The sequence below is a fragment of the Schistocerca piceifrons genome, chromosome 4 (assembly GCF_021461385.2).
Source record: "Schistocerca piceifrons isolate TAMUIC-IGC-003096 chromosome 4, iqSchPice1.1, whole genome shotgun sequence".
In the NCBI taxonomy this organism is placed as follows: domain Eukaryota; kingdom Metazoa; phylum Arthropoda; class Insecta; order Orthoptera; family Acrididae; genus Schistocerca; species Schistocerca piceifrons.
In genome coordinates this window covers 800576043-800648131 of record NC_060141.1, presented here as the reverse complement: position 1 = coordinate 800648131, position 72089 = coordinate 800576043, and positions in this window count along the sequence as shown.

The following is a 72089-nucleotide window of genomic DNA, read 5'->3' as shown; positions in this document are numbered from 1 at the left end:
ACACATCTTCAATTTTCTTTTCCATTTTTCGACATATTGTTGTTGTCAGTAAGTTGGATGCGTGAGGTGTTAAGCGGATTGCGATAGTTCTCGCACTTGTCGGCTATTGCGATCTTGGGAATGGTGTGGATGACGTTTTCCCAAAAGTCTGACGGTATATCGACTGTCGCATACATTCTACACACCAACGTGAATAGTCGTTTCGCTGTCACCTCCTCCAATGATTTTAGAAATTGTAATGGAATGTTACATATCCCTTCCGTCTTATCTCCGCTACACATAGTAAAAGGTATCATTCCCATTGAGAACTCGATATCCTAGCGAGTAGAGCTCCTTAAGTGCAAGGAGCTGCGTCACGTGTGTATTCGCCGAAGGAAAGCTCAACTCGTACTCGCACAAAATGCTGCTTTATAACAAAGTTATCATATTTTGCTGTGACGTTTCGACAAACCGAAGTACGTTAATTACAAAACCAACTGGATGACGGCGATGTTGCAGGAGTTAGAAATTACATGGAAACAGCCCTAATACTATTGTTTTCGCCCCTATTACTGGTATACGCGGTGTCACAAACGTCTACGGCTCATATAGGCGAGCGAGTACTTAATAATGTGAATAGGAATCCTTTCCCGAAATCGTCCTCCAACAACGTTAGAGTGTCGTAGTTATAGGCGCCGGCGCCTGTAAATGTATGTACGTATATGTATGAAAAAGATGATGCCGTGATGATGTTGCAAACTTTGAAGGATGATGGAGATGGGTAAACGTATCAATTTTAGGTAAGGATCCCTGTACCAGAAACGAACGAGTCGAAAGTTACAAGCGAAATCCATTCTTATGCCTTTGACAGTAGAATATATGTACCTTTGTTGCTTAGACTGAATGGTATACAGCTTTCAGAGGTGGTAGTATGGAGTAAAACAATAAAAAAGTGCAGTAAACATGGCTCTAAAAAAGTATACCTGAGGAGCTGTGAGCACTAGTTCATCTTCGCTGATGTGAAACACATTCCCTATACTCACAGATCTTAAGGTATGTGTTCTGAAGCCCATGTTTAATGGACTTTTTTATGTTGGTCCATATTACCACCTCTGACACATTTGTGCTCTACGATCTTAGCGACAACGGAATCGGTACATGTATTCCACTGTTAGAGGTATCAGGACGGTTTTCACGTATAACTTTCGACTCGTTCATTTCCGAACCAGAACCCTTATCTCGAATTGATAAATTTATCCTGCTCCATCATCCTTAGAAGTTCGTAACATCATCACGGAATCATGCTGTATATACACATATTTACAGGCACTAAGGGCTATAATTTTGACGCTCTGTGCCGTCGTTGGATGACGTTTCGTACACAAAATATTGTGTGCTCACTACAAGTTCTAGACATTTTCAACGGTAATTTACGAACACCCTGTATATACTGCATACACCAAACACTCTTCGCTGATATAAAAGCCAGCATTAGGGCCACACTACGCTCCTGCGTAAAAGGCTGTCAGTGTTAGGAAGACGCGGGCAGATTACCGAGGCACCACGGTCTGCGGTTTTGCTTCCAGTGCTCGATGCGACCACATTACGGAAGTCACGAATGCATTGTATACGTTTAAGAAAGAAGGATCCAAGACCTGAAGGCGATAAATCGATTTCTACGCTCAAGCTAAGGAATCGTAAGACGATGAGAATAGCTCCATAACTATCGTTGGATGCTGTTTACGGACGATGAATCTGATACTCTTCTGAAGCCATGAAATTTGATGTCTGAGAGAACAGAAAAGTCCCCATCCCCCGCCCCATCCAAACCCCCATGTTGACATAAATTTTCCTAACAGCCGAAGAGTAACGGGAGTAAGAAAGCGTATCTAACCGATAAAATGGCTCATATATTGCTGTGTACGTATGTACGTGAAGGATATGAAAATACTGTGTATTGCACAAGGGAGACCCCTATTCTTGTGTAAGCTAGAAACTCATTTTATACATTTTAATTCCTCTTTGCTAAGTGCGTACATCCTCACAGGTAGGATGGGCTCATTAGGGAGGGAAGAAAAGGTTAAGGACAGATTAACAAACCAGCCAACCAGTTCTAAGTATAAAGGTTTATTAACAACCCGTGACCATTGTTTTAACAATTGTAAAACTGCCTTCTTCAGAAGAACATGAGCAAGTTGCATTGTTGAAAACATGACCAAGCGTTGTTAATAAACCTTCATATGTACTTGGTTGGTTGATTTTCTTAATTCAAGCATTTACAACCACCGTTGCTGAACAGCAGCAGTGTTCAAAATTTTCAAACTCTAAGTACCGTTATTCGTGTACATTTGGTTTTGGGTGACGACACTCCACTTATCTACCGCCTATGGTGCTGTAGATAATGAGGTTATCTACAACGTCTTCGCCTATGCTTCAGCTGTGAGTACGCTAATACAGATTACACGAGTGGCTTTGTGGTTATCTGCCCCTGGGATCGAACTGTAGAGAGATTTTTGCTGATAAAATATCTGGGTTTTGAACCCTGGGCGGAGGACTCATTTCAACACTGCTACGAGATCTCACTCAGCCTTTGATATTTGTGTCTTCTGTATCAGCTCTCCTACCCGAAATCGCTCAAAGTGACCACTTATCTGTGGCGTCGCTCAATGCTGAAGTAAAGCGACCGAAATGGATAATCAACGAGGTGAGTTGGATGCTGTATAGCAACACAGCAGTAGTGGATCATCGTCTGGGAATGGGTAGATCACATTGGAAAGCTGATCAACGAAACATGACGGGGCACTTTGCGCAAATCATCAAAACCTCCTACCATGATGCAACCCTCCACCATGGGCGAGCATTAGATGAGGGGGGCGGTTGCGTCTTTAGAGGCATCAGTGATTAAGTTTACAGCTGTCCTTTCACTACTTTCTGACTGGAATAGTGGCACATATAACGTCATAAGTCTACGACACTATCTGATGCAGAAAGCTATGGCACCTATGTTTGACATACGAAACCTAAATGAATGTTCCTGGATTTTTTAAAGTTCCGATATGAAGCAACACACTTTCCCAACTCAAGGGGAGAAACCGCTGCATTTTCCTTCCTCAAATACGGGACGGATCGCGTATGCCCAAGCAGCTGTTGCACTGTCGTCGTCACTAACACGCTACGAAACTCTAGATGGCTTTGAGTGTAGTTTCAGGAGACATTATTCCAGCGCTGGTAGCCTTAGTCTGCCGGAGGTGGCTATACTACAACGTTTCGTTAACCAGCGTCATCTAAATGGATTTTTTCCGCAGCAATGCATCGGGCCTCAGGCGAAATCTGGACGGGCTAGTGTGCGAAAAACCGAATATAATTTTAAATATAGCATTGGAAACGTCCTATAAGATGGTTTTATACAGGAGGACGATCACTCTTAAGGCAACGTTTCCAGTGGGATCCTCTTTCTAATACATATTAATAGTGTTGAAGTCACGGATAAGATGACCGTTCCTTTACTCCTCATTTACGCATATTTTATGTATTTTCCGCAATTACTTCAGCTTGTAGCAACCACATGACAGTTGCAGTTCACAAGAGACTGGAGGAACGTGTCTAAAATAGAAATTTCTCCCTACTGATAATTTTGTAACTTTTTTTCCAAGTTACGATAAGGAATACCATTTTATATTTTAAAATGTCGGTGAAGTTTCTATTATGTGACTGTCGTATTTCCGCACACGACGGATCTGAATTTACAATCCCTTTAAGCGCTTGGCACTTCAAACCAGTCAACAAACTTGTTGGCTCCAGTACTATAGAGTCTTCATAGAGTCGACGGCTTGATTACGATTGCATAATGTTTTGGGTCAGCTAAGCTGTCGCATCCGACGATAAATAATTTTGGAGCAACCATGTTTGAAACAATGCCCTGTACGTGCTGTATTGAAATCTTCGGAAGTTTATGACTTCATACGCGAATAAACATAATCTGGAAGCTCGTCTTTTGATTTCCCTGCCCGGATTTTCAGCGACCGCCTGTTATAAATCTTCTCAGAAGGTAGCTCAAAGTTATATGAAGTACTGAGGTCACTGGAGCACATGAAGCGTTCATCTTCCGAGCCTACTTCATATGTCTAAGTGAATTGCAAGCAACTTGACTGGTGTACCACACAGAGAAAAAATGAAAATAATACACGAGCCTCACATCATGCTACAAACATAGTGCAATATTCCCGCATTCTGATGGATATCAGGGCAGATTGATATCCAGGGAAGCGAGCAAGTAGAGGAAGCAACTAAGGAAGTTTGTTGAGGACGCAATGTGATGTCTCGACGAAAGATATTATGTCGCTGATGAGTCAAAGTCCATGAACGTTTGGGAGGACACTAGCTAGAAGTGAAGGGCAATAAGTATAGGTCGGTAGAATCAGTCATAGGGATGAGACGAAGTTAATGGCTCCGCTTCCTTAGACTTCAAGAAAATCAAAACAAGTGAATGAATATAGTGGAATTCAAACAGATAATACTGACGAATGCGTAACCAAGTGAGACGCTAGTAGACGAAAATCTGCGCAACAAAATAACTGAAAAGGGCCAAGGTAGAAATGATACCATTACATGCAGACTTGCTATAGCACGAAAATAATTTCTGAAAAAGAGGAACTGGTTAAAATCTAACTTTAATTTGTCAGGAAATATTTCCAGCAGGTATTTGTCTGGAGTGTAAACTTCAAAGGAAGTGAAACGTAGACGATAAGTAGTTCAGAGAGGAAGAGAATGGAGGCTTATGAAATGTGGTGCTATGGAAGATTACTGAAGATTTGATGGGTAGACCGGTGTACTCATCTGACGATACTGAACAGAATTGAGGAAAATGTAAATTTGTGGCACAACTTGACTAAGACAAGGGTTCGATAGGTAGGACACCTTCTGAGGCGTGAAACAATCGTCAGTGTTATAACTAAGGGTTCATGTATGCTGCAATAGTTACTCTTTGATGAAGAGGCTTGTACAGGCTACAGTAGCGTGCAGAGCTGCATCAAACCTGACTTCGGACTGATAACCACAACAACAAGAACATGGCTTCCTTCCGAGGCGAGGGTCCCGCCTTCGTGTGGTGCTACTGCAGCAGGCGTATCCGTACTCATCGTTTTACGGAACGCTTGTTACACAATGCCGAGAGGCCAGAAGTAATTAGTAGCTGATACCTCGTCTATAGTTTCGGTGACCAGATGAGAGTGATACACATTTTAAGATGTTTTGAGTGATCAAAAATTCAGTCTAAATCATTCGGTTGAAATTTTGTGTGGTGCGCAGTGGCATCCTCGTCCATTTTTAATTTGGTGTTCACCCAATCACGTGGAATTGCCGGAATATTTTATTCTATTCTCTTTGAAATCATTATAGAACATTAAACTGCTGATTCTGTTTTATGAACATGTGAGTGTGCGTACCTATTTCAGTCGTACCCTCTATTTTAGTATGGCGTTGAAGACCAGGGCGTTGTCATCCTATTAATTTCCTTCTCCCGATGGATATACATTATCTAAGTGAATTATAACACAAAATGGTATTTAATGCAACACCGCTGAATGGAAAATGCAGTATGTTAGTTTACTAAATATTTATGTTCTTGAAAGTGTCAGTTATACTTGTCGTTAGAATAGATGTACGGTTACGTTTAGCAAGTTTACTATGCAGTTACACCATTTTAAGTTTTCACCAATATGTGTGCTCCAAGCCGGTCGCGGTGGTCTCGCGGTTCCAGGCGCTCAGTCCGGAACCGCGCGACTGCTACGGTCGCAGGTTCGAATACTGCCTCGGGCATGGATGTGTGTGATGTCCTTAGGTTAGTTAGGTTTACGTAGTTCTAAGTTCTTGGGGACTGATGACCACAGATGTTCAGTCCCATAGTGCTCAGAGCCATTTGAGCCATTTGTGTGCTCCAAGGACTTAGAATTTTATCGTATCCTGATGCCATTCCACGTAAATCAGTTTAGAGCGTTTGACAGTACAAAAACATGAGCCGTGATTTTTCCAAAATATTAAGCAAACACGTGTGAGTAAATTCAGTCACTCTGTCACATTATCAAACTGTACTCTTATTGCTTTCTCGCACCTTCAAATGCATAGTTGCCATATTACATGCTTTATATAGCACGTAGTTGAAAGCCTCGACCTGAGAAGATTTGTCCCAATTTACTGATACTTTACGAGCTACTACTGTCAGTAACAAATCATATAATAAACAATACGTTACAAATCGTGACGAATTTCACTGATCAACAATATCAGGTCGCATTTTCGATTTGCATACTCTGCCGTACGACAGAAAAATGTTAAGCGATTGTATGCGAAATTTCTTGAAGTAACGATAAAATTCGTCTCAGTCAGCATGCTGAATGTTGCAGACAGAAAACTGTTATCGGTACCCACTGGAAATTTGCCCAACGCAGTCCACGGCGAAACCCCCGAGGGCATCTGAGCATCGGACAACCGGTTCTGAGCAACCAATTAGCCAGTAATTTTTGGATGGCTCTTCATAAGGCCGATTAATGGCAACTCTGTTGAGATTTAATCGATCCAGCAACATTAATTAAAACGTTCTATGTGCTAATTACTCTTCATGAATTCTTAAAACTCTGTTAAATTACCAAAAGCAATTAGTGGACGTTAATCGATGTTGTATACGATACAACAAGACAAGGTGGGGACTGGCGGTGAGTTACGAAGGTTTCGGTGTGTTGATGAAACACGCGCATCGAAAGAAGATACTGCGTCTCTACTAATCGAAAGGGTTTTGAGACCTTCAGGTAGCTTCCAGCGTGATACGGAGCGGACTTTAGTTTAATTCAGAAGGAGAGGCATTTCTCGTAGGATCTTTATTGCTTGACATTATTTAACTACATCCATGATTCGCCTTATTGACGAATAGTGTATACCGTTTGAGGTTATTACACACTCGAAAAATACTTCGGTACTCAGATATATTTACTATTCTGACAGCGTTTGTACCCAGCTAACTTTATAAAATTTTCAGTGATGGGAGGCGTTGTTGTTATTAGGTAAATTACGTATATTTGCTACACAAAACAACACAGGGGCGTAAAGCTACAAGTAATACTCACGTGATGGCTCGAAAGCGTAGTGGATGCTAATTTTCATTTCGAATGTTCATTTTATTGCAAGAGTGACAATAAAATGACAGCGAGATGAGAAATACTCTTGAGACCAGTCTCTGAGGGACTATGCGCTTTCGGCAACTCTATTAAGCAACATAGACAAGACACAACAGGGATGGCGTAAGTGTTAGGAGCCCATGTTTAACGATTGGATCATTCGACTGAAAACGTTACGGGACGCTCAGAAATATTCCTGTGAAAGCACGACAAAACGCTGTATTTGTTGATTCACACCATACATTGTTTCATGGAGCTTTTCACGATTCATACTTTTTTCGTCTGGTTAATTTCGTTCAGAAGTGAAGTTGTTCCCAGTTTCTTGTCGAACCGACATAGTGTTCATTGCTCTACTTGCCAAGTGATCATTCACTACCTTAGAACCAAAAGATATTCTTAACATGTGAAGTGGTCTAGGAAATGCGATTGAGATGCTCAAAGTTTTTCAGCGGTTAAACAATGCAATTATAAGTGTGCTACGTTAAGACATTGTTTCCGTCTGTGTCTATAAATTGAAAATTCAGCTACGAAAATGTGTTTCTCATGAAATGAAACTGTTGTCCCTTTACGGAAACCAGCGGGGTAAATGTTCGTCAGATAGAAAATTTTCTCTTCTTTGTTCTTTAAATTGGTTGTGTCACCATGTAACTTCGGTGTGTATCATCTTAGACTAACTCATTAGCAAGAACCTACAGTTTCTCTAGAAATATGCTGCAGTTTGGCATGTTTCGCTGCATTAAGTACTGCGAATCGACGGTGAAGTCGAACAACAAAATCATGCATAATTACCTAACCATCTCACTGTGTAAGTGCATACGAAGGCAATCATATTAAGGTTTAAAGTACAGCGGATGACAGCTTCATTAGAGACTTACGGTTACCAGTAACCAGAACCTTCGACACCCTCGCCTCCCACCCTCCCGCCCGATTCCTTAAATAGTCGACCTCCCATGTAAAAAACATCCGTTTCATGCATGTCAGTCTTTATGACGCAACGTCCCCTGAACTTTGTATAAACCAAGTAAAAAACATCCGTTTCATGCATGTCAGTCTTTATGACGCAACGTCCCCTGAACTTTGTATCGTACAACGATATAAATTTTGTCGTAAATTCAGTGGTATTTATAGATACTGCCGGCAAAATATGTTTGTAGTAAAGAGGTAACAAATGAAAACACCCTACCTGATGCTGAAGCATTACTGCATAAACATTAAAAATGTAATAAACAATAAACGGTATTACTTTGGTTGTTTTGAGGTTAGGAGAAGGTGGGTGTCAAAGAGGAAAAGTATCGAAAAGTTTAGAAGTTATTTATAAGGATTGCTAGCTGTCGCTAAGTGTTCTCTTTCTCAGATACAAGATGACTGTATACTGAGGAGACGAAACTCACGGAATAGCGATAAGCACATGCCTACACAAAGTACAGAAAGACAGCGCATAGAGACAGCTATCATTTTTACTCACAAGGGACTCTTCCCCTCGCACCCCCCTCAGATTTAGTGATAAGATGGCCCAGTGGATAGCCCGTTAAAGCTGAACACAGATCAAGCATGAGAAAAGAAAGAAGGTGTACTGGACTGGCTGGAAAAACAGAAACGGTTAACGGCCCAAGCATAGGATGTACACTGTGGAGGAAGTTAAGTCAGCGATGGTGTCGTAGTTCTGTGGTTACGGTCTTGGACTACAGCGAGAGAGATCTGTGTACAAATAATCCTCACGCTTTTTTTTTTATCGTTAACTGTCCGTCCGGTCTGACGCAATATCGTGAACTGTCCTTCCGGTAATTGACGGATTTGTTTTCTTTCTGTAGTCTTGGCAACTTTCATACTATACATTAGTTAGAGAATTCGAATCATGTGATGAAAATATATAAGCGTCGCAAGTAAGTAAACAACAAATAAACAGATGTGAGCTGTGGTACAATAAAGAAATTCAAAAGTGAAAACGTCAGAAACATTAAAAACACGTGATAGAGCACAAGGAAAACTGTGTGATTATGAAACTTTTTCGTTTGTTTGTTGCACATTATGTGACAAACTCTTACCTTTATCATCATTTCTTTGTGAGCGATAGCGGTCACAATCATAGGAACACCCAAATCGGTCAAGGAGGCATATCCCACTCGCTCACCAGGTGCAAAAGTTAGGTGCGTCGATAATAGATTCCTATCATATGACACAGGTACTGTCACATATGTCGTGAATGACACACCACATATGTTTTCCGGTAGAGGATTCGCATGACTTGCTGCCTTGTCATCAAACGCTTGCGGTTCCCATTCGGAAACAACGTCCTTGGGGGAACTAATACAGTAGTTGCGTGGAGTCAATATTCGTTATAGAACGCTTTGTTACACATCGCTGCTGCAAACGGTCGTTAAATCATCACACAGACACAAATTTGAATACAGCGAACATACACGTCAACGATGGGACGGACACAAGGGAGATCTGAACACGGATTTTCCACTACCCAGTCCAACACTTTGACCACATAGCCACAACGTTCGTGTGTCTTCGAGCTCTCTCACTGTTGCACGTCTTGAGCTTGGATCCTCCACTGTTTCTATTTCGTTCTTTTTTTAGTACATCTTCTTCCTATTTTCACGCTTGATCTGTGTTCAGCTTGGGACGGGCTATCCACTGGGCTGGCCATCTTACCACTAAATCTGAGGGGGTTGGGGGGCGGGGGGGAGGGAGGAGTTTCCCTTGCCATACGATACATATGAAAAGATTACGAACGTGATTAAGGCCGGACTACTGGATTTAATAGACCTCTGATGCGGAATACTAGTTTGAGGCAAACGCATGTTACATTCAATTTCGAAAATCGTTGGGGAGTTCAATATTCCCCGATCCACAGTATCAATTTCAGACATTACCTCTCACCACGGACAACATAGTGGGCGAGAGCTTTTACTTAACGACCGAGAACAATAGCGTATCGTTGTCTGAGCTAACAGACAAGCAACACTGTAATAAATAACACAAGAAATCAAGGTGGAACGTAGAACAAATGTATCCGTTAGGACAGGTAGCGGAATGTGGCGTTAAAGGGATATGTCAGCAGACGACGGACGCGAGTGCCTTTGCTAACAGCACGACGTCGCCTGCAGCGCCCCTCCTGTGCTCGTTATCACGTCAGTTGGACCCTAGGCTACAGGGTAACCGTGGCCAGGTCAGATGAGTCCCGATTTCAGTTGGTAAGGGCTGATAGTAGGGCTTGAGTGTGACGCAGACCCCATGAAGCTATAGATCCACGTTGTCAACAAGGCACTTTGCAAGCTGGTGGTGGCATCATAACGGTGTGGTCCGTGTTACATAGAATGGGCTTGGTCTTCTGGTCCAAATCAATCGATCATTCGCTTCAAATGGTTATGACTGGCTATTTTTGCAGCCATTCATCGACTTCATATTCCGGAATGACAAAGGAATTTTTGTGGATGGTAATTCACCATGTCACGGGCCACAACTGTTTGCATTTGGTATGAAGAACATTCTGGACAATTCGAGCGAATGATTTGGCTCTACATGAATCCCATCGGGCATTAACGGGACACAATCGGGACATCAGTTCGTTCACCAAGTCCTACACCGGCAACACTTTGGCGATTATGGATGGCTATAGAGTCAGAATGGCTCAATATTTTTGCAGAGCTCCTTCAACGACTCATTGAGTCCATATCAAGTCGAGTTGCACTACTACGCCATGCAAAAGGAAGTCCGACACGATATTACTGACTTATGTCGCCTCATTGTAGTTGAAAGGTTGAGAGCGAGTAGCTGGGAGTGAAAGTGGAGGACCAAGAAACGATATATGCCCAAGAAACAATTTATTTTATTTTTTAAGCCCATCCCTTACCAAAATAATTAAAACTACTCTAGCCGATTGCCGTGAGGCTTAATAATAAATGAAAGAAATTAATCACGTTCCAATCGGCGCTTCAGGAATTCATAAACTTGATAATTTCACACAGTAACATGGTAACTGCAACACAGAAAATGCAGTTGTCATTATGCGTGGAATTATATAATAAATATTCAATAATAAAAATATGGAAACAGACTACTGCAGATTACACACATAAGATGTATAAAAAAAAAGCAATTTTCAGAGCTCTCAATATACATTAATAAGAATTTGATAATATTTAATGAATGAACCACAAACATTGGAGAATCATTCAACAGTCAGTAAATAGCGTTGGTACGGAGGCACAATACCTGTACTCACACAAAGCACCTCTAAAACGATATGTCAGTGATGTACAACCCCTTTTAGCATTGTGGTAGTGGAACAAATATTCTGAGGAATCAGCCAGAGGGTGCACTGCCATGAAACTGAAGCCAAATGAAGCAGGGAAAGTCACAAAAAGCCTCGTAGTCAACCATGTACGGAAGTCACTGGTTGTGTCACAAATGAATCTGAAGGCTTGTGTTGCGTGTGTTATACATGCCCTCTAACCAGGTTAATTTTACTTCGCCGTTGGCGGTGCAGTGGGTGAAGTCACGAACATCTGGTTCCCCAAGTGCAGCCAATCTCGTTCTCCAGCTAGCCCGATATTTCGCACTGCAGCGCCTCTCCTGAAACGCAGGTCAGCGAGTGCGTCTCCTGGCGGTGTACGGTGTGAGTGCGCCGTCTCCATTGTTCAGCTGCAGCACCACGACTCTGAGGCAAAAACTGATAGCGAGCCTTGGCGGACAGCGCTTTCCAGCTGGACGCCATAGCACTCTTTGGTAGGCAATGTGGACAAAGGTACGACAGAGGGCCAACCTCTGTGGACAGGAAGCGCCACACGGCTCTTTTTAAACCGTCGTCGTCATTTTGTTAGGGGCTACGTCGCTACTACTGTGGAAGCCGAGTTGCCACTATTGTTACGGTAGGTCGAGCTCGCGAGTTCGAGAAACGGCTTCTGGTGCAGTACACCGCTAAGGCAATTTCTCCCTGCCACCATTACACAGCTACTCGCAAGGATTAGGTAACAGGACGGGAGGATGAAGGTTCTGCAACACTCCAGTATATTAGTAACAAAGACACACAAATGTCGAATAAGGATGTCTGCAACACTGAAAACCCCTCAATAGCTAAGCGAAAGTAATCGTAGGTAAACTTCACAGTACCTGGCACATGATATTTATAACAAAATGTCTGTTCACTTCTAAGAGTTCGCTAAACGACGTTCCCTGTCTAAGTCAATCCTGGACGATGATCTGTCACCAAGAGGGTGAGAACTGCCTTTTTATCTTCTGTCTTCCGTCCGTTATTGTCCGATCTTTGGCGGATTGTACTCGGCCGGCAGATGGCGCAAGTGGCGAGTCTCTATGGCACTTGCACCAGCTCGCATCTTTGTGCCTGTGGTGTTTTTGCCTGGCTGTGCCTTTTTCGGACGTCACAGCAGGCTCATTTGACGGGATACTATGCATGCCGTGAGTTACGATGCCGCAGCATACTTGTTCCAGTCAATGTGACCGCCGCCTATCAGCGACGTCACAGTGCAATAACGTCTCACGGATGGCCGATGGCTGTACCAATAGTGAATGGCACGTAAAGCGTGTCGAGGGAACGCAGAAAGTAGTGCGGTGTTTTTGGATAAAATAATTTTGGGTCTTGAGCCACCTCATTGTAAACTACTACGAAAACTAAGTTGCCAATGAGTACACAGAAAAACCAGCCAAAGTTGCAAATTCTACTTTTTCTATTTACTCGATGATTAGTTTCGGCTTTCACTTCATTTCTAAACCAGCATTTGTACTTCTTAGGAGTAGAATGATTTTGGGTTATTTAGTACCTGCAAGTACATGTGGCAACAGCAAACCATTAATGCTCTTTTTCCCGCTATGCAGCAGGTCATGTATGTGGATGCAAAATAGTTAGTCGATACTGACAAACGTAGTCCTCATAGTGGTGCAGTTACGGCCATGCTGAAAACACCAGGCCATAAAGTTTGTGACATGGTTTGTGACATGGAGACAGAGGAAAAACAACCAACACACTGATGTGCGTACGTACTAAGGTACCCCTGCACTCGTACCCGTTACACTGTGTAAATAAATAAAGTAGTGGAAGCTCCACAAACGTGTCTGTGGATGATAATATTTTCTATGAAAAGGTTGCAGCGCCTGAAAACTGGTGAAATACACAAAAATTTGCGGACGAATGACAAGTTGTGCAGAGATTGGCTGTAAACTGGACATAAATAATTGTAACGTATTCCGCAGAAATAGGCGACGACATCAATTACTCTCACCAGAAAACAACAAGACAAGCAGTCGTAAAATATTTAACAGCGAATATCCGGAGCATTTACATTGGAACCGCGTCATAAAACTGTTGACAAGGGAAATAGATACCAATCCGACAATGTTTGGAAAAATCTTAAAGACAGAATGAGATTTTCACTCTGCAGCGGAGTGTGTGCTGCTATGAAACTTCCTGGCAGATTAAATCTGTGTACCGGACAGGGACTCGAACTCGGGACCTTTGCCTTTCACCGGCAAGTGATCTACCAACTAAGATACCCAAGCACGACTCACAGCTATACTTCTGCCAGTACCTCGTCTCCTACCTTCCAAACCTTACAGAAGCTGTCCTGCGAACCTTGCAGAAGTAGCACGTGGAACATTTTAGAAGAAACATGACGCGGCCTAATAACCCAGAAGATTTTAACTTCAGTGACAACGACCACAAAAGCCTGCAGACTTACATATTCTCACATCTGTAGGCAAGGATCTGGAGGGTCGCGCAGAACAGACGCCTCTCAGGACCGTCCCTTACTGGAAGGCCACCAGTGGCTGATCCTACAGCTACTACAGCAAAGATAAGGGAGCTTGTGAGCTCACATGTGTCAACAGCTTTTAACAGTGGGACTACGGGCATGCGTACCTCCAGCCCCTGTTGTACTCATGCCACACGATCGACATGCACGGATCGACTGGTGCCATCAGAGAATAACAAAGGAGACAGAATGGTACGCCGTGGTCCTCAGCGATGGTAGCAGATTCTGCCTGCACACTATTGGTGGTCGTTTGCGCGTACGATGTAGACCTGTTGAGCGCTGTCTCGTAGGCTGCATTCGTCCGAGGTACACTGGCATCACACTAGATTTTATGGTCTGGATTGCGGTATGTTACAACTCTCGTTCACCTTTGGCGCTTCCGTAGGAGATACTAACCAGTCGTCGGTACGTGCAGAATATTCTTTTGCGGTTCTTACAACAGGAAGGTGGTGTGTTGTTCCAACAGCATAGTGCTCACACACACACAAACACACACACACATCCACACACACAAACACAAAGACACAGCCACACACACAAACACACACACACACACACACGCCCACACACTCACGCCCACACACACACACACACACACACACTCCCCGTAAAACTCGACGTGCTCTGCAAGAGGTGCAGTAGCTTCCCTGGCCAGCCGGATCTCCGTACTCGTCTCCGTTCGAGCTAGTGTCGGTGTGATGGGACGAGTAATGATTCGTGTGAGTCGTCAAGCAGCAACTCTTACACAGCTTCATCAACACGTCGAGCATCCATGACATAGCGAATCATAGAACAGTATTCACCGTTCGTACGAGTGGCCATATGCCAGAATTAATGCCTGCACTGCCGCCCGTGTATGGTCCTTCACATACTACGCGTGTTTTAGCTTGGGTCGATACCTGGTATCTCAGAACAGCTTGTCCTGTTGTTTGTAGATGTAATCATTTCAAGTACTCCGCATACACTGCTGCAACAATAGAACTTGAGTGAACTAGAAACCTCTAAAAGGACTAACTTTTTTGTGGCGGTGTATGCGTGTCAGAGTCATGTTGAGCTCCCCACTGGCAAAACGCTCCGCACTAGTCCTCCATTCGGATCTCCGACAGGGTGATGCTGAGTATGAGAAACAGATTGAATAACCAACGAAAGAATAACTTTCTGCTAGTCTGTTCGTGGAATTTGAGGTGTTTGAACGTCGTAGGGAAGCTAGAAAATATGAAAATGGAAATGCAGTGGCTCAGTCCTGATATAAGGAGAGTCAATGAAGTAAAATCGAAAGAAAACTACGATTTCCGGTCAGACGAGTATACGGCAGTATCAACATCCCCAGAAAAAGATCCCAATGTACTTACATTCGGGAAGACGACGGTTCAAACCCGCGTCCGGCCATCCTGATTTAGGTTTTCCGTGATTTCCGTAAATCGCTTAAGCACAAATGCTGGTATGGTTCCCTTGAAATGGCACGGCCAATTCCCTTCCCCATCCTTCCCTAATCCTATGCGACCAATGACCTCGCTGTCAGGTCCTCTCCCACAACTAAAGCAACCAACCAGAAAATCGTATAACGGGAGCAGGATTCGTTATGAATAGGTAGGGTGGGGCAGAGAGTGACGGACAACGGTAGTTCAGGTATGTGTGCCGACGTCGCATACTGAAGATGAAGAGGTAGAGATAGTGTATGAGGATATTGAACAGATAATTCAGTCAATAAAGGGGCATGAAAGACTGACAGTCGTGGAGGATTGGAAGGTGGTTGTAGGCTGAAAAGTGGAAGAAAGGATTACGGGAGAATTTGGGCTTGATACTAGGAATGAGAGAGGAGAAGGACCAATTGAGTTCTGTAATAAATTTCAGGTAGTAACAGGGAATATACATGGAAAATGCTGGGAGATACGAGAATATTGCAGTTAGATTATATCAAATTCAGGCAGAGATTCCGGAGCAGATATTGACATAACAATCTAGCAGTGATGAAGAATACGCTGAAGTTTAAGGAACTAGTCAGGAAGTATCAAAGGGCAAAGAAATTGGATATGGAAGAATTAAGGAATGAGGATAATAGGCTTGAAGTTCTCTGGGGCTGTAGACAGTGCGATAAGGAATAGCTCAGTAGGCAGTTCAGTTGAAGAGGAATGAACATCTCTTAAACAGGCAACCATAGAATTTGGAAAGAAAAACGTATGTACTAAGGAGGTAACTGCAAAGAAACCATGGGTAACAGAAGAAAGCAGTAAGTGCAAAAATACTCAGGGAAATTCAGGAATACGGAAATACGAATCACTTCGAAATGAAACAAGTAAAAAGTGCAAGGAAACAAGGGATAATGGCTGCGTAAGGAATGTGATGAGAATGAAAGAAATGATTGTCGGATGGTCTGACTCAGCATATATATATATATATATATATACGAGGCCTGTTCAGAAAGTAAGCTGCGATTGATTGCCAAATTGAAACCACAGTGAACATCAGAAATGTCTTACTTGTAACAATTAGCTACACCTTTCAGCTACTTCTCTACGTAGTCGCCGTTCTGACTTAGACTTTTGTCATAGCGTTGTACCAACTTTTCAATAGCCTCATCATAGAAGGCAGCCGCCAGTGCTTTCCGCCAATTCTCCACGCTGGCCTACACCTCGTTGTCTGTGTCAAAATGTTGTCTTCAAAGACAGCGGTTCATGTGACCAGAGATGAAACTCAGGGGGAGACAATTGCGGACTGTATTGTGGGTAATCTCACATTTCCATTTGAAAACGATGCAGGAGTATCGTCATTGCCCCTGCAGAATGCGGCTGAGAATTGTCTTGAAGAAGAAACAGCACGACAGTTATGTAATGTTAGCTGCATAGCTTCAGGCGAAATTTCTCACCAGGCCCTCGTACTTGGCGGCAGACACTATTTTCTAGACATCTTCACGCACTCACTGCGAGCTCAGAAATGAGAAGAGCGACGTGATGCTAACTGGGGTTATACTAGAGACACTACCCAACACATCTGTGCAAAGCTTTATCGGATTTTCATAGTCGTTTCCATTTCGCGACCGATCGGAGCTTATTTTCTGAACGCCCCTCGTATATATATATAACCTTCTGTGAAATTAAAAGTAATGGCGATATACCATATGAATTTTGGAAAAAACATCATAAACACTATTCCGAAGGCTGAAAGGGCCGACAAATGTGAGAATTATCGCAAAATCAGCTTAATAGCTCATACATCCAAGTTGCGGACAAGAATAATGTGCAGAAGAATAGAAAAGAAAACGGAGGATCAATTTGGCTTTAGTAAAACCAATGGCACCAGAGAGGCAATTCTGACGTAAAGGATGATAATATAAGAAAGACTAAAGAAAATCAAGTCCCGTTTATATTATCTGTCAACCTGCAAAAAGCATTCGACAATGTGAAATGGCGTAAGGTGTGGTGTCACCGCCAGACACCACACTTGCTATGTGGTAGCCTTTAAATCGGCCGCGGTCCGTTAGTATACGTCGGACCCGCGTGTCGCCACTATCAGTGATTGCAGATCGAGCGCCGCCACACGGCAGGTCTAGAGAGACTTCCTAGCACTCGCCCCAGTTCTACAGCCGACTTTGGTAGCGATGGTTCACTGACAAAATACGCTCTCATTTGCCGAGACGATAGTTAGCATAGCCTTCAGCTACGTCATTTGCTACGACCTAGCAAGGCGCCATTACCAGTTGCTATTGATATTGTGAAGAATGTACAGACAAGAGCTACGTTCAACATTGGTGGATTAAAGTTAAGTATTCCACCAAGTACCACCTTTTTTCTGAAGTCTGAATTCCTTGTCCTGTTCCAGACCTCACGCCAGCCTGCGTGAGCTTAAACGCGTGCCTTTCGGCTTCCTCCAAACTCCGTGGGTTGGCTCCTGCCAATCCACAACATAAGGTATCCGAAATTCAGAAAAAAATAGGATCATTATACAACACGTACAAGAAGCAAGGGCGAAAAATATGAGTGGAAGACCAAGAACGAAGTGATCGGATTGGAAACGGTGTAAGACAGTGGTGTAGTGGTACTCTTTCGTCCCTACTGTTCAATCTGTACATCGAAGAAGCAATGAGGGAAATAAACGAAAGGTTCAAGAGTGGAGGTGAAAGCATATCAATCATAAGATTCACTGATGACATCGCTATCCTCAGTGACAATAAAGAAGAATTACAAGATCTGCTAAGCGGAGGGAACGGTAAAATGAGTGATGAAGAAGATGGAGTTAGAGAATTCCGCTACTTAGGCAGCAAAATAATCCAGACGGACGGAGCAAGGGGGACATAAAAAGCAGACTACCACTGACAGAAAGGGCACTCCAGTCCAAGATAAGTTTACTAATATCAAACATAGGTCTCAATCTGAGGAAGAAATTTCTGAGAATGTAGTTTTGGAGTATAGCATTGTACAGTAGTGAAAGATGGACTGTGTGAAAACCAGAACAGAAGAGAATCAAAGCATTTGAAATGTGGTGCTACCGAAGAACGTTAAAAATTAGGTGGTTTAATGAGGTAAGGAATGACGAAGTTCTGTGCGTAATCGGAGAGGAAAGGAATATATTGAAAAGTGGAGAAGAAGACATTGAAATTTATCTAGCAACTAATTGACGATGTAGGTTGCAAGTGCTACTCTGTGATGAAGAAGTTGGCACAGGATTGATGGTATTCCACTTCAAAGCAGTCAGAGGACTGATAACCCACAAAAAACGGAGAGTATAGCAGAAATAGCACATAAATAGTAGAGGGGACAAAACTGAACCTCTTGTGGGAGACCACGTCTTACTTTTTCAAATTCTGAGTGCCTGTCGTTATCTGGTTAACATGGAACAGTTAATTCATCGAAAGCAACTAGCACTCAGTATAGAAATGCATTCTGAAACTTATTTCTTGTCACACTTAATGCGAAGAAATATGTATTTCCCTTTCCACACTTCCTCTACTCTGAATTAACGGTATCGAAAACCTCGGATTCATTTCTAACCCATAGATATAGGACGTTACCGACACAAGTCGGAATTCTAACTGGTCAAGGTAATTTACAGATAATGCATTGCGAACTATTACCCAGTACTTATTCTTACAGCCATTCTAATCACACGACTTCCCTAGTGTCTCACTGCTAAGCTTGAATCTGTACCCAGTACTGTAACAGGATCTGGAAAACTAAATGTGACCTCCAAGTTTCCCTCTGTTACTCAGCCACAATAGCTTTTGCGGAATTATGTCCATGAAACCAGCCGATTAATACGTTTCATCCACCTTGAAAACTTATCTTCGCACAGATTATTTCGCATTCGCGATCTGTACCAGTCAAACTGCATATCATGGCACTATTTGCGGCTGTGAATGCGTACCGTCCAATGGCTTCCAGCCCATTTTTTGCAATGTATGTTTCAGTGGCGGTGTAAAAGTTCATTCCTGCTCGCTTCGGCGTTCATGTGCACTTTTTCCTTTTACAATGTGGGATTTATTGTTGTTTATAAATGAGAACAGTTGGAAATTTACCCACATTTAAGCAGCTATATTCCGGAAACAGTGGTAGTTTCATGAGACGTATGCGAGAGGAAGAAATTTATTGTACGGTTTACCTTGGAGCCCTCCACGTCTAAGCGATCAGTGTGTCTGACTGGCACGGGAAGGACATTGGTTGAATTTCCACTGCTGACAGCAATTTTTCGTTGGTTTTAGAACTGGAGGCCAATTGAGAAACTACACTGAATGACGAGGGCTAGTTACTCTAAGGTTGGGAAAGCTGATGCCCTGAATAAAAGCGGCATGTGGACTTCACAGGCCTCCAACCTAATCAAAATGACATGGCGTACTATTGGTTTTGAGTGGTGCTCTGTGCCTGAGTGCCTTTTTCTATTTCTTTTCGTTGAACGTCCGCACTCTGTATTTCAACAGTAAACGCCTATGTGACACAGCATCTCTTGTCAGGACGCAACGGCGTCGTTCTAAGTTCTTCCTACAGAAATGTCCAGTCATCTTTCCGAGATACCTTCTTCTTTAGCCCAGCCCACACGCCTGCTCTGTTAGAAAACAGGTAACGTTTTTAGACTAGTGAACTAAAGTAGAACCAGTCGCGTTAATCGTACCTGAAAGGTGCATCAAGTTTCTCTAGTATGAGATTAACTGAGCTACTGAAGGACATATAGCTTTTGAGTGATTAGTTCCGAATGTTATTACTTGTTTCATAAAAAAACACCACCAAGCCCGTGCTAACCATAAGTTACAGTTTCGACATACAAACGTCATGCACAGTCATGTGTTACAAAACGGATTATCTGTGACAGAATGCTCGCTCCTGTATTACACAACTTCATCCCTTTGAAATTTCAGTACTTGGTTCCGGCTTGCACAATACGCCATACGGATTTTATTTAACAGAAGTCCCATATTACGTACAAAGCTCGGAATTGCACAGGTTGGTCTTTCTCACTCGCCCGCGATTACTTCGCGGTACTGCAAGGTACAAAAGCTAAGGTCTGAACTGAACTTTACATTTCACAAAGCAGTCTTTAAGCCCATATAATACTCATGAACGTAATGTACCCTAGCTGATACATATTGTAACCACTCCAGTACCAGTACTAAACCACTCAATCCTGTGTCTTTTAACATTGACCAATCACAATGTAATAGTTTTTTATGAGCAATTTCTTAAAAGAACAAATTTACTACACCCATAAACAAATAGCTCCGTCTTAAATAGCTGACTTACCGTAAAACGATACTTACTGGTGAATTACACTGTACAGATTTGCCCTGAGAGTATGATTTATTCTCTCTCTACGGCCAAAGTTCTCGATGTAGCGTATACTCAGTTACTAGACAAAGGAATATTCATTTCTTGCATTACTTCGCGCTCACACTAGATTCCCACTAATAATTATCAACAGTGATCACCAGAAGACGTAATATTCACAGAAGATACAGTTTCGTTTCGAAAAAGTGAGGTTTTGACTACGTATGACTTAAGTCGGTAAGCTGCTGACATCTTTCGGCCACAGTTGCAAGTATCGTAGGAGCACATCTGTCGTGCTTCACACATGACTCACGTGTGGAGCCATCCGCCCGCTACTGTCAGTCTTACATAGGGGCGATGCAACACACCACGCCTCAGTATCTGCTACGATAGATTGTTGAACAAATCCGCAACGGTCGCGCCGTTATTGAAGGAACTCTCTGACAAAACGTGCCGCTTTTATTTTGATCTTTTCTGTCTTCCCGCTTAATCGAACTTCAGAAGAGTCCCGGCTGACAAGCAGTACTCGATATCAGTCCAGCACTTCTTTCGTGGAGGAATGACATGTCTTATAGATGAAACTTCATAACGAATCCTGCTCCCGTTATACGATTTTCTGGTTGGTTGCTTTAGTTGTGGGAGAGGACCTGACAGCGAGGTCATTGGTCCCATAGGATTAGGGAAGGATGGAGAACGGAATTGGCCGTGCCCTTTCAAGGAAACCATACCAGCATTTGTGCTGAAGCGATTTACGGAAATCACGGAAAACCTAAATCAGGATGGCCGGATGCGGGTTTGAACCGTCGTCTTCCCGAATGTAAGTACATTGGGATCTTTTTCTGGGGCTGTTGATACTGCCGTATACTCGTCTGACCGGAAATCGTAGTTTTCTTTCGATTTTACTTCATTGACTCTCCTTATATCAGGACTGAGCCACTGCATTTCCATTTTCATATTTTCTAGCTTCCCTACGACGTTCAAACACCTGAAATTCCACGAGCAGACTAGCAGAAAGTTATTCTTTCGTTGATTTTTCAATCTGTTTCTCATACTCAGCATCACCCTGTCGGAGATCCGAATGGAGGACTAGTGCGGAGGGTTTTGCCAGTGGGGAGCTCAACATGACTCTGACACGCATACACTGCCACAAAAAAGTTAGTGCTTTTAGAGGTTTCTAGTTCACTCAAGTTCTATTGTTGCAGCAGTGTATGTGGGGTACTTGAAATGATTACTTCTACAAACAACAGGACAAGCTGTTCTGAGATACCAGGTATCGACCCAAGCTAAAACACGCGTAGTATGTGAAGGACCACACACGGGCGGCAGTGCAGGCATTAATTCTGGCATATGGCCACACGTACGAACGGTGAATACTGTTCTAAGATTCGCTATGTCATGGATGCTCGACGTGTTGATGAAGCTGTGTAAGAGTTGCTGCTTGACGACTCACACGAATCATTACTCGTCCCATCACACCGACACTAGCTCGAACGGAGACGAGTACGGAGATCCGGCTGGCCAGGGAAGCTACTGCACCTCTTGCAGAGCACGTCGAGTTTCACGGGGATGTGTGTGTGTGTGTGTGTGTGTGTGTGTGTGTGTGTGTGTGTGAGCACTATGCTGTTGGAACAATACAGCACCTTCCTGTTGTAAGAACCGCAAAAGAATATTCTGCACGTACCGACGGCTGGTTAGTATCTCCTACAGAAGCGCCAAAGGTGAACGAGAGTTGTAACATACCGCATTCCAGACCATAAAATCTAGTGTGATGCCAGTGTACCTCGGACGAATGCAGCCTACGAGGCAACGCTCGACAGGTCTACATCGTACGCGCAAACGACCACCAATAGTGTGCAGGCAGAATCTGCTACCATCGCTGAGGACCACGGCGTACCATTCTGTCTCCCTTGTTATTCTCTGATGGCACCAGTCGAACCGTGCACGTCGATCGTGTGGCATGAGTACAACAGGGGCTGGAGGTACGCATGCCCGTAGTTCCACTGCTAATAACTGTTGACACATGTGAGCTCACAAGCTCTCTTATCTTTGCTGTAGTAGCTGTAGGATCTGGCACTGGTGCCCTTCCAGTAAGAGACGGTACTGACAGGCGTCTGTTCTGCGCGACCCCCCAGAACCTTGCCTACATATGAGAGAATGCTCACGTGGCCACTGAAACGAGCGTCGTTTCACAACTGACGCAGCATGTCCATCTTGTGTGGCAGTTGTCCGAAAATACCATCCCCTCACTCGGTTGGCCACAATTTGAGCACTTTCAAATTCGCTCAGTTGGCTGCAGGAAGCTCGAGAGCGTCTCCATGGTATGGTTGCCTGCCTGCGTCACAGGTATGAACCACAATATGCCCACCGGCTGTTAGCTTTCCTTGTTAAAGGGAAACACGGGCGGCGCTGTGGCAGATACGCCACTACATTATCTGTTGTCGGTCAACGCTGATCCCATTATCAGTACATCTAGTATCCTCAGTCATCGGATCGAAATTGACGTTTTTCCGGGTGTACTAATCTCTTCTTCAGGCAGTATAGATCTTTTACTTGCACTTTCTGAACATGCAAATTTGGTACTTTCCGCAAATTATATAACAATAATGTTATATCACATTCTGAGAGTTTCAAGTTTTCCTCTAAAAATATTTATGACGACGCAATTTGTGCTGCTATTTTGAAACAACTTGATCCTTATTTAGCTACAGTGTCACAGTTAATTAGGGCTTAGGACACTTATGATTTAAGTGTGAGTTGAAAACGTCAAATATTAATGAATTGCATAGTGACAGTGTTGGTAGCACTGCAGAACATAAACAGTGGTGTGTCCACCTGGCCCATGTAACACTGTATGCGACATCATGTTCAGAGACAAATAGTGGCACACTGTACTGTCAGAACACCGGTGCATAGAAAAACATAGCAAAGTCTTGCCCAAAGTGCTTTAGTTGCCATAGGTGTCTCAGTGCCAAAGTTGCAATGTGATTTGTTATTTTTACAGCAAAAAATGTCATGTTCAGCCAGTGTGCACAGAAAAGCTGCGTGGACAGCAGATTCAAAAGCAACTTGCCATAAAACCAGTTCAAATCAGTAATGCTGTCATGGCACAGCAAGCCACACAGCAGTGCGGCTCAGTGGCTGCAGTAAATGCTGTGAAAAGCCGCCCAAGTACAAAACTTAGCAAACACCAGTCTGGTGATTTTCATGTGCCACATGAGTCAAGCCAATGCAAATACCGGTCAACAACTAAATCTTTCTGTAAATGATACACGTATAGGAACAAGAAATATTACTAACCCCAAACTTTAAAGGTTTCTAAACATACACTCGCAAACTTGAACAGATAGTTCAAGGCAAACCAATCATGACTGAATTCTAAAGCCCCAGTGCATTTGATTCAATAGCTCTCAAAGAATCCTACAAGCTATAAAATGAGTTTCCCAAGGAATGAAATACAAAATGCATAAAGTGCTTTTGGGACACGAGAGATAGATACCCACATCGATTGGAAAAATTCACCTCCGAGACTCAATTAAGTGACTGGGTTCAGCAACGTTTGCAGAAGGCATCATTACTTCTATAGGCGTTTCAAAAATGGAGAAACTAGTTGTAGGATAATTTTACGAGGAAATCCAAGTCATAGGGACAGTTTCCTTGAGAATACAGGAACGTAATTTAATATCACGAAGAGACCCGTTAAAAAATTTTAAAAAAACAGGCATTTTGACTACTACTCTTCTTCGTTACCAGTATTTTCCGTCACAAATAGGCGTTAATATAACGAAAGTATCAAAAACAGTATCAACAAAGATTTCAAGGTGCAAATATCAGTGGAGAAAGAATTCGTGTATATAGGTAAACATATGTCGGAAAACCTACAAGAGCACGTTGAATACCATGTGAATAGCGTAGTGAAGTTTACGACTGCATTAGAAAACTTTCCAACGGGCATCTCCTTCTTCTCCATAGAAGAATAATGATTATCTTCACAGAATCTCCTAAATATATGGTACATGTTAATGTCTAATTAAAATTAGCACTGTAATACAGTAAAGTAGTATAGTTTTACTGTCTTGCACTTAGCCTCGATGGTGGCCGAGAGATTCTAGGCGCTACAGTCTGGAACCGCGTGACCGCTACGATCGCAGGTTCGAATTCTGCCTCGGGCATGGGTGTGTGTGATATCCTTAGGTTGGTTAGGTTTAAGTAGTTCTAAGTTCTAGCGGACTGATGACCTCAGAAAATAAGTCCCATAGTGCTCTCAGCCACTTGAACCATTTTTTTGTTCGGATCCACCTCTTCACGTGGGTATCTGAATACAAGAGGGAAATATCTGTTAAGGAACCGAATGTTTCCCCATCCCTAATAACGGCGATTACACAAAAAAAATACGTTTTTTCATGTGAGACCCAAATGTTGGGGTGGATAGAAGACTCAACATTCATTGTGCAAATAATAGTCTGAGTGGCTTTCCCCAAGGTGGGCGGCAGGGGACGGGGTGTATCTTTGACCGATACCAGTATATTATTTTACGATGTTAATTTCATGTTGCACTTACCATACTAATTCAGATGTTTATTAACCTGCACCATGTTGTAAGTCAATATTGTATGGGCGTGTACCTAGTGGTAACTGTGTAATGCTAGACTGCCATTGTTTGCTGTTATAAAGAAATTGGTTTTGTAAAGCAGTTACCCAACTTTCCCTGTGGAGACACTATCAGGCCGCTCCGGGCCTTTAATGTAACGTGATACACAAATGTTAAATGGTGTGTATTTTACCCGTTTAAAAAAGTTGGTTCCTGATATTCAGAAAGCTACTGTAATGTCATGTGTGTGCGTGAATGTGTAAGGTGATCTCCTTCTAGCAACTAAAATTATCAAAATGCTTTCTGCGATTTTTGTAACCATAATTTTGTTTGAGAAAAGGCCTTATCCTCACTGCCTATTGATGTTTAAATAGCAATCCAGCACTATAAGTTTATTCGTAATCGTATGTGGTGGCCCTGAAAGTTCTTAGATGTTACTGTAATTATGATCCTTAACCGTAATCGGACTAGCAACTTTCAGTATGCAGGAAGATGGCAATAAAATCTTAAGGAGATTTTTTAAAGTCCGTTGACTAGCGGATGATAGTTGTCAATGTCAGTGTTGTAAGGAAATAAAAGTTCTTAGAAATGTCATTACTTTTTCATCCGATTATAATTTGGTTGCAGGTTCTGACGACCATCCAGTTAATCTTCTCAGGAGCCGACTTATCGTACAAGGGGATAACAGTTACTTAAGTAAGACATGGAGAGATACCTTGTCTAAATATTATAACATATTGCTAAAGAATGCATCGTCGATACCTGATACACTCTATGGAAATTCAGTGTTAAATCTGTCCGCAGTAAGACTCGAACACACATTTACAAATTTCGCTACAATAAAGCGAACACACTACAGTACTTTATATGGGCGCTAATTACGTTCCGTTACTAGCTAAGAAGCAGAAAATAATTTTATTTGATATCACGTATCATGTGTAAAATTCAGGGGTATTACTATGGACAGCACGGAGATTTAGACACTCGCAGACACATAACTGGATAGTGGGTATAAAATTTGTTGCCTCTGCATTGCATGACATGAATGTTGTTGACTTTGTCCTTTCGGTAACCGTGCAAACAATCAGGTACACAGCGAAAGCATGTTGTTGTCTTCAGTCCAGAGATCCAGAGTAAAGTTCTTCATTTCCCAGTACCTACTGCATCCTACATCCTTCTGAATCTCTTCTCCCCAATTCCAGTCAATACCTACTCATTAGTTATGTGATCTACCCATCTACAGCATTCTTTTGTAGCACCACATTTCGAAAGCTTCTATTCTCTTTTCGTTTATACTATTTATAGAAAGTATAGAATACGCTAATGTGTGGTTCCTGCGCAACCGTGGCGTGTGCCAGGGACGTGCGGGCTTTACCTTTCGCGACTTGTTCCTGGTATGACAAGTGCTCATAGGTCCCCGTGGCAGCCTAGACATCTATCGTCATAAACCTTCAAAAATGGCCGTGAAAGACAGAAGAGAGGGTAAAACATTTTCGTATCTATTATCCAGTTGCATAATCGATTTGCTGTCAAACGACATTACGACACCGTACAGAAATAATTAAAAAACCTACTTGACCATGAAAGATCAAAATTTACTTCTATCGACAGACGGGGTTCACTGTTCTGTTCTGATATATTGTGCTTAATTTGCAGGCATGAATGACGTGAAGATACCAAATAAGATTTTTAAGTGGCAAGCATATGATTCCACTGCCTGATGCAGTTTTTGGTGGAAATGAACGAAGAATATGGTGCTTTATACATGAACACAAAGTCCGTGATTACGTCACGTCGTGTGCGTGGACCGTCGATTTAAAGACCGCTGTTGTCACATTTACGAACGAAAAAGAGTGCAGTGACGAATCTAACACCACGAAGACATTGCAAGGTGATGAAAAACTCATTTCTCAGTTCATGTGAATGCATTTAAAATGAAATTCGCGGTGTAAAAGGGTCAAGTTCGGACAAAGAAACGCAAGCCAATTCGGTAAGCTCATAAATGTTAAACAAAGCGCAATTTTGACAGAATTCATTGTGGTCTTGAAAGAATTACAATGACAGTTTTCTAAGATATTTTGAGGACACTGCCAACCTTAAATCTGTTTTCGAGACCGTTTGCCATTTCAGTTGAAAGCGCCCTGTACATGTGCGTATTTAATTTATTGAGCTGTAGTGTAAGTAATGTTTTAAAGACGAATCATTTTACGTTAAATCTGTCCATGACGTTTACAGTCTTGTTCTTGAGACGTAGCATGTCACTCTCGCACTTTAACAACACTGTCAGTCACAAATGGTTCAAATGGCTCTGACCACTATGGGAGATAACATCTGAGGTCATCAGCCCCCTAGAACTTAGAACTATTAAACCTAACTAACCTAAGGACATCACACACACCCTTGCCCGAGGCAGGATTCGAACACGCGATCGTAGCGGTCGCGCCGTTCCAAACTCAAGCGCCTAGAACCGCTCGGTCACACCGGCCGGCTGTCAGTCACATTAATATTCATATTTTAGGTTATGATCTTTGTGTTCCCCAGTACTACATTTGGTATGTGTGGTTTATGACATTTTTTACGTGAGGAAATTGTGGGCAGAATGTTCATATAACTGCTTGTGTAACCTGTAGAGGACTTGTACCCAGGGGTCCGTAGTTGAGATGACAGAGAACAGGGAGAGTGATGGATTATGGGCCATAGCTCCTCAATCCAGTGACCTGGCTTGTAACTTGTACCAGCAAAGGAACTGCCCAATTCCCTCATAGTATCGGAGAAGGAGGAAATTCTACGTGCGCCAGCCGACACTCTGTCGCAAATGTGGCCAGTTGGTGGAAAGCGGGTGGAGGAAGCCATTTAAGAAACACTGATGTAATCTGAGCTTTTGTGCAAACGGAGGGCAGCATTGTCATGTTAGATGCTGGAACAACACGGACAGAGTGGCTGGTGCACGGGTTCAGTGGAGACAAAACTGTAACTCCCACGATGCCAGTAAGTCACCAGTTCTCTTAGCGAGCGTCAAAAACATATATTGCACATGCATGACTGTCAGGGAAGCTTAACAGCCTTCTTTCAGAAATAGGAAATCGTCTGACTGGAGAGATCTCTCTCTATATTTGGGACTGTGATCTCATCTAGATAGACACTTCTTTTGTCGAAACATGGTCATGCTTACCTTGAGAATGACACTTCCCTAGTCTAAAATCGTATTTTTTCAGACAAGATAGATTGGTAATTGGATTCTGTCAGGGTGTGCAAAGCAGAGGCTTGCTCCCACAGCGTGGGAACCCCGGTGCTGTGTCTGGATTGGCTACCAGGCCAAAAAACAGTCAACAGGTGGATAGTTCGATTGGCGTGTACAGTGTGGGGAGGAGTTGTTTATGCTAATTCGGCTCCTGTACTGAGGCATGTTGGAAAATGGTTGTGATTCTTTGCCTTTCTCGGCTTCTGGTCCTCCCCTGTTGGAGAGCTTCAATTCACCTTGTGGGTGAGTGTAAATTATGGTGGGCAAGGAGCCAGTGGTCGTTCCCAACTGTGCCAACAGTGGTACTCCATATGATCTCGGACATACTGTGTGTGGTGAGCGTGAACCTATTCGTCCTGACTCTGCCATCTAACGTGTGACAGTTCCGGCACAAACCGTTGTGCCTGGGAGTCAAATTGGCTTGGCCAGACCAGCGGACGGATTAATCTCACACTGATATCTACCGGGATTTCAGGGCTCTGATAGGGAAGTTTCCAATATTCTAATAATCAGGATGCCAGTCTGTGTAGTTTGCAAATTTTCGTGGACGCCTCAGAACATTACAGCTGCTGCAGCGCGCCACTCCTCGCCCACAGCGCACCGACTTATGCTGCCGCCTGAATCAAGGTGAAAGGTTAAAGTGTTGCTGCACTGGCATAGGGTTGTTAAATGACATTAACAGGCCCCCGTTCTCAGGTGAACCATACTTTTTCGTATAACTGATTCCGTTTGGATAGAGTTGGGCACTATAGTGGATTCACGTAAAAAAAGTCAAATGGAGTTGTAGAAGGAATTAATTCAGAGGAGAATTTGTATAGTTTCTACCACAATGAAAGCTTCGCCAATCAAGCGCCATCCGTTTTGTGATTTGTGTTTCCCATTTTTTGAAAGATTTATAAGCTCTTGGTTGCTATAAAAAGATTCATGAAAACTTGTCATTATTTTTGTAATATTAAATATGCCACTGTTCTCATTCACACTCCCTCTACCGTTCAATGTTTTTATTTGATTACGATGATAACATGGGTACACCAGCAATTCAAGGTTTAATATTATTAAATTAGTTAATTCGATTATTAATTTGACTTCTGAAAGTGACCGCAGACATAAGCAACGAAAGTGCCACAAGTAAATTCGCTAATTTCATATATAAAAATTAAGGACGTAGCTCACGATTTGAGGTTATGGAGAAGATAATACTTTTCTTTATGTAACGATAGTAACATTTTGCATTGTTTGGACATATATTTATGATTACAGCAAGTGACAGCTTGCATCCTCAGGGAGAATTTTCATGTCTCTCCATAATGCGTTTGCAAACGGGATAAAATTGTTCGATCACAATTTGTGTGGGAAAGACTTTTTTACGACTGTGGAACTAAATAAGTCACGATTATGTGCGAACCTGAGAGCGTAAATCTGTGATATTGTATCCATCTGTCTGAATGTCGACAGTTTGGACAAAATAAAAATTATGTCTTTAGAGTGCCAAAATAACTACTCAGAACTGAAAATTCGTTTCGTTTGTGAACTATGTTGTTGAGCAATACGAAACTAAGTCGTATGCAGTACGACTGCATTGCTATTTAAATGCGGCACGTTCGCCGTTTACCCATCTTCCCGCTCAGATAGCATGGCGTGGCAGTGGGGCGAATGACCAGTCTCTCTGAGTGCTATAGCACGCGAGCCATGGCACAGTTCGTGAGCCGCATTCTTACTCATTCCTGCACTATATTTATTTTACTACTCGCTATCCTTAACTATTATTTGATTGGTAGGCACAATTTGTCAGTGCATTTTGGCATATTATCTCCGATTCACAATTCCACCTGTTTTATTTACTGTTACGTCTCTTCTCCCACCTCTCCTTATTCTCTTCAGTGTCACTGTTGTCGGTGCCACTTTGGTTGTTGGAGTCTGCCGCTGGAGATTGTTGTTACATTACATATATGCATGTTTGTTACGTCCTGTCTGCGCACTCTTCATGTGTTGCTTTTCAAATACTGTCTGATAATGCATTTAATTCCGCCTTCTGTTCTCAGTCTCTTATTGCTATGTATATATGTATTTCTGTTTTTGTGTATTCTACGAGTATGTCTATTGCTCGCAGATTGCCCTCAGAAGAAGACAGCGTGTTCTAGGGAAACTTAAAAATGGTTCAAATGGTTCTGAGCACTATGGGACTTAACATCTGATGTCTTCAGTCCACTAGGACTTAGAACTACTTAAACCTAACTAACCTAAGGAGATCACACACATCCATGATCGAAGCAGGATTCGAACCCGTGACTGCAGCGGTCGGGCGGCTCCAGACTGAAGTGCCTTGAACCGCTCGACCACACCGGCCGGCCTAGGAAAACTTCTTCCCCAAATGTGCACCTAGGTGTCTGCCTCAGACTCACTCTACTTTATTGAATGTATCCTCTGGTTTGCTGCCGGATCCTAAAATCAATGTGACTCAATATTTCGGCGATCCAACTGTTCGCCATTATCAGGAGATAGGAGTTCCTTCTTCAGTTCCGCTGAAAACTGATACAAAGGGCTGCAGATCGTCGTCCTGCGTACTGTAACGGCACATGCACTATCCATCATAGTTCCTAGCCTGCAGGACTGGGCTGGTCTATCAAAGTTATATAAGGAAATGGTTCCTCCACGATCAATTGTTAGTAGTTTGGGTGCACCCTCTTACAACCTGACGAAGTATTGAATATCTGATCTCAGTCCATATGTTCAAGTGGCTCTGAGCACTATGAGACTTAATATCTAAGGTCATAAGTACGTTACAACTTAGAACTACTTAAACCTAACTAATCTAAGGACATTAACCACATCCATGCACGAGGTAGGATTCGAACCTGCGACCGCAGCGGTCGCGCAGTTTCAGACTGAAGCGCCTAGAACCGCTCGACCACACCGGCTGGCCTAGGGAAACTTCTTCCCCACATGTGCCCATAGGTGTCTGTCTAAGACTCACGCTACTTTATTGAATGTATCCTCTGGTTTGCTGCCGGATCCTAAAATCAATGTGATTCAACATTTCGGCGCTCCAGCTGTTCGCTATTTTCAGGAGAAAGGAGTCCCGCTGAAAACTGATACCACGGCTGCAGATCGTCGTCCTCCGTGCTGTAACGGCGCATGCACTATCCTTCATACTTCCTAGCCTGCAAGACTGGGCTGGTCTACCAAATTTACAACCGGGCGAAGTATTGAATATCTATTCTTAGTCCATATGTTGGCAAGTGTAAACACCACATCTCAGATTCGGTGGATTCTATTCGAAGATTCAAATGTTTGAGACTGGGTCCTTCGGATTTACTAATAAGATTTGTAGTGGTATCTGTGTTCACACGAGTCCCTCTGGAAGATTCTCCGGAGTCCGATCAGTAAAAAACTGGATGAAGAGTTGGTGAAGCTTTGTCGTCATGTGCTGACGTCCACGAATTTTTTTCATTTAAAGGCAACATTTATGAACAGGATGATGGAGCGGGTAGGGTAATCGTTTATCGGCCTTAGTAGCCTATTTATTTATGATTTCGAGGATACATAAATGTAGGCCTCAGATTTACAACGAACGTGCTTCAGGAGATACGTAGACAATACATTTTTCGTCTGGCCACATAGACGTGATGCTCTCAGCACATATGGGACCAACTGTCTTCATCCTAGCATTAAATTTGTCATGGAGATTGAAACTGATGGGATGCTTCCGTTTTTGGACGTCATGGTTTACCAAAAACAAGGTGGCACACTGGGAGACAGTGTTCAATGAAAGGCGACATATACCCACCGGTGTCAGCATGTTAAGGGTTGCCATTCCCCTATGAATGCAGCAGCGTCCCTAGGATTATGTTACGCTGAGCGTAGCATTTCCGACACGGATAATTTCACCCAAGAACTTGCCCGTTTGGGCTGTTTTTAAGGAAAATGGATAGTCAGAGAGCAGATTCGTTAGGCTATGGGGTTTGGACTATCCCCGGAGGTGAATTAAGAGGAGCGTAGACCTGTGGCGTTTATTCCTTATGACGAGGGCACATTGTTTAAGGCTGGAAGTATTTTAAGGTAGGGTAGGTAGGTAGTTAGTGTTTAACGTCCCGTCGACAACGAGGTCATTAGAGACGGAGCGCAAGCTCGGGTTAGGGAAGGATTGGGAAGGAAATCGGCCGTGCCCTTTCAAAGGAACCATCCCGGCATTTGCCTGAAACGATTTAGGGAAATCACGGAAAACCTAAATCAGGATGGTTGGAGACGGGATTGAACTGTCGTCCTCCCGAATGCGAGTCCAGTGTGCTAACCACTGCGCCACCTCGCTCGGTATATTTTAAGGAGTTTTAACATTAAGAGTGTGTTCTGTTCACTTCCCAAGATTAGAGCATTAGACGGATCTGTGAAGAATGATTTGGGGCTTGGGAAGCCTGGCATGTATAAAATTCCGTATCCTTGTGGGTAGGCTTACATCGGCTGTTTGATTCGCACAGTTCAAGACAGTTGCGTGGACATAGCCATCATATGAGGTTACAACAGCGGGAAAATTTGGCGGTAGCTTAAACGAGGGACGCGGGATGAAATTTGGCGGTACTGTGACAGTTGCCAACATTTTTGATTTTTGGAACAGACTATATAAAGGGCAAGTAGAATTTACGAGGGTAATCCGAAAAGCAAGGTCTCCTATTTTTTTTTATACGTACAGAACTCTGTTTGTGTTGCAGTTGGTCACACTGTTATCAAGAGTGCATCACCCGCTGTGTGTGAAGATGCGCACGCCGCGCTGAGGTGCTCAGTCTTGGCTTGGCAGCCGTTGAGAATGGAGCTCCCGTTGGATGTTACCGCCAAGAGCGAAATGCGCGCAGTTATTCGGTTTTTGAACGCAAAGGGCACTGCACCGATTGAAATCCATCGCCAATTGATGGAAGTGTATAGTGAGTCGTGCATGGATGTCAAAAATCCTTCTTCGCCAAAGCCGCGTAAATTCAAACAAACACAGTCTGCCGGTAACGTCATGACAACCGTTTTTTTGGGATCGTAAAGGGCTATTGTTGGTCGACTTTATCCCCACAATTAACGCTGACAGGTATTGTGAGGCTCTGAAAAAATTCAAACGGGCAATTCAGAACTGGAAAAGAGGAATGTTGAGCAAGGGCGTACACATTCTCCATGACAACGCTCGCCCACACATCGCTCGGCAAACCGTTGCTCTCCTGCAACAGTTTCAGTGGAACATAATCACCCACCGACGCTATAGTCCTGACTTGGCGCCCAGTAACTGTTGCCTGTTCCCTAGGTTAAAAGAACAATTGGCCGGAAAGCGATTCAGCTCCGACGACGAGGTGAAAGGAAAAGTTCATAACTTTCTGAACAACATGACGGCGAGCTGGTATGACATGGGCATACAAAAACTGCTACAGCGTCTACAAAAATGCGTCTACAGAAATGGTGATTATGTCGAAAAATAGCTAAATGTTCTAGCTGTAAACTGATGTAAACCATTGCAGAAATAAACAGATGTATGTACATTTAAAAAATAGAAGACCTTACTTCTGTGATTACCCTCGTAGATCGACAGACAGTTTGATTAACACAGACAATGGCTTTCCTCTTAGCAAGACGTGGAAGCCTGTACTATCTCGCATCAAAACAGAAAGTTCTTAGGTGCGGCCACTGAAGGTTATTGATAACAGTCTTTGAGAGTGATATATCGTTGTTACTGGTGTTCCACTAAGGGCGACGCCAGCTGTTCCCTCTTGGAGGCCAGCAGCTGTGATGGGCGGCGCATGGGCCGTGTACGGTACAGAAGTCAGTATAGGACGACCATGTGCATTCTTGGCATCAGTTTCCAACGGGACTCAGCAGCAGTGTTCTCCTGAAGATGGCGGAGAGCTGGATCGCCGAATTATTGAATGAAGTTGGTTTCAGGATCCGGCAGAAATCTTGAGGAGACTTTCAAGAATTATTACGCCGTGAAAGCGTACGAAGTCACACGCTAGTACATTCACTCTTAGGATTTCAGTCCATCTCGAAGAGCTAAGACCATCGCCCACAGTGTTATGGAGCTGGGGCCATTAAGCATCAGCACTTGCCCGTCGGAGCGTCGACGGCGGTGGTCTGGCAGTGGGCGGGCGGCCGCGAGGCAGTGGTAGGTACCAGCAGGTCCGGCGCGCCGCCCCTCGGCATGATCAATACGCGGCCAGCCGGCACCGGCGGGGCCGCTGCGTCTCAAGGGACGGCGGCCCGGATTATCCCCGGCCGCACTCCTCATATGACTCGATATCTCGGCCGCTCCTCACCTGCTAACGACGTCATTACTTGCACGGAGGCGGCCTGATGGGGCCTCGCCGGCTCTCGGCGACTCCGGCAGCGACGCAGCTCTCGCAGGGTCTGCGAGCGAGCCGCGAGACTCCGCGCAGATGCGCGCAGGTTATTTGTGTTCAGATGACGACTGCGCTTCAACTATGAGACATACAGAAAACAGACACTCATGAATGCCAAAGAACAATGGGCAACTAAGACAAGCAAAAAGATTTAGATGTTCTCCACAAGCTGCGAGATCGTCGCGAGAAAACACAGTGACCCGTATACGTAATAAGTTTCCTTTAATTTACGTCTATGGTCACAATCTTTTTTGTTTAACAGATTACCGGTTTCGGTCTTTAATGACCATCATCAGATCTGTTTCATGAAAACAAAGCCACTATGGCTGCAGTACATTAGGACTTCGTTTTTATGAAACAGATCTGATGATGGTCATTAGAGACCGAAACCGGTAATTTGTGAAACAAAAAGATTGTGACCATAGACGTAAATTAAAGGATTTACATGCTCAGCAAACTAGACACAGAAACAGTAGTGTCATAACACAGTGAGGAACTGGAAACTTAAAATTAAATTAAAAAAAAATCGTGCTAAGATATCTCAATGATATATTTTTACATGAAATCCTGTACCTTAATCTACGCACTGACGCCCTTACGGTCTGATTCTTCCTTGTTTACGTTGTGTACTGAGTGTTTAATATGCCTCGGACAGTCCGCCGACTGTAAAGTACGGGCTTTTATAAGCTCTAAAGGCCTAAAATCGATCGATATTCATCGTGAAATCTGTGCAGTTTACGGAGAAAACAATATGAGTGATGGATTGGTAAGAAAGTGGATGAGAGCATTTAAAGATGGCCGCATAAATGTGCGTGATGAACAATGGAGTGGGCGTCCTTCGGTCGTTAATGAAAGTTTGGTGCACGAAGTGCACAATAAGGTGAGAGAAAACAGACGCTTTACGATTTCCTCCCTGCGGTATGACTTTCCTAATGTTTCTCATAGTGTTTTGAATGGCATTGTGACCGAGCTTGAATTACCAAAAATTGTGCGAGCAGTGGGTACCGAAAATGTTAACGGATGTGCACAAAACCAAACGTTTAGACAGTGCATTGACCTTCCTTGAGCGGTACCTCCACGACGCTGATGATTTCTTAAGCCAAATTGTTACGGGCGATGAAACACGGGTGGCCTGCTTCTCACCAGAATCAAAGCAACAGTCCATGGAAGTAGAGCAAGGGCATCGGTCTGCTGCAAGACAGTTCCCGTCCGCATGTGTCGAATCAGACCAAAGATCTCATCATATCTCTTGGATGGGGAACTCTAGATCATCCTCCGTACAGCCCCGATCTTGCGCCCAGTGACTACCATCTGTTCCTGCACGTGAAGAAACACCTGGGCGAAGTCAAAACACTGGTGATGCAGTGGTTAACAAGTCAGGCGGCAGACTTCTATGAAGAGGGTATTCAAAAACTGGTACAACGTTATGACAAGTGCCTCAATATTGACGGAAATTATGTAGAAAAGTAGATTAAGGTACAGGCTTTCAGGTAAAAATAAAATTATTGAGATATCTTAGCACGTCTTTTTTAAGTTTCAAAACGGTACTTACTTAAAAAAAACACGCCTCTTATGTAACCAGTTTATAATGATAGAGATCCTCCATGTTATACAGTCACTCTAAGGAGCGGCTATTGCATAATGCATAATGCATAATGGGCGGAAACTAAGCATATATCTATAGAAAAAGTGCTGCAGAATAAAATGCGTTTGGCGGTTAAGAGAATGACTATCGTAGCAGAATATTTTCGAATTATCTTTGACAAAGCCCAATGAGATTCTAGTCATGTGTGAACCCTGTCAGTGACACCGAAGTTAGTGTCCAGCCACTCATGGACGAGGTGGGGACAGAAATTGAGAGTAACGAAGGAAAATTGGAAGCGCTGTACTCTGTTTCCAAATGCTCCTTTACAAAGGAAACCCCATGAATACAAACATTGTTGTACCACCGAAAAGACGAGTGAAATAGATATGAGTGTCAGTGGCGTTGAGAAAAAGCTGAAATTGATAAAATTGAACAAAGGCCAAGGGGCCAATGAAATCTGTATCAGATTGTATACCCAATTCACAGCTGAGTTGGTCGCTCTATTAACTACATACATACATAGTACATCCATGGAACAAAAACTGTGCCCTGTGTCTGGAAGAAAGCACAGGTCACACCTATCTGCAAGAGGGATAGCAGAAGTAACCCACTAAACCACTGTCCTAATTCCTTGACATCAGTTTACTCTAAAACCTTAGAACATATTCTGAGCTGAAACATAGGCAAGTATCTCGAAGAGAACGACTTCCTCCACTCAAAACAGCATGCGTTTTGAAACTTCTTAATATGTTTTTACTTAAATTGCAATAACTGAGAAGTTGAAACTTCTTTATTTAATTCCGAAACTGCTGAGTGAAATTATTTGCAAGTGAACCTGCTTAAACTGTTGAATGAAACTGAACGTACTGACACTTCGCTTGTCTTTATTATTTCAACACTGACCTACAGAATTTTCCCTGACAAATACAGCTCACAGTTATTCTATTCATTTATGACCCGCAATTTACAAGAATAACGCAATCTGACTTTTAATTAACACAAAATAATGGCCCTGAATTAGAAGAAATCCTGACAATAACCCTTACATTTCATAAGTCACTTACCTCACAGAAAATCTTCGTTACACGAACTACAAGGATACAGCAGCACCAATACAGCCATCTAAATAAAAGATTCTAACTACTGTAGGCTCTAACTACTAATATGCATGTGGTTAGCAAAGGAAAGATTTTGTTGCAGAGCTAACAATGTTTTTAGCAGATTTTACCCTACCATGTGATTCAAAAATGGTTCAAATGGCACTGCGCACTATGGGACTTAACATCTGAGGTCATCAGTCCCCTAGAACTTAGAACTAAATAAACGTAACTAACCTAAGGACATCACACACATCCATGCCCGAGGCAGGATTCGAACCTGCGACCGTAGCGGTCGCGCGGTTCCAGACTGAAGCGCCTAGAACCACTCGACCACCAGCGGCCGGCCTAATCATGTGATATCCAGTTCAAAAATTATACAAACGTCGATGACATCCAGGTCCAAAATTATATAATGGTCAACAATATTACGTCTCCTTGACGGACACGTCCAGACCGTCCGCTCGCGTAATTACTGCAAACCTCCAACACTGCTAATTATCAACGTCTAACCTAAATCGCTGCTGGCTATTCCCTTCCAACTGCCATGATTGTGGCTATTCATCTCTAACTGCAAGTCCGACCACCCACAGAGTCTCTTACAAAGACAGCTCTATCAGAGTTATTAATGCAGTCGATCGCGCTGCCAACATACAGACATATAAACAGGCTACTTACAATTTCAACACGTAGATCATGTGAAATAAGACTCGCATTTTTCTCACATGACATTTTGAAACCAAAGGATCTAGGCAGTCAGCCAGATACGTTATTTCTCGATTTCCGAAAAGTATTTGGCTCAGTACCACACGTAGCTTATTACCAAAATTGCGACAATAAGGGGTATCAAACAAAATATGTGACTGGGCTGAGGATTTCTTGTTAGCGAGGAAGCAGCATGTCAACTTGTTATCTTGGATAGAGATTCATCGGCACGTGTTGAAGCAACTTCAAATGGGCCTCAGGGAAGTGTATTGAGTCCGTGGCTGGTTATGTTGTATATTAACCAGCTTGCGAACAATATTATTACTAACCCCAGACTTTTAGCAGATAATGTAGTTATCTGCAACGGAGTACTGTCTGAATGATGCTGTACAAACATTCACTCAGAGTTTCAAAAGATTTCAAAGTCGTGCAGTGGCGGATAATTTGCTTTAAATGTTCAGATATGTAAAATCTTGCATTTCACAAATGAAGAAATGTAGAATCTCTTGAATATGACATTAGTGAGTCAGAGGTGGAATCTGTAAACGCATACAAATGCTTGGGAGTAAGAGTTATTAGGGACGTGAAGTAGAACGATACTATAGACTTAGTCGCGGGTAAAGCGGATAGATGATTCTGGTTTATTGGTAGTCTAGAATACTAGGGAAATCCAAACAGTCTGCAAAGCAGATAGTTTGTAAATCACTTATCCAAGGATATTGCTCAAGTGTGTGGGATCCACACCAAACAGGCCTGACAGAGGTTACTGAACGTATACAGAGAAGGTGAGCACGAATGGTCACAGGTTTGTTTGACCCGCGGGATAATGCCGCTGCAGTGTTGAATGAACTGAACTGGCAGACTCTTGAAGATAGACGAAAACTATTCTGAGAAAGTGAGCCGACAAAGTTTCAGAACCGGATCCAGATGATGACTGTAGGGATATCCTACAACCCACTACAAGTCGCTCCTATAAGGATAAGATTAGGTATATTACAGCATGCACAGAGGCATTTAAACAATCGAATTCCCTCGCTCCATACATGAAGGGAACGCGAAAAAGCCTTAATAATTGGTACAGCGGGACGTACTCTCTTCCATGCACTTTACAGTGGTTCACCGAGTACTGATGTAGGTATAGATGAAGATCACCGTGTAGAATATCTCTCCAAGTTTCTAACACTCATTACAGGCTCTCAATACGAACTTCCCAAGAAGCAGCGACTGCAGCCCGCTTTGGAAATCTGTTAACTGGGTTGCATTCCACCATGCACGAACTAATTTTACGAGATAATATCGAGCGAATCATTTCGGTATTTTTTTTTTTAGATTCCACACCTGAATCGGTAAAAAAGGAACACTTGTAGGATCACTATTTCTGTTGTATCCGCTTGCTACACGTGGGTGTCGAGGACTAGCTGGGTGCTTACAAGACTGTCGTAAACAAACACATTCACAAATAGGCGACTATAAGATTCTGAGGCTTTGGCTGACTCTGCTCATAAACTGATAGTAGACTGGTCTGGTCTCGATGCAGCGTCCTCTTATGCCGTATCGGTGATGGCGCTACGTGCACATCCAGCCGGAGGTGTGGATTCAAGAATGCCGCGGACTTTTGTGGCATGGTTTACTGTCAATCTCGTGATGTGTTCAGTCTGTTGTGGTACCAATACTGTTCCGACACGACAGATTTGTTGTCCATCTGCCTCTCAGTCCCTCCAACTTACAGTATAAAAACTCTTTCTCTAAGGAATGAGCAGACGTATCAAGTTAAAATCTATGTTCATACTAGAGACTACGGTCCTTTGTAGGAACAAAAAAGTGAATCTTCTACGTCAGTGCAAGCAAAAGATATGGCCATTGATGTCCCATATTTTGAAACAAACTTACTCACGAAAACGTATAGGGTCCTTCGGGTAAACATAGAATAGCGAAATTTGGTTAGAAGCAAGGTTTAACAGTATAAATAGTGGACGAAACCAGACACTGTCGATTCGTAGTTATGACCGACTTTAAACTCAAAATTTAAGCATTTTAGGAAGTCTCGGAAGGCCCAGGTCCGATATCTCGCCAGCATCAATGTCAGTAACGGCGAGATTCTAGATTTGCGGGATGCATGGACTGTCTGCATACACACGACATTGCAGTGCTTGTGTTATTCCCAAATACGATGCAATGTACCTTCGGACTTGAGTGCTTGTCCGAGGGAACTGGCACTGCGGCGACTACAGCCGCTGTGGAATACATGAAATGTATATGCAGTTGCGAATAGGAACAACCATCAGCTGTATAATCGAATGACAACATTACGGCGATGAAAATTTGCTTCGTATTTCGGAATAACAGTATCACTGCAATATTTTAGGCATCCGCTAACACCGGGCAAACGACTCAATTAAAATGTCTCTCCTGTACGGGAATATACATAAGGGACGTAACAGTACAGGACGTAGACACATGCTTGACGATATACGGAAGTTTTGGACTGAACTTGAGTCGTCCTCGGATAGCCTAATGATAAGAAAAAAGCAAGACGACCGCTTGCGATAATCTGGAAATCCTGGTTTGACTTCCAATCCAGCACAAATTTTCACTGTCGTCATTCCATCACGCAGCTGATGGTTGTCCATATTCACAACTGCGAATACATTTCAGGTATGTCTATATACATAGTTTGTAGCCCAGCCCTTCCCGTAATTGACCAGTTTGTATGAATAACTTGTACTTTTCCTGCAGTCGTCATAAGCCATGGAGGCCCTTACGAATAATTCTGTACAGTGTGCCAGGAAAGTCTTTTTCTCAATTTCCGCACTGCTTATACAGTTGATTGACTGAGACATACATCATTTTGGTGGAAGTACAGATACATTTCTCGTTAGAAGCAAAAATATGCAGCTTACTTCAGAAAACACCTGAATGCAACTTGAATGATTAGCTAGAATTGAGCACTAAACGTACTTACAAAATTTTATCCAAATTCTCTGGTACTGCAATTATAGAGGAAATATGTTTACTGCCAGAGATAACTTAGTTAGTTATTAAAAAATCTTAAAGTTACTTGTATAGCTTCCATAACGACGTAGGGGACAAAAATGTCTTCGAAACAATATAAATTATAGCTGTAGGAGTATTCCAGTACTGTACCATCTTGTTCTTTCGACAGCCAATTGAATCGCTAGCTGACATGACGTCAGACACAAACAACTGTATCCACAAACTTGTTTTTAGCTCACGTTCTTCAGCATATGACGTGTCAATGACAGATCCGTGTGCTATAACGCCTGTAACGAAACATTTCATGTAAATGAAACGTAAAAGCCTTGTATATAAAGTAAAAGCATTTGTAACGAGAAAACCATCAACATTCTGTTACTTTATGGGATGAAAGTAATGTGACATTAATACGATAAGTCCGCTGTGCCACCTGACTGCGGTCCCAGGCCTGAAACTCGTTATGGTGAAATACAGGGGTATCAAAAAGAATCATCCGATCTGGCACACATATATTTCTGAAACTAATATACATATACAATGAATTCTGCTTTGTTGATGAACGGGACACTCAAAAAGTTTTTTTTTTCATACCTTTTCATAGGTGTTCAAATATGCCGCCCCCCTTCCACTGAGATGCACGGCATATGTCAATGTGGTATTCAAATATTTTCCACCCTGTACTCGAGTTACAGCTTCCACAGCTGCTGGTATGCGATATCTCAGTTCATTCGTTATTGTTGATAATGGGGGCATATAAACGAGTCTTTTATAAACCCCACAAGAAATAATCACATACCATAAGGTCCGATGACCCTGGAGGCCAGTAATGTAAGGTCCAGTGCGATTAACCATCGTTCAGTAATTCTTTGACGTCAAAATTCCCGCACTTCCGGATGCCAGTGTGGCGGTGCCCCATCCTGTTCGTAAATGAAGCCTTTCAAATCAGTCCCCAGCTCTGGGACAAGAAAGTTCTCAAGCATATCGTGAAATATGCTTCCTGTAATAGTGTTCTCGGCAAAGAAAAATGGACCATACACCTTTTCCCGTGAAACTGCACAAAACACATTAAATTTTGGAGAGTCCCTCTCTGGTTGTACAACTTCATATGGTTGTTCCATGCCGCATATTATCATATTATGACGATTTACCTTTCCATTGAAATGGAATGTTGCCTCGTCACTGAACACTAAGCGTGGAAGAAAACTGTAATCCTCAATCTCGTCATCAACAAAATTACTGAATTTCGCACGTTATTTTCACCTTCACGAAGGGCTGAATTTTGTATGGTTTCATGTGTAAACGTCAACGCAATACAGTCCAGACGGACATCGGTGGGATGTTGAGCTGCCGACATGCACGGCGAACGTATTTCGTGAACTCCTCGTGAAAGTATGGCTGGCGCGTTCGACGTCTGTGTCAGACACTCGGGGACGGCCCGGCGATTTGCCTTTACACAAACAACATGTTTCTAGGAATTGTTCATGCCATCGTCAAATGCTCTGTGCTGTAGGAGGATCCACATCGTACCTAGTACGAAAGTCACGCTGAACATTTTTTATTGACCAGCACTGCGCAAAAAGTGCAAAAAAAAAACCACTTTTTATTGTCCCAACACCATTTTTACTAGAAATGAAGTGGACGCACACTGCTGCTACCTAGCGGGAACCATGTAAAACCCGAGACTTCGCTCTTTCCAATAGTACATTGTTCACTCACATATCTCAAATACCGTAATAGTTATGATTTTTATTTAAATCGTATGATTCTTTTCGATACATCCTGTGTATCCTTTACTCAGGAAGTGTGACTTCTTGAAGTAATTCTTCAGTGATAATTTCGGAAGTTGTTCAGAAATGTTCTTGCAGTATTTTGTTATATATAAGCGACCTGTGCTCTCCGGTAGAACGTTCCATTGTGTAAGTGCGCTTCCAGAACAAATTTTCACAGCGCAGTGGAGAGTAAACTAATTTTAAAGTTCCTGGAAAACTGTGTGCCGAACCAGGCCTGAAAACCGTAACCTTTGCTGGGTTCGTGTTTCGGTCCGGCATTCAGTTCTAATCTGCCAGGAAATTTCAAATCAGCGCACACTCCGGTGCACAATTAAAATTTATTCTGCAAACCTCCTAGGACCTTGCCTGTGGATAAGCCACTGTTACACAGTATATTTTCTTTCGTAAGTGGTAGTCCCGCCTAGTCATGCAGGAGAGCTATTGTGAAGTAGGAGAAGCGGTACCGACAGAAGTAAAGTTTTGAGGCGGACCGTGATTCGTACTTCGATAGCTCAGTGTGGGACCAAAGGTTCCTGGTTCGATTCCATGTGTGGAAGTTTTAAATGCGTTTCATTTGATTTATCTATGTATGTGTATTGCAATGGCAATATCAGCACAAGGGTGCTTATGACGACGGTAAGCACTGTTTGCCTTTTTTGTAAACCAGTTAGGAGAATTCATTCATGGTGCTTGCTGCTGGCAAAAAGTAATGCCCACCCTATTATTTAACCTCAAATAATGCTCGATTCTGTCGCGGGTTATGGTTCAAATGGCTCTGAGCACTATGGGACTTAGCCTCTGAGGTCATCAGTCCCCTAGAACTAAGAACTACTTAAACCTAACTAATATAAGGACATCACACACATCCATGCCCGAGGCAGGATTAGAACGTGCGACCGTAGCTGTCGCGCGGTTCCAGACTGTAGCGCCTAGAACCGCTCGGCCACTCCGGCCTGAGTCCCGCGTTAGTTTTTCCGGTAGGGTTAGTGTATTAACAGCAATTTGAAGATGTTTATTGATGTTGGCCGGTAGGCAGTTCGCGTATGGAATCACTAGAAACGAGAAGCCGGATGCTTCCCTGCAAGGAGTATGTAGGCCACTTGATGAAAAAGCACCGCGCGGGATTAGCCGAGCGGTCTAGGGCGCTGCAGTCATGGACGGTGACGCTGGTCCCGGCGGAGGTTTGAGTCCTCCCTCGGGCATGGGTGTGTATGTGTGTTTGCCTTAGGATAATTTAGGTTAAGTAGTGTGTAAGCTTAGGGACTGATGACCTTATCAGTTAAATCCCATAAGATTTCACACACATTTGAACATTTTGATGAAAAAGCGCCATCGCAACTCAGCTATGCACCGCCAATTGACCCCCTTCATGTTTGCTGTCTGGGGTCAATGTTAACATTAAGAAATTTGGGGTTGATCTATTTTCTATTACAGCATTATGATTATAATGAATTTCCGTTACTTATCCATTTCTTTTGTAACAGAAGACATATACAGTGTGGTCACAAAAAGTCTGAAAAGCTTACTGGATGAATTATGCTGAGAAATATGCGTTAAGAAAAAAATTCTATACGTCGCGCCGTTTCCGAGTTAACTAGCATTAAAGTTAGTCACTCAGAGCGTTGCGCGCGCAATTGCTACAGATCCGCTGGAGAGGGTTTCACCAAACGTGTCCTTTGTTTGGTGTCGCAAAGCCCAACGAGAGAGAGGACCAGAAACTGCATATGGGACGGTAGTAAGGACAGAACCCGATCCAAAGGCTGTGTAATCTCGTGATCATTCGCTCTATAACAGCTGACTAATTGTACGTAGCTGGCCACTTGAATTTGGGCGTGCAACGGTCTGATTGACTATCGTCAGTCCTAATTATCTCGGAACGGCGCAATATATCGAATTTTTTCTTAACAATTATTTCTGACAATAACCTGCCCTGCAACACTCTTACGGGCTTTCTAGACTGTTTCCGGCAATCGCATTTGATACAAAATTGTTACATTCAGCTGCGTAAAGTAGGGAAGGAAGATTAGGTTTAACGTCTCGTCCACATCGAGGCCATTAGAGTCGGACCAAGCTGACATTGTGTCAAGGATGGGTAAGGAAATCGGCCGTGCTCTTTCAAAGGAATCGTCCCAGCATTTGCCTGAAGCGATTTAGGGAAATCACGGAAAACCTAAATCTGGATGGCCGGACGCAGGTTTGAACCGTCGTCCTCCCGAATTGCGTCAAGTACAAGTAACTGATGTATGTAAATGTGTGTACGAAGTACTGTTTGTAATATTCGTTGTAAATACCTATAGATATTGCTGAATCCTGCCTAGTTGTCAAAGATGGGGTGTCTAGGAAACCCGCTTCTCAGATCCCTAGACACCAGTTCAAACAAATCGTATTAATAAGTTTTATTAAAAAAGGACAAAAATACAATACTTAACTTAGTACAATCTTATGTACAACGTATGGACCTTCAAAGATAAAGAAGAATTGTCTACATTCCTTATTGATCTTCGAAGTTTTAGGATGAGATCATACTAATACAAGGTCTTCCTTTTCTCGTTCGGATGGGCAATTCGTAGAATAACATTTTTCTTTCCTTTACATAATACGGTAACCTACTAATTAGGACTCGGATTAGATGACTTTCAATAATTGGTTCTTCAATTAATTTAGCACGGTTTAAATGCCATTCGAAATAATTCCTATAACCTCTCCACCGTTTAGAATAAGGAGGAGGGTCTAACAACTCTAAAGTTAAATGTTGTTGTTTTCCTCTCGACCAATAATTTCGTTTAAACTACTTAACAAAATCATCTCAGTCCCTAAATTCAGTTCTATGCAGTACTGCCCATTCCGCAGCTTCTGCTTCTTAATGTCCTATTACAAATTGAATCCGTTTTCCATTACTTCATTTAGGAGATAATGAAGTTTCAAAAGCTTTTATAAAGATTATGGGGTGAAGTTCGCCTCGTGGTTTGAATACAGGAAATCGACTTGCTACATTTGAATTTGTCGTTATATCATCCCAACATTCTGCGAGAGAAATAGTTGGATTTTGTTTAGATTGCAGAGACGGAGTTGCGTCGGATTTGCTTGCCGTGATTCCTTTATTTGTGTTGTTGTCGTCTGAGCTAGCAAACACGATGCGACTGTTGTCTCCGATTACGTTATTACATCTACTACTTGAAATGTTTTCATTATTATCTAATTCCGATAACCGTTTAGTAATTCCCTGTATTCGCATTTCTGTGTTGGATACGCGGTTAGCTAATATCGATTCTTCACTGTGTTCACGATGTGAACGCTCTGTACCTTCGTCAATGTTATTATCGCTGGAAGTCTCAAGGTTACTGCATATTTCGGTAATTAAAAATTTCATGTTTCCTATTTCAGTATGATCTTTTTCTACTCGATGAGTTAATGTCTCTAATTCTACATTATCTATTGAAGAAATCTCTACAGGTTTGGTATAAACCTCTTTAATAGATTCTAATAATTCTCTACGAACAGTTTCTGTTTGCATAGAAACTTCATCTCGTAACTTATCGTTATTTTTCTCTCTTTCATTTACAACTAAGACATTGACATTATCTAGTCTCTTGGTTAAGTCAGTAATATCATTTCGCAAGCGAGCTTTTTCCTCACGCGATTCCTGGATATGTTCTTCTAACCTTTTACAATTATCAGCAATCTTATTACTAAGTCCTACTAGTTTTTCCTGCATTTCAACTTTAGAAGCCTCTATTTTATCACTTAATTCTCGACTGGTTTCAATAAGATGTTCCTGTAACCTGTCTGTCGATTTTGTTAGCTCCCTTTTAAGTTCCTCTTTTAATCTAGCCGTAGATTCTTCGTTAGAGTGTTTTAATTCCTGTTTTAATCTAGCAGTAGATTCTTCGTTAGATTGTTTTAATTCCTGTTTTAGTTCCTCTTTTAATCTAGCAGTAGATTCTTCGTTAGATTGTTTTAATTCAGCTAAAAAATCCCCATCAGATTGTTTTAATTTAGCGATCGCCCTAAAAAGGGATATCATGCTCCTATCGGACACAGATTGCTCTTCGTCTGACGTTTCACTTCCCGACATTATTGTAAAATATTAACTAGTTACACACGCAGACTTGTAATGAACAATCCTATAAAACACACTCCCTATGTACAACACTCCACTTCCAACTTGAAACAGACTCACCGGACGCTAATATTGTAGTTTGTAGTTCTTGGTGATCAGTGTGCTGCTATGGGCTGCAGAAGTAACAGCCGTCGATGCAGCCGCTGAGATGCTGCGACCCCGCTTCCGCAACCGGCAGGACGCTGAGTCGAACATCGGAGACGCCACTGGCTGCAACCACGCCCGGCCCCACCGTCGACAGTCGAAGCCCTCAGCAACACCTCTAATACCAGCCGGAAGAACGCCCCCCAGTTGACGTACTGGGCCTGTTAGTTTAGGGAGAAAAAGGTTGTCGGGGTTTGCAGCGTTCAGCTGCTGCCCAACAGATGCGCCTTCTCGTGGAACAACTGCGTGACCGTACTGCTTGGCTGCGCTCCGTCAGATGCCCACACCCGCTAAATCGCCGCTGGCTGGTGAAGGCTCCACGAAAACTCGCGTTGACTTCCGAAGGAATCTTGATGTTTTGTTTCGTACCTGTGTGTTGTAAGGTCGCCACGGTGTAGTGTAACGACGCAAGTTTTGTATAAATGATTTTCTTTTGACATACGACCATGTGCAGACTTCGTCACCTACGTCAGTTACAACACACTTCAAAATTATTTTAATTCTTTTTTAATTTTCTTTGAATGGTTCTTGAACGAAACTGTAAAACATCATCATTTGAGTCGTATGCGCAGAATTACGTCACTCAGTCCAATTTGTTTGTGCAAACTTTTTTTCAATTTAGATGTCGTTTTGTTTCTTCTCAGAAATTATGTTAATGCAAGTTTGATTTAACAAATATTAGAACCACACTGAATAAACTTTCCGGATTCAAACTCGCGATAAACGTTGTCAAAATTAATAACCAATTCATTCACATAATTCTTCATAAATAAATTCTCGGAACACGTATTTGAACTTTAGCAGTATCCACTAGTTTATTATCTTCCTACATATAGTTGTGAACCTGAGCCTTGACAAGATAGGACTGAACATTTACAACATGATTAAATTTTCTATGACGTCATTGTTGTACAAAATTACAAAATCTTATTTTTTCAGTTTTTAAAAGCACGACGCAACAACTCGATTTCAGGATCTTCCGTTGCTCTTTGGCTGTCGACCCGCGACGTATAGTGGCCAGCAATTTTCTCTCTGGTCCCGGCAGTGAAGATGCTGTCTCCGTTCGTTGCGCCGCCCTCTCCGTACATGAAACATAAAAAATAAATACAAAACTTTAGATAATTCACAACAATTACAAAGATTACAAAAATACATAAACAAAACACTAAATTAAATTTATATTCACCTGCTAACTGGGCTGACACTGGTGAATGGGTAACGCTTCAATTTCGCGTCCCATACACCACTTGCGACTTGTACCAGGGAAGAACAGCGTTCTGTTATTCGGTTTTTGCGTAGTGAAGGTGTGAAACTATTGAAATTCATCGACGAATGAAGGTTCAATACGGTGATGCATGTTTGTCACAGCAACAAGTCTACAAATGGACTAGGAAGTTCTCAAATGGTGTGACTTCAGTGGAAGATGCTCCTTGTCCAGGTCCGGCACAACGAGTTGTGACTCCACAGAACATTGCAGCAGTTGAAGCCATAGTGAAGGAAAACCGCGGAGTGACACTGAATGACACTGCAGCATGTTTACCGATTAGTCATGGGTCAGCACACCACATCGTGCATGATGTGCTCCAGTTTCACAAAATGTCTGCAAGATGGGTGCCACGGCAGCTGACTCCTGAAATGAGAGAACGACGTGATGCTTGTGAAGAACTTCTTCGGCGCTCTGAACGAGAAGGTGATGGCTTCATTGCAAGAATCGTTACTGGGGACGAGACCTGGGTTCACTTCCACCAACCGGAAACGAAGAGAGCGAGCAAGGAATGGCGCCATTCCTCATCACCAAGTGATTTCCATATGTTTGGACCACTCAAAGACGCAATGGGAGGAAAGAAGTTCCGTTCTGATGAAGAGGTACGCCACGCGGTGCATGAGTGGCTGCGCGGACTACCAAAAGAATTTTTTTCTGGAGGAATTTATGCACTTTGTAAGTGCTGGAGGACTTACATTTAGCATTGGAGGGGGGTGGGGGGTTTTGTTGAAAAGTGATACAGCTTTGTACCACTTCTGCACAATAAATAATATTTAAAAAAATATTTAAGGTTTTCATTTGAGTCACCCTCGTACTATATGGTCCTTACGCTTTCCTGTCTTTCATATTTTTTAAATTACTTGCAGTTTTTCAAAAGCTACTTGATATTTCTGTGCGTTGAGGCTAATACATCCTTTACAAAAATCTGCAACTACATTGTACAGTGAATAAAAAGATTTGCAGTGTACTGGGTAGATTGTCACCAGACGAACTTTACATACTGCAGATGCACTGCCCACCCCCTTTATATGTTGGATCTCGTACAGCTGAGAATTACTTCTTCCTACATTGAGAGACATTACTAGTTTCTCGGCCGTATTACTTTTTTAAATTGTAAAACTTCAGTTGTGAAATCCTGACACAAATCAATTACTGACCAAATATCCACTCTGAGGTAGATATTGCCAAACAAACAGGGGAATGCAATATACAAACACATCATATATTTGTTGATTTTAAAGCAGCACATGACACCAAAAAATAAATAAGCTTATTGAAGCCATAAAAGGGCTGGGCATACCACGACACTTAACACGCCTCATAACTTTGTCAATGGAAAAAGTAGTATGTAAAGTACGCATACAAGGAAATGTAACAAGGTGATGCTTTTTAACGTAGCACTAGAGTAAGTGATAAGGTTAGCCCAAATCAAAACAATAGGCACAGTATGTGGTCCAGCTTCAGGCCTATGCGGATGATGTGAATATTACTGCAAGAACAGAACAAGCTGCTAAAGAAACACAGAGGGCACTGCTGGTAGAAGCAACAGGAACGGGACTGGAAGTGAACGTAAATAAAACCAAATACATGCAAACAATACTACTGGAGCTAAATACAGTGTCAGAAACTGACCAGGCACATAAGGAATCTGTTAGTGAATTGTGTATCTGGGAATACTGGGAACACCACAGAATGATATTAGTATAAAAATAAAGCGGCACATCCACCTTGCTAATACTTGCTATTATGGGCTGACCCTACAGAGTATGTCCAAAATGTGCTCAGAAGAACAAAGTGTCACCTGCATAAAACTCTTTTACGTCCAGTATTAACATACGGCTCAGAAACGTGGACTCTAACACAACAGTGTGAAGGATGTTTTGAACGAAAGTTTTTACGCAAAATTTATTGGACAACTAACGAAGATGGTGCATGCCGTATAAGATGTAATTTTGAACTCTGTATATTACATAAAGATCTTGAAATCATAAAGTTCATTAAAATAAACCGCATGTTTTTCTCTAGGAACGTGGGAACCCAACGAAGGTAGCATTGCGACAAAACCTAGTATGACGAAGAAGCAAGGGAAGACCAAGAATTCGATAGTTAGATGACTTACAAGAAGATTTAAAAATTATTGGTGTCAGAGGATGGGGACGCAAAACGCTGGACAGGGACGAATAGAATGACGTCGTAGAGCAAGCCAAGGCCCATCAAGGGCTGTAGAGTCAGGAAGAGGAACAACATCGCGAGAAGTTACTTGTTCTCGAACCTATTAAAATTTCTCACTGTCCAAAACTGTCCGACAGATCACTGGTGGACCACTTGAGACCACACGCCAACTCAGAGCACGGCGAGTGGATACCTGCCAGAGCGAGTGGGACATAAGCGAGTCTACAACTTCTTCCCTGATATCAGGGAAAGACTAAAACTGAAACATATCGATCCCAGCCGCGGTGTGGTACACTTCCTCACAGGACACGGCACTTATCCCACGCACCTGAGCTGCGTGAGCCTGCAACAGACTAGTAGATGCACATACGGGGAAGAAGGTTCTCCAGAACCCACTGTCCTCTTCTGCGGGCAGCACACAAACATAAGACACACACTACATGTCAACCACCAGAACACACAGAACGAATTACATGCCATATTGCGTGACCCATACCAGTGGACAGAACTAAATACACTGACTGACTAAATCTCCAAAATTACATACACAGAATACCTACGCAACAGACCATACAGAAGGCAAATCGGTTTACAAAGACAGCAGAGTGCCCATGAGTTGGATGATACCACATATCTCTAGTGAAGAAGAAGGCACAGATTCGGACCAAAACAACGACGTCGATGATCCATAGTGGCAACCTGTGCGACATTAAAGAGGCCAGGAAAGCCGATGCTAGGTGCTTATGACTCAACACACCCATATAAAACCATTAAGCACCACAACTGTAAATATCTACATACACTCCTGGAAATTGAAATAAGAACACCGTGAATTCATTGTCCCAGGAAGGGGAAACTTTATTGACACATTCCTGGAGTCAGATACATAACATGATCACACTCACAGAACCACAGGCACATAGACACAGGCAACAGAGCATGCACAATGTCGGCACTAGTACAGTGTATATCCACCTTTCGCAGCAATGCAGGCTGCTATTCTCCCATGGAGACGATCGTAGAGATGCTGGATGTAGTCCTGTGGAACGGCTTGCCATGCCATTTCCACCTGGCGCCTCAGTTGGACCAGCGTTCGTGCTGGACGTGCAGACCGCGTGAGACGACGCTTCATCCAGTCCCAAACATGCTCAAAGGGGGACAGATCTGGAGATCTTGCTGGCCAGGGTAGTTGACTTACACCTTCTAGAGCACGTTGGGTGGCACGGAATACATGTGGACGTGCATTGTCCTGTTGGAACAGCAAGTTCCCTTGCCGGTCTAGGAATGGTAGAACGATGGGTTCGATGACGGTTTGGATGTACCGTGCACTATTCAGTGTCCCCTCGACGATCACCAGTAGTGTACGGCCAGTGTAGGAGATCGCTCCCCACACCATGATGCCGGGTGTTGACCCTGTGTGCCTCGGTCGTATGCAGTCCTGATTGTGGCGCTCACCTGCACGGCGCCAAACACGCATACGACCATCATTGGCACCAAGGCAGAAGCGACTCTCATCGCTGAAGACGACACGTCTCCATTCGTCCCTCCATTCACGCCTGTCGCGACACCACTGGAGGCGGGCTGCACGATGTTGGGGCGTGAGCGGAAGACGGCCTAACGGTGTGCAGGACCGTAGCCCAGCTTCATGGAGACGGTTGCGAATGGTCCTCGCCGATACCCCAGGAGCAACAGTGTCCCTAATTTGCTGGGAAGTGGCGGTGCGGTCCCCTACGGCACTGCGTAGGATCCTACGGTCTTGGCGTGCATCCGTGCGTCGCTGCGGTCCGGTCCCAGGTCGACGGGCACGTGCACCTTCCGCCGACCACTGGCGACAACATCGATGTACTGTGGAGACCTCAAGCCCCACGTGTTGAGCAATTCGGCGGTACGTCCACCCGGCCTCCCGCATGCCCACTATACGCCCTCGCTCAAAGTCCGTCAACTGCACATACGGTTCACGTCCACGCTGTCGCGGCATGCTACCAGTTTTAAAGACTACGATGGAGCTCAGTATGCCACGGCAAACTGGCTGACACTGACGGCGGCGGTGCACAAATGCTGCGCAGCTAGCGCCATTCGACGGCCAACACCGCGGTTCCTGGTGTGTCCGCTGTGCCGTGCGTGTGATCATTGCTTGTACAGCCCTCTCGCAGTGTCCGGAGCAAGTATGGTGGGTCTGACACACCGGTGTCAATGTGTTCTTTTTTCCATTTCCAGGAGTGTGTGTAGTAGCACCATCATGTCTAACGAGAGGCGTATAGTGATCTAGGAGGGGCTGAAAGGTAGAGCGATGCACGGCCTGGATGGGAGGATCTTAATTGTGGTTCCACGTTCCAGAGCCCAACCCGACCGATACAGGGATGTAGATCATGGACAATCACCATCAAGGCCGGATTGTTTGTGCAGCCGGGAGGTGTCATTTGCAGATCAATTGACCAGAGTAAAAAAAAAAGTAGGATGGACATGAAGTGCCATATTATATTCTCTTATTTTATATTAATGTTAGCTTAAAATGGTAGATATAGTAAAGGAATTGTGAGCGGCGTCCGGCGGCTTGAAGTCCATTCCAAGACCCTGGCCGCCACTCACAACCAGGTGACGGGAACCTCTCCTCCTATACTATTTCCTATCTTCTTTTTTCAACTCCTCTTATATATATCAAAACTTTAATTTGTATTGTCATCCTCTTACCATCATATTGTTTGTAAGGTTATTGAATGATCCACCTCCACGTGGCGGGACGCGGGCAAAGGTGTGAGTGGGGTCGGGAGTCAGGGTTTTGCATCACTAGCCGCTCTGATCCCCGAATGCCGTCACAGTGGTCAAGTGTCTTTCAGCGACCCACCATAAGAAATCAGAGGATGGGTCAGTAATAAGAGCAGCAAGTGAAAAAGAAAGTGTCCGAAACTCCAGGTGTGAAATACTGATCTACCTACAATGCTGTGCAGATTCTGTAAAACCTCCTCCATTACGTCAGCAGCGCATGCAGAATACCAGTGTTACGCAGAAAATGAGAGAGTCTATATCTTATTTTGCGAACGGGAGCTTTCACGGCTGACGTGTTCGGGGATTCCCCTAGCGTCAGAGTTCCACAAACCCGGCAGAAAAAGTTGAGAGAGAGCCGGCTGACTCGCTCCGCGGCTGCCTCGTGCCCCGCCGCCACCTGAGCAGGTAGCTCCGGCAGACAGCTTTAATGAGCCGAGGGCCGCTAAGCAGCGCTAATTAACCCCCTCTGAGGGCGCTGCCTGCCTGCTCTCCGCTCCGCCCCCGCCCCGGAGTTTCCTCCGACTCCGCCCAGCCGGCAGGGCGACGCTTAACCGCTTTGACGCAAGGGAACACGAGTATTAGCTGCTGCTTCCCGAACTGCACTCCGGTTTGTTACTTCGTATCTGCTTACTTGCTACTTACTCCACTGCTGCTCGCTTCATTGCAGTGACTTTACAGGCATTGTCGACATTCTACGATTCCGTCACATAACGTTCTTCTCTTTGGCACATCAAGAAACGTTTCTTCTTCTTCTTCTTCTTTATCGTCGTCTTGTCCCACGTCACGTCGGCGTTGCTCTTCAGGATCCGTCTCTTCCATAGTACTCTATTCATTGCCTGTTCCTTCTTTCATCCTTTCTCCCTTAGGTTCCCGGATATCTTATCCTTCCACCTCATCTTCGGTCTTCCTCTCCTTCTCGCTCCTTCAATCTTTATATCTTCAGCTCTGTTTCCGATATACTCTTCACCTGTTCTCTGTAAGTGGCCGTACCACCTTAGTAGTCCTCTAACAAATTCATTTCTAATCCTGTCTTTCCTTGTTACCCCACACATCCACCTCAGCATCCTCATTGCCGCCATTTCCATCTTCCTTTCCTGGGCTACTGTGATTGGCCATGTCTCTGCCCCGTATATCATAGCAGGCCTTACCACCGACTTGTACACTTTCCTTTTCAACCCAATGCTTACCTTCTTGTCACACAACACTCCACTCATTTTCCTCCAGTTCTTCCAACCGCAATTTATTCGGCGTTGTACCTCGCTTTCCAGTCCTCTGTCCCTCTGCATGTACGACCCCAGGTATTTAAATTTGCAGACCGATTTCAGCTCATCATCCTGGATCTTGCAAGACCTCATCTGCACATCCTTCAGTGCTAAATATTCTGTCTGTGAATAAACGTTTCTAAAAAACAGAAAATCTGATCCCGTAAGCATAAACTGCTGCAAGGCGCATCATACTGGAAAGAAACTACATTACTGTTTGTGAAAACTGCAACACCCGGAATTAATGGTCAGAATCACTCCAAAATTGGAGGAAGTGTAGAACAGTGAAATCATAATAAGTGATTAAGATTTCTGTAAGATGACACGAACGTCGGCCCAACTGTGTCCTATTTTGCGTGTCCATACAGGTCAGTTATTGCAAAGCTGCCAAACAAAGGTGAAACGTGCAAGCAAGTTTCGGTGTGCCTCATCAGTGTCAAAGCGTACAGCATCAGCATATGATCGAGTTCAAACAGGGCAGAGCCACTGGCCTCAGAGAAATAAGTTTGTGGTGTCGAGCTATTCCTGCTCGTACAAGGCTCGCTGCTAAGACAGTGATGCATGTGTGGTACCAGTGGACAGACGAGGGTCGCACACAACAACAAGTGAGTACTGCACCACACAATTCGACCACAATTCACCATTACCGCCGTCTTGTCCGTGTGGCTGCAACAGACAAAACAGGTAGTACCATGTTGAGGCTTTAAACTCTTCAAACATTTCAAAAATTGTGTAACCTAGCCGATTTATATTAGATTGTGTTTACACTGAGGTGACAAGTCGTGGGGCAGTGATATGAAGGTATACAGATGGCGGTCCCAACCCGTACACAAGATGTAGGAGCGGTTCTAGGCGCTTCAGTCCGGAACCGTGCCTCGGGCATGGATGTGTGTGACGTCCTTAGTCTAGATAGGTTTAAGTAGTTCTAAGTCTAGTCACATTATGCTCAGTCCCATTGTGCTCAGAGATATAGAAGGGCAGTGAATTGCCGAAGCTGTCATTTGTGCTCAGGAGTTTCATGTGAAAAGGCTTGCGGCATGGTTGTGGTCACATGACGGGAATTAAGAGACTATACACGCGGAGCAGTAGTTGGAACAAGACGCATGGGACATTACATTTAGGAAATTGTTGAGGAATGCAATATTCCGAGACCCTCAGTGTCAAGAGTGTGCTGAGAATACCAAACTTTAGGCTTTGCCTGTTACCTCAGACAACTCAGTGACCGACGACCTTCTCTTAACGACCGAGAGCAGCGGTGTTTGCTTGGAGTTGTCAGTGCCAAAAGACAAGCAACACGCAGATCAATGTGATATATACCACGAACGTATCCGTTAGGATAGTGCGGCGAAATGTTGCGTTAATGGGCTATGGTAGCAGACGAACGACGCGAGTGCTTTTGCTACGTAATGCCCGATGCTGAAGCTTTACTGCATGAACAGTGAAAATTTATTGAGCAATAAACGGTTTTCCTTTCGATGTTTTTAAGGGCATGTCACAGAGAAAAAGTTTCGAATAGGTTTGATTTATAATATTTGCTAGCATCGCTAAGTGCTCTCATTCTGAAGTACTAGATGAAATATACTCAAGTGACGGAAGTCACGGGATAGCAAAATGCACATATACAGATTGCAGTAGTATCGCGTACACAAGGCGCAAGACAGCAGTGCATTAACAGAGCCGTCATTTGTATTCAGATAATACATTTGAAAAGGCTTCCGATGTGATTATGACCGCACGACTGAAATTAAAGATACTGGGTGGAAAAATCGAAATTTTTATGACTTTGTTAAATTCTATAGTCATTCCTGATTGCATCGATATAAACATTACAGGGTTTCAAACGAAAAATGACCTGTACACACCAAATTTAAAGTTACAGTCATGTATGCCGCCACACCACCTTAATTTCTGTTACAGAAACCACTATCATTGCAAAAAGAACTGTGAACTTTCGATTTCCAGCAATTATACGTATAATACATGATTATCATTGCTAGTACTTACATTTGTTTCTCTGAAGCAGTTTGCTCACGTGTTACTGAATGTTTGTTGCCCAAGTGCTACATATATTTGAGGAAGTACATATCCTTTAGTGTGCAATAAATACGAACTATGCCACGCATCAAGAAATTCAATAAAAGCAAATTCCGTGGTAACCAGTTCACAAACAAAGCAAGCCACACTGTTGAAAGTAACCTATGTATCAATTCTTCAGCGAAGAAACTCCCACGTGGCATGGCTCCTGGTCATTCAAATTTTTGTGTTAACAATGACGCTGTTTGTAGTTGATTTGTTGCTGTTGATGTGGGCATCTTATCTTCTTTGATAAAGAAAGTGGCGAAATGTAAACAATGTTATGGTGTAGGCTGTCTGGAAATAACTGAACAGCAGAGTAGCAGGAAGGGTTTAACGTCAGAATTAGTTGTTCTGTGAAGATCCTGCAATAAATCTACCTTAAAAATGATTTCGAACATTGCGCATAATTCATATGATGTGAATTTGAAGTTAGTGTATGCAATGCGTGCAATAGGAAAAGGAAAAAAGGCTGCTCGAACGTTTTGTGGTTTGATGGACCTTCCTCCTCCTCCCACTAGGTCCAGCAAGTACATAAAAATACTTTTAGGTGCATTGGCGGTTGTGTCTAAAGCATCTATGAAATGTGCAGTAGAAGAAACTGTAAATATTAGTGGAACCAGGGACATTACTGTTGCACTTGATGGGACATGGAAACGTCGAAGACGTCGTTCCTTGAATTCTGTTGTAAGTGCTACTTCTCTGGAGAATGGAAAAGTTGTTGATGTTGAGTGCTTATCTACGTACTGCCACACCTGACATGGTATCACTGAAGGACATATTGAACATCAGCGTTCTTAGAATTATGATGGTTACAGTGGAGGTATGGATCGTGATGCAGCTCCACAAATATTTCAGAGGTCGGTGCCCGTGTATAACGTCAGATATACGAAGTACCTAGGTGATGGGGACTCTAAAGTTTTCAGTAAAATTAATGAGTTCAGTGTTTATGGTGATACCTTGGTAACAAAACTGGAGTGTTGTGGCCATGTGCAAAAGAGGATGGGTGCTATATTGAGGAAGCTACGAAGAGAAATGAAAGGAAAGTTGCTATCTAATGGAAAACCTCTGTGAAGCCGAGGCAGATTGACAGAAACTGAAACGGACCTTCTTCAGAGTTATTATGGACCGGCCTTTAGACGAAATGCACTTCTGAATGATGTTACAGCAATGCGAAAAGCTGTATTGGCCACCTAGTATCATAAGTTGTCCACAAATCACCACCCAGTTCACGGACTTTGTCCTAAAGGAGCAGCTTCTTGGTGTGGTTACCAAAAAGCAAAAGAAAGTAGTCAAATATACCATCATAAGATTATTTTCCTGAGACTGTTATGAATGAAATAAAACCAACTTTTAGAGACCTGAGTGACCCTGTTTTGCTTAGTAAATGTCTTCATGGGTGCACTCAGAATACAAATGACAGTTTCAACCATTGCATGTGGGAAATATTGCCCAAGAGTGTTTTCATAGGACTAAATACATTAAAGGTTGGTGTACTAGATGTAGTGATATGTTTCAATGATGAAGTGATAGGAAGGCTGAAAGTCCTGGGAAATTTAGGCATAAAATGTGGCTCTAATACGGAAAATCAATTGCTTGCATGTGGCAGACTACGGGTGCATGAAGCTGAAAGATTCGCTCTTCAAGTTACCAAAGAAGCAAGAAGTGCTAAAAGGAATGCCAAGAGGAAGCATGAAGATGAAGAAATGTTGCAGGATGAAGACTGTGCTTCAGGAATGTTCTGAGGCACAGTTTAATTGGACTCATATCTTCATTCGCAGTTTCCCGCAAGTTGTATTTTTCAGAATTCAGGTACAAATATTTCCTAAAGTTTATAAAGCATTGCTCAAATTTTTTTCCTGTAACTTTCAATAGTCCATAGTTATGTAGTACACCCAAGCTTCATTGCAGAATCAACTAAATTATAGAAAAATAAAATTTTTATTAGGAAAAATAGTTATAAAAATTAAAATGTAAGATGTGATATTTTTTTATCCTTGTAATATACATGACACGTGGAATTAAACAGGCTTAGTACCTCGGCCATCATGTCATGTATACCTGGTGAAAATTTGATCTCCTTCAAATGTATAACTTTGGATTAAATGACACCTCAATTTGAGGAAGCATTTTGGGAAACAAAATTGCATAAAGTTCCTTTTAATTTTTTAGTAACCCTACGCACGTTCACAAATATTCAAAATACTTCTAATTTGTTTAGAAGGTGTGCTGAATTATCTGATATCAACGAAAAACCTGTAAAACATATACATTATAAACAGTGGCTGAAACAAATAGGTGTTGATTTTTATATGATATTGAGCTGGAGAAGTAATCTGTATCCTCAACAGACTTTGAACTCGGAATAATAGTTAGAGCTAGGTGCATAGGGCATTCCAATTTCGGTAACAGGGAATTCAATATTCCGGTAGCCACAGTGTCAATTTCGGGCATTACCTCTCACCATGGACAACTCCGCGGGCGACGGACTTCACTTAACGACCGAGAGAAGCAGTGTCTACGAAGAGTTGTCAGTGCTAACAGACAAGCACCACAGCATGAAATAACAGAAGAAATCAACGTGGTACGTACTTCAAATGTAGCCGTTCTGACAGAGCGGAGAAATGTGGCGTTACGGACTATGGCAGCAGACGACCAACGCGAGAGCCTTTGCTGTGAGCCTCTCTTGGGCTCGCGGCAATGTCGGTTGGGCCACAAAGGGCTGGAAAACCGCGGGCTGGTCAGATGAGCCCGATTTCAGTTGGTGAGGGGTGAGGGTAGGATTCGAGTGTGGCGCAGATTCCCCCGAAGTCATGGACCCAAGCTGTCAACAAGCTGGTGGTAGCGCCATAATGGTGTGCGCTCAGTCTACATTGAATGGACTGTGTCCTAGTTACGTTTCGTTACTTCGTGACCATTTGCAGCCCTTCAGGGACTTCGTGTTCCCAAACAACGCAGTTTTTATGGACTACAATGCATCATATTACTACTCGATAACCGTTCGCGATTAGTCTGAAGAACATTATGGATATTTCGAGCGTCTGATTTGGCCAACCTGATCGCCCGACATGAATCCCACGAACGTCTGTGGGACATAATCGAGAAATCAGTTCGTGCACAAAATCATGCACCAGCAACATCTCCGCAATTATGGACGGCTGTAGAGGCAGCATGGGTCAACATTTCTGCAGGGGACTTCCATCGACTTGCTGAGTCCATGCCACGTCGAATTTCTGCATTACGCCGTCAAAAAGGGGAAACGGCAAGATAATAGATGGTGTCCAGGACTTTCGTCACCTCACTGTGAGTCTCATGTTGTTACGTAAGTCATACTGGGCGAAAGACGAATGTTTACCACTCTCATGGAACCGGGAAAACGCGTAATGCTGAAGGACGCTTCTAGTGACGGCGTATTCTAACTTACCATATTTACTCTTCACTACCTACTTAATAGAAGTGTGCTGTAATGAAATTTCTGTTACATTATTTTATTTGCGTACGACAGTAGAAATGACCCTGTTTACACACTGGGAATCCTGCTGTGGGTTTTCTGTACTAACTCTACATTCCTTCAGGCAACTCCGAGGTGTTTCTTGTGTATTTATGCCATTCCTTCTATCTGTCAAATCCATATTAATTCATCAAGGAATGACTCACTGATAACGCAAAGTGAACATCTTTTTTATTTAATTTTATTTATTTTTTGTAAAATACATAAAGTACAGACAATTCCATATCTAAGATTTACGAAGGCTAATGTCTCGATACTTCGTGACCATACAGCGTGTAATATTACGAGGTGGTCTCGTGGTAGAACTGGTCAGGTACTGGATTTCTGTCACAGACGTACTGCACTTGTGTTTCATTTTCTATTCTCACTACTGACTTGTCTTGTTCGTCCATCTCACATTGCTTATTACAAGGGGAGTGCGTGACTTCAAATGCTCAGAATATTAATTGCTCACCCCGAAAACAGGCGTATGGGCCATTCGCATGCAAATGTGCGTGTCTTAGGACGCAACTCATTTTAACGATAGCTTACTCGTGTTCTACGAGAGGAATTTTGGTTATGGGAAGAAACGAAATAGCGATATCGGAAGACAAAAAAAAAACATCGAAGACTCAAAATATTGACAACCTCCTCATATATACAACTTTGTCCGATATAAGCCCCACAAGAGATGGATCGTTGACTTTGTGGGCCTAAAATGTGAAAAATCAGGAGATCAGTTACACGATCGTCATTTCATCATCAGACTATTCAGTGAACTTTCTGACCGAAGTAGAAGTCTGTGTTATAATGTGCGTCGCAATATGCCGGTGTTGACGTTGACATACCAGTATTATCGTTTTAGAGTGTAATTTTTTCTTGCGTTTAATACTGGATTGCTTGATTGCAGAACTGATGCTGAATGTGAAAAAGTGGCTTTTGTAAGATGTGCATTTTTTTTTTTTGCTCCACGTAGCTTTGTCCATACCAGCACTTTCAAGATTAATTAGCTACAATTACCTATACAAGACTATCAGGTCAGGAGAAAAAGTTTGTAGTTCAGATATCATAATTATTTGAAGACCAGAGTGAAATACGGAAATTAGTCACAACATGGAAATACGTGTCTCTTCTTCGTTCCTGTTATATCTACAGTATGTTTCCTCGCGTTATCATAGTTCCTCCCTTATACCTTGTGTAGGTGACCAAATGTCTGTCGTCGTAAGTCGTACAGTTTCGCACTGCAATGTTTTCACGATGAGTGATTTATATTGTAGGCCCATTTTCGTGCCGGTTCTGATTGTTCGAGTCCACGCACTCTAATGGTGTGTAATATAGCTGCTAAATAATTATTTGAAGTGACGTGCTCATGGCGTTAACCACTAACATTCACCAATGGGGCGAAATTTTCTCTACCGAGTGTCCTTAAAGGTGCCATTGTTCTACTTAATCATATCGACTTTTTACGATTGGGTTCTTGCTGCGAGCTAATACGACCTTGGCGTTCCCGAATCCGTTTTGATCCACAAATTTTTGATAAACACTTCCGTAACTGGGTGTTACAGCCAAGTGCCGGCAAAACAGAAGTCACTAGTTGCCACCCTAACAACAAGAAAATTCGGAAATTCGTGGTAAGGTCTTATGGGACCAAACTGCTGAGGTCATCGGTCCCTAAGCTTACACACTACATAATCTAACTTAAACTAACCTACTCTAAGGACAACGCAAACACACATGCCCGAGGACGCTCTCGAACCTCCGACGGGGGTAGCCGCGCGAAACGTGACGAGGCGCCCTAGTCCGCTCGGCTACCCCGCGCAGCTAACAACAACAACGCCTACAAGGGAATACAGGTATATTCTGATGGGAAACAGCTGGGCACAACAAAAGTCCGTGTTTCCTAGAGGTCACTCTTGACAGGATACTCAGCTTTAGAGATCACTTGCTAGGGCATGACGCTAAAATGAAGACAAGAAGCAAGATGTTCCAGAAACTTTGTGCTATGACATGGCGTTCATTGGCGGTAACACTTCGCAATTACCTTCTCTGTGCCCATATTTTTCTTTCATACTTCTGTGAATGCTTGTTTTAGGGACGTCCATTCCTTTTCAACTGAACTGCCTACTGAGTTATTTCTTATCGCAGGAAGTACATCCATACAGAACTCCAACATATTACTTCCGTATCCCAATTCTGTGAGTAATAATTCTTCCTGACTAGTATCTTAAACTTCAGCCTACTCTTCAGCACTGCTAAATTGTGATCTAAGTTTATTTCTGCTCCTGGATATGGCTTACAATACAGTATCTGATTTCGGAATCTCTGCTCGACCGTAATGTAACCTAACTGAAATCGTCCCGTGTCCCGCTGCCTTTTCCGAGTATGCCTTCTCAATTCTTGACCGGAATAATCTCTATTATTAGCTGAAATTTATTGCAGAACTCAATTAGTCTTTCTCCTCTCTGATTTCATCTCCCAAGTCCAATATTCTCCTGTAACATTTTCTTCTAAGCTTTTCTTCCATCCTTCCCCTATAACTGCATTCCAATCACCCTTGAGTATCAAATTTTCATCTCCCTTTACGTACTGAATTACCCTTTCGATGCCCTCACGTACTTTCTCAATCTCTTGATGTTTAGCTTGCGACGTCGGCATGTATACCTTAACTATCTTTGTCGGTGTTGATTTTCTGTCGATTCTGATAAGAACAAACCTATCACAGTAACACATTCTGTGCCCTACGTTTTCCTATTCATAACGAATCGTACTCCCGTTATACCATTTTCTGCTGCTGTTGATATTACCCTACACTCATGTGACCAGAAATCATTGTCTCCTTTCCACTTCAGTCTCTGACACCCACGATGTCTGGATTCAGCTTTTGCATTTTCCTTTCCAGTTTTTCTATCTTCCCTCTCACATTCAGATTTCTGGCGTTCCATCTCCAGACTCATAGAATGCTATCACTTCGTTGGTTATTCAATCTTTTTCTCATAGTCAGACCCCCTTGACCCTTCCCTCCCAGAGATCCTAATGGCGGACTATTCTTTTGTCAATTGAGAGACCATCATGTAAACTTTTTCTATTATAGGCCACTTGTCCCGCGGAAACACGTTTTGCCTCTTTAATGCAGTGTTTTCCAGTGCCTTCTGCGTCCTCGTGCTGTTGACCATTGCTGATTCTTCCGGCTTTATGGGCTTTTTCCCATTGCAAGGTCAAGAGAGTGCCCTGAATCTCTGTCTGCTCCTCCGCCATCTTTAACAAAGTCGTTGGCAGAATGAGGGTGACTTTTTACGCCGGAAGTCTTCTGCCGCCAATGCAATTTTCACTCAAAATTTTTACAGACCGAACCCGGGACCGACGACGTTCTGATTATTAATCGGAGACCCTACCCCATCCTTGCGGCACAGCTGTGCGTCGACCATATTCTGCACCCAGTTCTTTTGCCGTTCACGGCAAGCCATCCTGGGCTTACGTTTCAGCAGGATAATTGCCTCTCGCAAACGTTTCTGCTGCTTGTGTTCGTGCTTACCAAACTCCTCCCTGGCCACCAAAGTTGCCAAATCTCTTCCCAGTTGAAAATTTTTGGAGTTTGGCAATATACCGCACCATTTGGACAGATTCCTGCACGATACCCTACAGTAGAGCATTCATCAACACCATCATTCAATGTCAGGCCTAATAACTGAGTGCATGTGGGCCAGAGGTGGACCAACGCATATCTCACTTGCTCAATTTGTGAAGCTATTTCTATTGAATAAACCATCCAGTTTTACTCAGATTGCAATCGTTTGTTTGTCGGTACCTGTACATCACATCCACCGATTTCTGTCCTGTTCGAATACTTCCTTCGTAGAGATGCATCTCCACCCCCTCCCCCCTAGAACGTATATGCCCGAAACAATGCTTTCGTGGCGATCGTAAGCGTTCCAAATGGAAATCAAAGACAAACACAGAACATATTCTGCAGTTGTATGTGTTGTAGCCCTCTGTGCTTTTTAAATACTATAAATTTAACTAACTTATAATTATGAATTTCTTCCTGTTTGTTAAGTAGTGTATATGAATTGTTAAAGAAAAACTTTACTTTTGTGATGTGGTAGTAGCGATACTTAAACAAATATATAACCATTAGTATTGTAATAGGATACGGAGGGGTTCTTTCGCTTTGTATGGTTAATGTACATTATAGTGTTGTCATTTTTTTCCATTTTCCATCGTTCCTTAGTTGTATAAAGGTATGTTCCATCTTTGCAACTAAAAGAAATGTAGTTCGTTCTTGCCACAGACGCTTCTTTTACTTCTGAAGCATCTACCACGGCCCTCAAAGCATATACATATAATAAATGCATTTGTAGTAGTGACTACTCCGAAGAACTAAAACATTATAACCACTTCCCACCGCGACGCCTTATGCCTTCTGGTGGTGTTGTGGGCACGTGACGCAGCAAGAATAGAATTTAAATGGAAGAGAGACGAACGGACAGCCATCTTAGCGAAGATATAGTTCGTGAATGGGAAAATGCACTCATAGAGGCGGTTTTGACAAAGGGCACATTTTGTGGTCCTGCGATTTGAATCGAGAATCTCTGAAACGGCAAAGCTGGTCGTCTGTTGGTGTACACTGTTTTAAGCACCAATGGAAATTTGTTGACGGATGGCGAAATAACGCGTAGGTCGTATGTTATTGGACGAAGGTGATCCATGATAGGCAGCGGTCTGTGGCAGATCTGGCGACGGAGTACAGTGCTGGTGTAGGAAACAGTGTTCCGGAATACACCTTCCAGAGGCCACTGCCGAACATGGAGTTCCACGTTACACGATCCCAAGGTGTTCCTGTGTCGACTCAACAAAAAGGTCATTTACGATTGCAATGGGCACAGCATCCCCGAGTTTTCATCGTGACTCAGTGGAAACTTGTCGCCTGTAGAATGAATCGCATTTCTCGTTACACCTGGATCCTTAGAAAACGCCATCCAGTCGAATGGCTGCACGAAACATGCACTGCGCCACATATGCAGGCCGGTGAGGGCAGAATTACGCTATGGGGCTTCCATGAGATCTGGTATGGTAATCGAAGGCATCGTGACAGAACTGAAGTACGTGAACATCATTGCGGACCACCTACATCGCTTCCGCAGGATAACTGTCCGTGTTGCATGTTCAGATCATGCTACAGTGGTATGAGGGGCATTATAGTGAACTCACATTGACGTCTTAGCCAGCAAACGTGCCTCATATGTACCCACTGGAACACATATCTGGCATAAAATTGCATGCCCGTAAAACACTGTCACCTGTGGGTGCGCTTCTGGTCCCACACACTTGTGATATCCTGTCAAGGACACATACAATCTATGCCAAACAGTTATCTGTTGTACTGTTCGAAAAGTGGAACAACACGTCATTAAACAGGTGGTCGTAATGTTTTGGTTCATAGGTGTATTATGTCACTAGGTTACGTTTCCTGGTGTTATTCCTTTCTTTTCCAGGATAGGAACAGCTGTTGGTGCACAAGTATCTTGAGGCTGAACTATCGTTTGCTGTTACTTATGATTTCCACTGTTGCTAGTTCATGTGTGTCGTCCTGCAAACGTGTTTACTCGATACTCATACCGCAAATATTCAATTTTTGGCGTTTTTTTCACCCACGTTTATCACTACTGAGCCGTGATAAAAAGATTGCTGTTTTGAAGAGCGCGACGCAGCGCGTTGTGTAAAGCAGTCACCCTCCGTTTCTGGCGGTGGCGCCGCTGTGGTAATCACAGCTTTGGTGTCTCCTTCTGGTGGGAACGCGGAAAGGTTGCCTGTTCACGTGCATTTTAAGGGCGCTGTGAGCTCTGTAGAGGAGAGTCGGTCAGTCGAGGCGAGTCTAGTCAGTGGGTCAGCCGGCTCAGTGTGGGGCAGTCAGTGTCTGTCTGTCGTCGGAGTGCGAGTATGGCTGTCGTTTGGATCAACCTTTAAGCCAGAAAATGAGAGTTTGCCACTCCACCAGTAACAGAACTCAGCTAATGGTCGCCCGGTCGGGGCTGAGTTCCTGCATCTGAGTCTGCGCGTTAGGCCGCCAGTCTGCTGGAGTTGCTCGGGCAACGGTCATTGGCGGTTGGATCGGCCGGTTGGTCGGTCGCGCACTGAGACACGAGATGACGTGTCCGCCTTGAGCGACGGCGCATGTGAGGTCACCACGTGAGTCCACTGGGCCGCGCCTTATAGCGAGGGGTAGTGGCTTCGCGGCCGACGCGAGAGCAACAGGAGTCAACCCACGACATCAGTCTGGCCGGGGCGAGCTGCGACGCCGTGAGACGGGAGATCGGCGCGCCTTCCTGCGTCCGTTGAAGCGGCTGGCAGCGGACGGTTCGGGAGAGCGTTGGGGGTGCTGCGCCAGGTCTTTGCCAGCAATCGCAGTTTATTAGAAGTTAAGTGATTGGAGATATGATGTTTGATTGTTAAATTCTACTTGTTTTCCTGGTGAGATCACCAGCCGCTTTGTTTTGGGGTTGTCCCACCATTCTTCTCCGCTTGCCCACCCGCGGGAAGGTGGTTATTGTGAACTGGGTGGTCCGTTTTTTCCTTGTGGAACTGGGGAGGTTTAGAGCAATCTGCCGTTCGGGTTGTTTAGTAAACCACCCCCCCCCCCCCCTGTCAATCTGCCATAAGTTAATAGCTGCCTCTGTCACGTTTGTCGGATTCAGTGTTAACAAATTTACAGATTAAAGATAAGGGCCGAATTCCTGAAATATGTTTTTATATTGCCTATCATCTTGCGAGGCTGTATATGTGTAATGTAGATCATGTTGTACACTTTATGTAAGTCTGAATTTCATGGATTTTATTTAAATAGCCATTTTTATAAAGTTGCCACCGTTCCACCGTAAGGGCCCTTTTAGAAACAAATTGCACTTTTGATGGAAAATAAGTTCTTAGTGTGAGTGTTTGTACCATTTCCATCCCTCTAACGGGGTGCATAGTTAATGTCTTTTTGTGAGTTGTTAAGAATTTTAGCTTAAAGTAATCTGGTGTGTTGGAGACTTGCACCAGTGTAGTTTTTCAGAGATCGTTGTGAGCGGTCGTGACTACGGACGTGTTGAAAGGGTGCGGAAGCTTCTCAGCCCGAAGGCGTCTAGTCTTAAAAAAAAAAAAAAAAAAAAAAAAAAAAAAAAAAAAAAAAAATGTTCTGCCTTTCTGCCTTTGAATAATTGTAACTTGATATTTCGTGGGTGCTTTTCTGCTTATAATTTTAAAACTCTTTTCAAAAACCTTTAGGAATAAAATTCACATTTGTTAAATTGTATCTTGATATTTCGAGGGTGCTTTTCTGCTTATAAATTTTAAATCTGTTTTTGAAAGGCTTTTATGAATAAAATTTCTATTGGTTGAAATTTAATCTGTTTCCATCCTTGGCAACTGCTTCCTTGCTCACATAGTGTGTTTAATGTTCTTGATGAATCGTTAGTAAATAAAGTAAATTCTTTAAGAACATATTTTGAAAGTAAATTTTCACGGTTTAACTACACTTCACCTGCGCTTTTCACTGTGCGTTGAACGTGTGTGTGTTTACTGTGCCTAGTGTTGCCAACTGTCGCTTTCTGTTTATCTTTCGTCTTTTGTTTGTGTTGTGTATGCGTGGTTTGATATTCGAACTTGCGTTTTGTGTTTGTGTTTTGTCACGTGGAAATGTGTTATTACTTTGCGTGAGTGGATTATTTATGTATTTATTGTTAATGTGAAAGTGACAGATCCTGTGAGTAAGCAACATCAAACGATAATGTAAGCTCTCGAAACTTCTGCTGCAAAAGCTGTTTGTAGCCTGAAAAACTAGAGAATGACATGAGGAAACGTAACATAGTAACATATTTGTAATTACTACTTCATGCATTTATTATATATAAATATATATATACTAAATGTATTAAGTAGTAATTATATATATATATATATATATATATATATATATATATATATATATATATATATATATATATATATAGTAATAATAACAAATTTTCTTTCTGTCTTGGGGCGGTCGTGTTACTATTGATCTGGAAGTCTTAGTTGCAGAGGGTGGCTGGATGCCCTTCCTGCCGCCACGTTGAAGCCCCCAGGACGGAATTAGTGTACCCCAGCTGCCTACGTCTAGTGTAAGCCATGGAATAGTGCGAACGTTTGCAAATGTCTGTGAGTCAATGAGACCAGCCCGGTATTCACATAGCGGGATGTGAAAAACCGCCTAAAACCCCATTCCAGGCTTGGCAGCAGACGCCCTCGTCGTTAATCCACTGGGTGGATTCGATCCGGTTGAAATGGTTCAAATGGCTCTGAGAACTATGGGACTTAACATCTGAGGTCATCAGTCCCCTAGAACTTTGAATTACTTAAACCAGGGCTTCCGAACCTCTTTCTAGGGGGTCCGCGGCCACCTTTCACCAAATCGTGTAAAGTAATGAGAAAAATTATTGAATAAATATGTGGACATCAAATTCATCACTATTTTTTTCGTGTGAAAAATACGTGTACTTTTACTTCAGGTCGTATCCCCAAGCAGCCTTGGCGGTTCCTTAGTGAGATCGTATACACAGTTTAGTGCCGGAGAATGCGGCTTCTCTGATCGACTGTTTCGCAACAATACAGGGGTCGTTTGTCCGCCGGCTGAAGGCGCTAGATGCGCTGAAACGTTTTACACATGCGCGGAGCGAGCTTTGTCGACCAATCACAGCACTCGATGGCACGTATGCCGCCCCAGGCATCATTAAATGTTAAACTTGCTTTGTCAGTGCACTACCAACTTCATAAGTCGATTTTTGTCCGGTTTATTACTTCTAACATGGATCGGCGGCTGAAGTCAGGATCGTTGAAGAAGGGTGCAGTTCCTCCATCGCCTTCACAACAAGGGAAGTTTCCAGTTGAAATGAATGAGGAACACTTTACATACATTCGAACATTTTTCTTCGGATTTCACGAAAAATCACACACACACACACACACACACACACACACACACACACACACACACACACGAATGTTACGAAATATGCATGCTCCTTACACAACAGTAGCCAAATAGTGGAAGTGAACAGACCATAAGCGGCAGCTTGTCAACAGTGAACAGTTTGGACGTGACGTTGATTGCTCTTGGAGGAAGACAGCTCCATCGTGAGAAATTTCAATTACCAAGTACTTTTAATCAGGCTATAGTGTGTTAAACAAAGGGAGTAAATCCACTAGTAAGTGTCTGGATACAGTGGGAATCAAATTGGATCGTTAATTTCAAGTTTTGGGTTTGGCTCTGAAACTTAAAGTTACTGTGCTTTTGACTGACTAGGGGTCCGCCATGGATTCGAACCTGTGACCGTAGCAGTCACGAGATTCCGGACTGAAGCGCCTAGAACCGCTCGGCCACACCATCCGGCTTCGATCCGGGGCCGGCGCGCCCGGAGACACATATTAAGGGGCCACTGAAGATGAATCATAAATAAAAGAAAGCAATCTGCCTTTCTCTTGGTTGCGAAGACGGAACCACAATGTTCACAATCTTCACAAAGAATGAAATTACTACTTCTAAATAATGACGTTCTAAGTCGCCAACTTTTCAAATTGTAAAGTAGAGAAATTGTAATGAACGGTCTAACCTTAATAATGTTACATAAACGAGTTGTCTTATTTCGGGCGAAGAATGTATCTCTACCTGCTGTCTTTTCTCAGAGTAGAACAATCTGACAAAAAGAATGGATTCTGAGATAATGTGCGGCTTTCAGCGGGCACCGAGAAGGGCGGAGTATCGCAGAGCGCCGCTCGCGCCTGAGCGGCAGGAAGGAAAGAAGAGAAACTCATTATATCGGCGGAGATAAATGGAGTCCCGGCCGCCGAGGTGCAGCGCAGCTCCACGCTAGCCGGCCCTCTAATAATCCCGCCGCCTGCCTCCCCCCTTAGCCCCGCCACGTCTTGCGCGCCTCTATAGCCGCCCTCCGTTTTCCTGTAAGCGCTATTGGTAGCACCGGCCGCGGAATAAACGTAAAGACGCAGCTCGACGCCGTATAAAGCAAAGCCGTACGCGAAACAATTTCAGCTCTTCTTCGCCAGCAATCCGTTTTCTTTCTTCTGAAAATATTGAATGCATCTTGACGAGAGATTCTTCACACTGGCTTTGAGGAACAGATGGCAGACCCTAGATCCTTTGTAGGAAGTTTTCGTGTATGGGTACCCAAGCTAGATGACTTGAGATTGACTGTGTACAATAAATTGAGAAAGAATGATGGAATTATTATTGTGTTGAAAGGACACTTGTCGAGACTAACTGTGTGAGTATGCAGTATTCTACATCACGCAAGAGTGTATAAACCGATATAGAGGAGGAAGATAAGAGCAGAATAAGTGAAATGGGAGACGGTTGGAAGAAAACTTGTAATTATTGCATACTGAAATTGGAAATGATTCATTCGCGATAGAATTTTGCCGACGATCACTACAACTGTTTGAAGAGTTATTTTCAAGAAGTGTCCTGAATATGTGACAGATGAATAATTCCTAACCCGTCTACATATTGTGATGACAGCATCGCTATACTATCAGTCATGGTGTCTGAACGCTGAGGTCATGGGGTAGCGATATGCACATATACGGAGTGCTTCATTCATCGTGACCAGGCCAAATTACTCACGAAATAAGCGTCAAACGAAAAAAAAACTACAAAGAACGAAACTTGTCTAGCTTGAAGAAGGAATCCAGATGGCGCTATGGTTGGCCCGCTAGATGGCGCTGCCAAACGTCAAACGGATATCAACTGCGTTTTTTTTTTTAAATATAGGAACCCGCATTTTTTATTACATATTCGTGTAGAACGTAAAGGAATATGAATGTTTTAGTTGGACCACTTTTTCCGCTTTGTGACAGATGGCGCTGTAATAGTCACAAACATATGGCTCACAATTTTAGACGAACAGTTGGTAACAGGTAGGTTACTTAAATTAAAATATAGAACCTAGGTACGTTTGAACATTTTATTTCGGTCGTTCCAGTGTGATACATGTACTTATCATTTCTAAGAACGCATGCTGCTACAGCGTGATTACCTGTAAATACCACATTAATGCAATAAATGCTCTAAATGCTCAAAATGATGTCCGTCAACCTCAATGCATTTGGCAGTACGTGTAACAGCATTCCTCCCAACAGCGAGTAGTTCGCCATCCGTAATGTTCGCACATGCATTGACAATGCGCTAACGCATGTTGTCAGGCGCTGTCGGTGGATCACGATAGCAAATATCTTTCAACTTTCCCCACAGAAAGAAATCCGGGGACATCAGATCTGGTGAACGTGCGGGCCATGGTATGGTACTTCGACGACCAATCCACGTGTCATGAAATATGCTATTCAATACCGCTTCAACCGCACGCGAGCTATGTGCCGGACATCCATCATGTTGGAAGTACATCGCCATTCTGTCATGCAGTGAAACATCTTGTAGTAACATCGGCAGAACATTACGTACGAATTCAGCATACATTGCACCATTTACATTGCCATCGATAAAATGGGGGCCAATTATCGTTCCTCCCATAATGCCGCCCCATACATTAACCCGCCAAGATCGATGATGTTCCACTTGTCGCAGCCATCGTGGATTTTCCGTTGCCCAATAGTGCATATTATACCGGTTTACGTTACCGCTGTTGGTGAATGACGCTACGTTGCTAAATAGAACGCGTGCAAAAAAAATCTATCATCGTCCCGTCATTTCTGTCGTGCCCAGTGGCAGAACTGTACACGACGTACAGAGTC